This window comes from Phragmites australis, chromosome 22 (genome assembly GCF_958298935.1).
Source record: "Phragmites australis chromosome 22, lpPhrAust1.1, whole genome shotgun sequence".
NCBI classification, from domain to species: domain Eukaryota; kingdom Viridiplantae; phylum Streptophyta; class Magnoliopsida; order Poales; family Poaceae; genus Phragmites; species Phragmites australis.
This window is the reverse complement of record NC_084942.1, coordinates 4,682,537-4,754,625: the sequence shown is the minus strand read 5'-3', so window position 1 is coordinate 4,754,625 and position 72,089 is coordinate 4,682,537. Positions and strand designations below refer to the sequence as shown.

The 72,089-nt window shown below is 44.8% G+C and overlaps 2 protein-coding genes and 3 pseudogenes across 2 annotated transcripts; 3 read left to right on the top strand and 2 right to left on the bottom strand.

Annotated features, from left to right (window-relative positions):
• Window positions 1–27,298: 27,298 nt before the first annotated feature.
• Window positions 27,299–30,543, bottom strand: LOC133905558 (wall-associated receptor kinase 3-like). The gene is made up of 3 exons (XM_062347380.1): window positions 29,456–30,543; window positions 29,155–29,322; window positions 27,299–28,493 (listed from the first exon to the last, which is right to left on the bottom strand). The coding sequence occupies exons 1-3, from the start codon at window positions 30,372–30,374 to the stop codon at window positions 27,394–27,396; spliced, it is 2,187 nt and encodes a 728-aa protein (XP_062203364.1). The 5' UTR covers window positions 30,375–30,543; the 3' UTR covers window positions 27,299–27,393.
• Window positions 30,544–31,065: 522 nt separating this feature from the next.
• LOC133904310 (pentatricopeptide repeat-containing protein At1g05670, mitochondrial-like) lies at window positions 31,066–33,824 on the bottom strand (annotated as a pseudogene).
• LOC133904467 (probable sodium/metabolite cotransporter BASS1, chloroplastic) lies at window positions 33,799–41,461 on the top strand (annotated as a pseudogene).
• A 16,329-nt stretch (window positions 41,462–57,790) lies between these two features.
• On the top strand, window positions 57,791–62,735 carry LOC133904751 (calcium-dependent protein kinase 28-like). The gene is made up of 7 exons (XM_062346275.1): window positions 57,791–58,972; window positions 59,467–59,610; window positions 59,718–59,870; window positions 59,991–60,106; window positions 61,470–61,637; window positions 61,750–61,974; window positions 62,076–62,735. Exons 1-7 carry the CDS (start codon window positions 58,363–58,365, stop codon window positions 62,205–62,207), a joined length of 1,548 nt encoding a protein of 515 aa, XP_062202259.1. The 5' UTR covers window positions 57,791–58,362; the 3' UTR covers window positions 62,208–62,735.
• A 1,728-nt stretch (window positions 62,736–64,463) lies between these two features.
• LOC133904466 (fructose-bisphosphate aldolase, chloroplastic-like) lies at window positions 64,464–71,419 on the top strand (annotated as a pseudogene).
• Window positions 71,420–72,089: the final 670 nt, after the last annotated feature.

The window sequence follows — 72,089 nt, the reverse complement described above, 5'->3', positions numbered from 1 at the left end:
ATCGCGAATCGGGTGATGGAGGGTCGGCGGCTTGTCGTGCGGAGTAGGGGAGGAGCGGCGGTTCGGATTGTGGGGGTGTTTGGGCGTTGCTTGCGGCAGCGCCATCGATGGGGGGTGGGGGAGGGGAGGGGTCCGCTCACCTCAGAGCCTTCTCGGTTTGGTCGGCCATCTCGGGTAGGTCGTGTTGGTCTGTCGCCGGTGACTAGATGTGTGTCGTTACAGTGCGACGTCAGCCTCGGTTGGAGCTTCGAGCTACATGCGTGCTCATAGCCTCCCCTGATCTGTTGTTGTAGATGGACGCCGCAGTGCTTGTCGCTCTCGTGTCGAAGATGCAGGACCAAGTACAGGAGGCGGCTATTGTGTTGAAGAAGGTGGCTAGCCACAACTTGAGTTCAGACAACACCCGTGCTACTGTGGAGCTCAACACAGCACTTCTGGAGGTCGACTTCATTGCGGTGGACTTGGAGCAGCTAGTTTTCCAAGTTGAGGATGTCCTCTACGGCGGTGTCGTGCCTAACCATGTTGGTTTGGGTGACAATAGCAGCATGGCAGTTGAAGAGGAAGCATCGGGATCCAAGGACATTAACGACAACGACGTCCTTCCCGCTGACTGGAACTTCGATGACGTTCCGTGTGCTAATACAGATGATGGCATGTCTATTGAATCCGATCGTTCGTGGAGGCTGTGGTCGGGTCAGGTGTTGGTTACTTTAGTAGAGTGAAATGGTGTCGAATTGTGGACAGCATGCCTTTTGATATATGTGGAGTCCAGCTGTAATTTGAACCTTGTAAGGCCTGCAATTGTTGAATTTATGAATGGATGGGTTGCCATGGTTGTATGCTATTTTAGTTTATATAGGGCAGATTTGTTAAGTTTTAGAATGCAAGGATTTGGGATTTCAATGTATGAACTTTGAATCTAGATTTGTTTTGAATTTGTAAGGTGTTGTAGTTACCGTTTGTCTGAGTCTAACAGCTACTTTTGTTGATCTGCATGCTTGCTGGTGGTAGTACACTCCAATCAGTTGAAGTTTTAAAGGGACTGTAGTGCAATTAGGATTTCTTTAGAGTTTTCAATTCTAATCTGGGTGCAGCAATTTGTGTTAATTTTCAATTGGATTCTTCCGATTGGGTTGATGACTCGACAATGCTTTATTTTGATTGTGTTTGTGTAGTAACCTGACCATGTATTAATTTTTTTGATCGTTAGAGCAAACTAGATATCCCGCGAATGGGTCAGGGGTTCTACTGTGTCTATGAGAAGCCATTCCAGTGGCTTAATACTTGTATGTTGTAACTTGGTGAACATTTTATGGACGTAGCCCTGTCTCTTGTGATCTATTATGATGACCACACCAGATTTCTGCTCCAGTAGCTATGTTTTTTGGGAACGATGGTCACATTTCTCTCATCTCCTCACGTGAACGAAGGACCAAGCTATCGTCCCAGCTGTTCCTCTTCACTCTTTGGTTGGTGTGTTTGTCCACAAACTCCAAAATGAAAGGGAGAATGGTCGACCATACTGCTTCTAGCCAAAGAACAAACCTGCATAGACCCCTGAGTGAATTAGTAGTAAGTTTCTGAAGTACACTGAATATAGGTAACTTCACTATGGAACAAGATAATCAGTTCAACTAGTTGTATTGACATATATATGAAACCGTATGTAAACCATAGTTTTGTAGTGAATATGATCCTATTAAAAGGTCTAGTTATCTATTCCATGTGTAGTTATCTATTCCATTGTCTTGAAGTACCTGAGTGTCATTGCCATTTTGGTTGTTCTTTGTTATCAATTTCCAGAACCAGGATCAGAAAAGCAAGACAATGCTTTGATGTACTACACTTTGTTATGTTTTATTAGATGAAATCTTTGGGAGATGATCTTCCAATAATGCAGGCTGTATGGTGACCCTAAACTTTTTCATCCCAGCTGACTAGACCTCCAAATGGAGTATGGTAGACAGTAACATTTTTGTCACTAGGATACAAAATAGGTCTCCAACAAAGGTATAAAAATTCAAAATACCATATAATGATAAAAAAAACTGCATTATTGTGTCTGACAAAATAAGGGTCAGTACATATGAAAAGATTCTAATCACTGTTGTTCCTGTATGCAAAAATTCCAATATGAACACATATCTTTAGAGTTGGTTTGGTCAGAAGAGTTAGCTTACAGAGTACATATCTTTATAGAGTTCATATGAATTAGCCATTCGGTTGCATGTTCATGTTCATTTTTCGTGTGATGTGCAGGTGCTCCATGGATCCGTTTTACAAGAGTTTTCTTCAAGACGGAGTGCAAAGGATGGCTTGGTCCATGCCAGATATGCAAGGGGGACCCTCCACTGTTGCACCTACGTTGGAGATGGGCCACTTCATGGTTGCAAACACTCCTGTCTTGCACCCCATACCCGATGAGGTCGTGGGGCAATTTAGCATGGGTAACGATGACAAGGGGACAAAGAAGGTGATCACCTCCAAGAGGAAGAAGAAGGCAGAGCTGAAAACGGACCGAACAAAGTGGATAGACGAGGAGGACGAGCTACTCGTGTCTGCATGGTTAAACGTAAGTGCAAATGTCAGACAAGGATTTGATCAACCACATGAAGCTCATCAGGGACGTAGTTAGCAAGTATGCGGTGCACGTGAGGAAGGTGGAGCAGCTCAATCCTAGCGGGACCAACGAGCGCGACAAGGTTTGCACATATTTTTCATGTTGGAGCACTAAAGAAGATATGATGTCATGTGTTTTGTGAATGAACCAATTTAGCTGTTCCATTTGCAATACAGTACTACTAGTAAAGTCCTGCAACTGGGAACAAGTTTTTTCATGCCATCATTATGCATTCTCCTCTCCTTACCTAAAAATTCATTATGCATTCTGATTGATTGTTGTCAATACACACTCTAACTAAAACAACTCAATCGTTCTTGTTATTTTGGAGGACCAAGCTAAGTAATCAATAACGTCTAGTCTTTGCATTTCTTGCCTGCATAATGGGGATGATGTTAAAAAGAAGACAAAAATTGTCAGAATCATTAAGTAGGAAGTCATATTAAAATGTCTAGTACCACAATGGAGTAAAGACCAATCCAATCTCTTATTAAAATTGCTATTAGGTAGACATAAAGGAGAGAAGAACATACCTACATGAGGAGAACTGTGCCATTTAACTAGGTTCACATGACCACCAAGCTCAAGCAGACGTTGGCCAAAATTTTGAACAATTGAACATGTTGCAAGTTGACCATCCTCTGAATAGAGTATTAGTATTGGACCAACATGCTGCATTACAAAGGACTAAAGTTACATATATTCACAAATATGTTTGGCTTCAACTAGGCTATACATCAATGTGATCAATAGAGTGACATACCCCTGATGAGTATAGTGTTTCCCAATATTATTTACGTTGTTCTTCAAATGTGATTAATAGATTGTAGTTGTGTCATTCACTCATGTTTCCCTTGTTGCGCAGATGGCTCGTGCTTGCATGGCGTATAAGGGGATTGAGGGGAAGCCTTTTGCATATGCGCACTGCTGGGTCATGCTTGCCGACCACCCCAAGTGGCATGCGCACGAGGCCGCGAAGGTGTAGAAGATGCAAGAGGGAGCGGAAGCTCATTCTAGCCCAGCAGCATGCAATGAAGTGCCTAATGACACAGCATCGAACATATCTACAGAGATTCCTAGGCCTATTGGTACAAAGGTAGCTAAAGCAGCGTGTGCTTACGAGTCCCTATCCAGTACGGGCCTACTATGTCAGGTGGGATGTATGCAACCCATCTTGCAGAGCTTAGTGAAACTAAGAAGATTATGGTGGAGTTGAAGAAGGAGAACATTGAGGTGCTGCATATGGAGACATCCATCCGCAAAGATGATCAGGATGAGCATATCATGAAGATCAACTTGGACAGTGTGAGTGGTCCCTTGAGAGAGTACTACAGGAAGAGGCAGGAGGCAATCCTGGCATGATGGAACGCCACTGTACTGAACCTATAGACGCACGTTGCTTATGCCTTTGCAAGGTGCTTATGCCGGATTTAAGAGGACTCAATGTAGTGTCGTCTAGTTTGTAATAATTTCGACAGACTTTGAAACTGTGTGTGAATATGGCCAAACTCTTTTAGTCATATGGTATGGTTGTATGTCACCTTGAGTATTTGAACTCGTTCTGTGCAGTTTCTGTGTAGGTCTCATGCTTTACTGCATGTACGGTTTCACCTGATTGTTAGCTAATATTCTCATGTAAGTTCAATGTTGTTCGATTTAGAGGTTTTCTGGTTTTTGTGTTAGCCAATCAGGTTGCAAGAATATATGCAGTCCTGCTATGAAAAGTCAATGTAACAGGCTTAGTGATGTATCATATATGCAGTCCTGCTATGAAAAATCTCAGTGGAACCGTGGAGGTTTCAATAAGTAAGTCTGAGGAAACAAATATTTGTAAGATGAAATTAATAAAAATTTCATCTGCAAAGAAACATGAGAGCTAGCACCTACACCTTTTTAGCTTGACATGCTATTCTGAATTTCTGATGGTGATGCAATGTATCATCTGGGAAAGGCACTATTCTGGTTTACTCCAAACAAGTTGGCCATCACAGATTCCTGGTTCCTCTTCTACACCAAGCACATGATCAGATTTTTATTGGAACGTGGTTCCTCAGCGAAAGCCTACTCCCGTACATTACGTTACATTACGAAGCATAACATTGCAATTGATATAACTTAAACGCACACATTACAACACCAATGCATGGACTAGACGAAATAGAATGACCTTCCTATTGTGCTCCATGAAGACTCCATAGGTGCTCCACAAGATCATCAGGTAGTTGGTGGTGTAATGCCCGGTTCCTGATTGCTTGAGTTATTTCTATGTACTGGAGAGGACAGCTTGGTCTACATCACGAGCAACTATGGCTTTCTCGCCCATATAGTCATACACCTCCTCCTCATCGTAGCAACCCCTCTCATCCTCAATTATCATGTTGTGCATTATGACACATGCGATCATAATATTATGAAGTGTGCTTTTGTTCCAAATTCTACCTGGACCGGGAATTATGGCGAACCGCCACTGCAGGATGCCAAATGCGCGTTCAACATCTTTTCGAACCGATGCTTGCCTAGCGGAGAAATGCACGCTCTTATTCCCCCTTGGTGCTGAAATTGCCTTCACTATGGTTGCACATTCAGGTGCTGAAAATATTAGAGCGGTGCAAAACATTTATGTCATTCAGATTATCGGGCATTCTAAAGAAAGCATGCCATATCCATAAATTGTACGACGCAACCGCCTCCAAAACTATGGTGGGTTTGCGCATGTGATTGGTATATGCGCCATGCCATGCTTTTGGGCAATTCTTTCAAACCCAATGCATGCAAGAGATGCCCCCCAACATCCCAGGGAACCCTCGTTGCTCGGTAATGGCTAACAGTCGAGCAATATCCTCCACAGTGGGAGCGCGGAGATACTGATCAGAGAAAATCAAGACAATAACCTCCACAAATTTGGTCATGGCGAGTATCACTGTGCTACCCCCGATCCGAACATACTCGTCCACTGCGCCTGCACTAACTCCGTATGCCAGTTGACGTATGGCGGTTGTCATCTTTTAGAAGGGGCTTAGGCCCAGCTTCCTAGTGTCATCCCTCTTCTGCCGAAACAAGGGGTCGATAACCTCCATAGCAACGAAAATTTTCAATAACAATGGCCGACTCATCCGAAACCTTAGCGGGTGACCAATCATTATAAGTACTCATCGATAGGTATAAATGTGTTAGTACTAAATATGGCCTTACCTACGGCAAAACAATGTATCACCATACACTAGGACATCAGCGAAGTAGTCCCGGAATAGCCTAGCAGCACCTTCGTGGTGTCCGCGATCTATAACCGCATGCCCTAGCATGGAGCCACGGTGACATAGGCGACGTTGGGCAGCAAGCTCTTCCTCCTCGATGGCGAGCAGCAACATCAATTCTTCCTCATCATCGCCCAAGTCTGATGAGAATATGAAAGGATCTCCGAACGTAGACGAGCTCATTATGTGAATGTAAAATGCGGAGGCAATTGCACCTCTCTACTTTGGCAGATGCCCTCTTTTATAGTGATGGCAGTCTTCTCGAGTAAGTAACCCGCGCCTAGCTTCCCTTTCAAGATAACGACCATGAGCTTCCTGGCTTCCAGGGGAAGAATCGTGACCACGAAGGTAGCAAGCATGTGGTTCCTAGCTTCTAGGAGAAGAATCGTGCCCACGAAGCTAGCAGGGAATTGGGTTGAGGAATTAAGACCGTTTACGTACAAAAATACATGCATGTATTGCTGGTTGATGTTTGCTTGGAGCCATGAAATGTGTAGCGTGCATGTTGCTTTGATCTGTGTACTTAGAAAAATAATGAAACAGAGAATAGAGTGGTACAGAAAATTGGTGACGGAGAGGATTTGAATTGGAGGCACAGGAAGCATTCTTCTCCCCGTACAAAATACATTGATAATGCATACGTGCCATGTATTGCAACTGTATTATATGTGTCGTGGCAATTATGTGAAAATGATAGTATATTGGAAGTCTGTTGTGTAAGATAATGAGAAGAGAATGCTGTTGGAGTATAGGAACACAAAAGAAACGAGTTTGCAAAGAGAATTCCTTTAGGAAGAAATTTTGTACTAGGAAGAAAACTAAATGGAGGAAAACAGTTAGGATAAGAAAACGATAAGGTGGAGCCTCCAGCCGCCGCCGCCGTTCATCTCTAATCCCGATCAAATCCTTCACCGCCCCACCCACCTTCACACTAAGCTGCATCTGCCACTCCCCAGCGCCCTCACCCTACCCCCTCCCTAAAAGTTGATGAAGCGTCTTAACCCCGAGGGCCGCTGTCTTTGTGTTTATCTAAGCAAGGAAACACCCCTCCCCCGCGTGGTTTACAGATGAAGTCCCAAAACCTGATAGAGATCGACTCGAATCAAGAGATAGAATATATCTACAGATAGATATACAAGTTTGAACGTCCTACATATCTCTATCTCCATTCGAACAATCTCTATACAAGTACTCGGATCACAAGGATTGCAACTTTTACCACTACACTCCCCTCCCCTGCAGCTCAGATCCAAGGCTACTTCCAACTCAGACCCCTCCGCTGCCGCCCAAATCCCGCCCGGTCTGGTTGGAGGACGAGTTCGTCGTTCCTGAGACCCCGGTCTCCAGGCCCTTACGGCCCCTCTCTTTCGCTGAGGTTGCTGCGCTGGCGCCGTGTGCGTTACGTTTCGAATCGCAGCTGCCAGGTCGCTCAAGCCATTTGCAAGAACCGGGTAGGGATGGAAACGGATCGAATACGCATGGAATCGAATTCGGATAGTACGATTTACCACATTTTAATCCGAATGTGAATACGGATCCGGATATCCTCGAATACGAATACGAATCGGATAGTTCGAATACAAATCCGCATTCGGATATCTACTCGATCTTCGAAATTCAGGTCGGAAATTTAAATTTTTGAAAAAATTTGACTGAAATTTGATAAAATTCGACTGAAATTTGTTCTAATTTGATTGGGCCAGAATTTTAGAAATTTTGTTCAAAATTCATGTTGGAAATTTAAATTTGTGATCAAATTTAACTGAAATTTGATGAAATTTGACTGAAATTTATTCCAATTTGATTGGATTGGAATTTCGTTCATATCTGAAATTTCTAAAATTTTATTAAAATTTGGTTCCCTGGTTGGCGGATACGGATACGAATCGGATATATCTCGAATTCGGATATCCACATTTGAATCCGAATCTCGAAAACGAATTTGAATATATCCATTTCAGTATCTATTTTAGAAACAAATACGAATACAGATATCTATATTCGTATTTTAATAAATACAAAATTAGATAATTCAGATTTTCTACCATCCATTTCCTTCCACCACTGCCACCACTGGAACCGGGCGACTGCTTTCAACGGCTACCAACCGCCTGGGCGCGGGTGGCAGAAGACGTACCCCCAAGCTCACAAATTCACAATCCCTGCACCCCAGTCCTCTCGTGCGACAGTGAAGTCTGTGTCCCGTCGGGCCTTTACTGAAGCTACCTCCCAGGCCACTCATTGCCTATGGCCTCCAACGCCGCGGCACCGGACGAAGGTCACGTCGCCATGACTCCTGGCCTGGTCCTCGCTGCAGCTCGCCAAGATGTGCTGCGAGGAGTGGCATTCAATCTGAGGCGGGTTGGACCCGGGTCCGGGGGAGGTTCTGGTGGTGAAGGGTCTGGGGTGCCGTTGCTGCTGCTTCAAAGCACCAGCCACTTCACTCCTTGGAACTCTGCAGCCTCTGCAGAGTGCCGAGACCCAGTTCGCTGCTTCCGCTGCAGACACTCTGGCCACCGGGAGCGGGAGTGCAAGGCTGCTCCGTTGGTCTTCCGGGGTGCCGCTCCTGAAGCTCCGAAGCAGCCTTCGCCAATGGCCCCCCGTCGGCCCTCCAGAGAACTACCCCGGCGACCTCCACCACGCGATCAGGAGTGCAACCCCTGCTCGGCTTCTGTGCGCCCTTCACCTCTCTTCGACACCAGGATGGCCTTTCTCGGTGCGTCGTCAACCAAGGCTTGACGAGGACGCTTGTCTGGTGCCCAGTTTCTTCGACCTTGGAGAGGGAGCTCAAGGAATGGGAGGGCTCTGCCCTCGTGCCATGGGCGTTCAGCCTTCCCCCTGGTGATGGCCGCAACAAATTGAGGAGGCAATCCTGGATGAATTCTTCAGAGCCCTTCCTCATCAAATTTGAGAAGAAGAAGCACTGCCAGGTGGCGCTTAAGCAAGGCCGCGTCAAACGGCATGGCGTCGACATCAAGCTACGGCAATGGCGAAGCCTTGGGCAATGCCCTTGGAGCAGCTTTGTTCTCCAGGGTTCATCTCTGCATCAAAGGAGTCCCCATTCATGCCTGGGCTCCTGAGATCGTTGACTCCTCGTTATTTCTGCTCTGTGGAGCATATTGAGTCCGATATGCTTCATCCTACGGACACCAGTATCATCAAAGACTCCAAACCCGAGCAACATCCCTAAAGTTGTTTGGCTCACTTCCACGCATCGGCATCCCTGATGTGGCGTTTGGATTCTTGGAAATGGGAGGTGGAATGGGAAATAGGAGATAGGATGAGAGTTTTCCATTGTTTGGGTTTGGATTAGGGATTCAGGGGCTTCTTTTTTCACCTTTTCATACTTAGAGTAAAGGGTGGGTTATGGCTGAGATAGAGATGGAGTACTAAAATTTCTAATATGCTCTTTGTTAGGTTATCACTGGTAGCTACCTTAAATTTTTATTCTCTAAAATATTATTATAGTATCTCCTATCACTATTACAGCATCCTTTATTTTTTTATCTCTAACAGCTACCCTATTTTCTACCTTCTACTCCTCTTTTTCTCTCCCCGGAACCGATGTCTGCCTTTGTGAACAGCACTGCTACAGTAAACAACGTATGTCACTGTAGCAGTACTGAACAGTATACTACAGTGACATACATTGTTTCCCCTTCGGGCTCACTGGCAGTCTCTTTTAGCACTGTTGGTACAGTACTGCTACAGTGTTACGTGCTACAGTGTGTGCTGTAGCACCGGATACCGACCCTGATGGAGTTGATACAGTGCACCGCAAAAGGTACTGTAGCAACCGGATCTAAAAATACCGATTCTGCTAAAGATGGTCTTATGTTGCTTTTTATTAGCTACCTCTTTTAACTTCAAAGAGTATTTTGGTCATACCAACTAAATTTTTCTATCCTAAACTCATCTCATACCAAACACAGGATTAGGTTTAGATGCTATGTACCTATCCCATACCTAACTATTTTTATCCCATCTTATTTTCTTTTCCCTTTCCTAAACTCCATCCAAACGCCTCCTAAAGTTGTTTAGCTCTCTTCCTCAACTTAGCCAACAACTCAGTACGGTACCAAGTACTGTGCACTTATCCATCTCGACATCCTGGGGGATTACACTACCTCCTCCCTCTCCCTGCAGTTGGACGGCTCCCTGGCGCCTGCAGCCCCTGCATCATTGCAGTCCTTCACCTGGTTCAGAGGTAAAGTGGACGGGGAGCCTGGGCCGGACCAAGTCTAGAAAATCACCGCTCCGCTGAGTGACGATCACCGCCCCTCTGAGGGTGACCTGCCGAGAGGTAGGTCCGGTGGGCGCCAGGACCGTGGGTGCCGCGACGGGCTTGGCAGCCACGGTTGCCGTGAGCACCGAGGCTGGAGAGGTGATGGCTCCAAAGAACGGCTGCACCAAGATGGAGCCTCTCCACCGTGAAGCTCTAGAGAAGCCCATCCCGGTGTGCCTTGTTTTTGGGCGTTGTCTTGCCCAACTGAACACGGTCTTGGAGCTTGGCGTGGCTTTCCAGCAGCTGCAGCTCACCTCTGACACCCCCACCGATGCCTGTGGCTATGTCCGCTTGATTGCCGTGCACGTCGCTCACGGCTGTCGACACCGTTGGCGTGCAGGACGCGCCGTTGAAGCCCTCAGCCTAGGACGCTCTTGTTTGCCTAGGTGTAAGCCCCGGCGCTGCCGCAGACGCCGCCGGGTGCTCTGTTGGTAACTATGAAAGGACATTGATGTTGTTTAAATGAGATGAATAGATATTTTTAAAAACTCTGTTCTTTTGTTTAATAGCTAGTCTAAATTTGTAGGAAAAAGAAAGTAATGGATTTTTATAAGTGAAAAATCTAGATAGGTTAGGCTTAACTAGTGCACAGTTATTGTAAATAAATGTGCAGGTTAACTTTAGGATGATAAAGATTATTCAAATATAACAAGATAGATAAAAAAAACTCTAATCGAAAGATCCGATCCTATTGATAGGATGTTTTGACACTATTCATTGGAAGGTATGTACTATTCATCAAATTATTCGTAATGTTTATCATACTATTCATCAGAAGTTTTGATATATTTAAAAACTGTTAGAATAAATCTCATAAAATTAACTCAATAATCATACAAATAAATATACATGTAATTAAATCAATGTAATACACAAGAGTAAGTAAATACAGAGACAAAAGATTTATTATGAAAGTTTGAATATCCACTGATATCATATGTCTCTATTGAGGAAGTTCGATCACATTTAAGTCGGGTCTCTTTTAATCATTTTTCTCACGAGGTTACATATATGCACTCTTTGTCTCTACTATGACCAATTATTCCTTCACTCTAGAGATGGTGAGTTCCGTAACTATTTCTGTGCCTCCTCACAATCTTCACTTGAGAAGATCGACGGCAATCCATCACCAAACCATCTAGAATACGGTGGTCTCCAAGAGTAACAAACTCCCGAACTCGCGTAGATCAACACCGAGTGCTCAAACACACACAGCTAATACGCCAATTGTGGGCTACCAAAGCACCACACCTCTCTCTCTACTCACTAAGCAACAAAGGTCTTAGATATCATAAAGCAATCCTAGAGAGAGAAAGGGAAGTACTTAAAGGTGGAACACCAAGTTCTAACACCTCTTGAGCTTTTGCAAGCACAAAAAAAAAATACCTTCAAACCCCTCCAAAGACTTGCCCCACGTAAGGAGGTAAAGGGGTATAAATACTCCAATTCTAAAAACTAGCCGTTGAACAGACTCTGCACTGATCGAAACTTCCGATCCTCAAATCGGAACATTCGATCATTCGAATCCCAACGATTAGATATGGTAAAAACAACACATCGGAACATCCGATCTAAAACTAACTCAAACCCGAGAACACTAAGTTTCTAAAAATTGGATGATTCGACACATCGGAACTTCCGATACAACGGAACTTCCGTAATCACATCGGAATTTCTGAAATTAGCACAGCTGACCATTTGAAAAACGACGATAACTTTTGAACCCGATGTCCGATTTCAGTGATCTCAGACTCTATGGAAAGCTTACTCAAAGGGCTACACATCTCAACTGATTTCATAATCTCATACACATTGGATCAAAACTAAAAACACTCTGAAAAAATATTCGAACACTTTTACCTATTATACAAAGCTTAATCCCTCAAGATTAAATTAGGCACCACATGTAACATGCCAAACCCTACTAAGGTTTAGCCACAACCACTTTTCGCCACTAAGGCCGATAACAACAAAAGGTTAAGTCTAAAACACTTTTTAGATATCTTGGGCTCGTAAAATGAACTCTCAACACAAACTCATTCCGTAACACTTTCGACAGCCACTTTGATAATATGGCTACCGATCCTATAACCCGGTCTCCTACCAAACTCCTTGAGACCGGAAAAACTAGAAAACATATTCTAGTTATACCTTTGGCTTGTGCAATCCCATTCGAACTTGACGAACACATCATCTAAGCCCTGACACTTCTCATAGCTCTTCAAGACCCATCGTCAACTCCTCTTTTCTTGATAACGATGATCATCCTAGTTTCCATCTTGATCTTCAGTCAATCTCCTGAAGCTTAATGAAGCTCTCTTGATACCTTCCCACACGCCAAGCATAGGAGATTTCACTCTTTAAGTTATCTTCATTTGGTTCATCACCAAGGCATGAACCGCAAGGATAAAGTATATAGGTTGTCCATTAGACTTGTCTTAATCTTGCTCTTCTAACTTGGTATATTGAATATCTCAATTCAACTCATGCCTTCTTATAGAACCTAACTTCAATTCACTCTCAAGCACAAAGTACATGGGTTAGACATAATTGACAACTTTATACCTTAAGTCATTTTATCTTTACAAGTAACTTGATCTTCACTCTTATTGTCAATCTTTGTATGGAACCTAACCCCACTCACTCAAGCACATAACAATTTGGTTAGTCCATAAAAACTTAATTGATAATCTCATACCTTTAGTCACTTAATCTCCACAAGTGACTTAGCATTCATGTTTATCGTCAATCTTCTTGAGCTTCTCCTTCATCTCATGAGCATCACCTAGAGTTCAATATCATCGATGCATTTCTTTGATCTCATGGCATTCATCAAGGGGTCCATGATTTATCACTTATGCATCACATGTGAAATAACCTATTAGCAATTCTCAACACAATTATTTATCAATAGGTATTATTATAATTTACCAAAATCACAGTTATGAGCTAGATAAACCTTCAATCTCCCTCATTTTGGTAATTAATGACAATCTCACTAGATGATTATATTTAAAATTTTAAGTTCTTGCTATATATCTAATCCGAAAATCAAATGTATATTAAGAATAAGTTTTGAAAATATCAAACATCACAAAGATATTTGAGGTTACCAAAACTAGCTTTACTAGCATGAAACATCACTAAGGTTTTGATGTTAGTAGAACTCAACATATGTATATAGCAAACTTCCCTACAATCTATGCACGTGCGAATGAATCTTGAATATCATTGCATATATTATTTATCTCAAATTTTGGATGGAATTTCATTTATACATATGAAGCAAGCATGACTATTGAAACAAAGTGACTTAGCCTTCACGCTTATCAACATTCTTCTTGAGCTTCTCCTTCATCTCATGAGCATCACCTAGAGCTCAATAACATCGATGCATTTCTTTAATCTCATGGAATTCCTCAACGAATCCATGCTTTATCACTTATGCATCACCTATAAAATAATCTACTAACAATTCTCAACACAATTGTTAGTCCATATGTATTATCATTAATTACCAAAACCACACTTAGAGGCTAGAAAACCTTCAAACTACAAGCCTCTCTCCGACTGCTGAGAGCACGTAGGCCCTAATCTCGCCTACGTTGTCCCCGCCGATGGACAAATTCACCCAGCCGATGCAACAACTCTTATGCCCCCCTGTGACAGCTCCTTCAGGTGGCCTGCTACGCCAAAAGAAGGCACAATGAGCTTACGACTTCACTCAGGTGTGTCATAGTGAGAGACTAGCAAAGCATCACCCAGAAAACTCTGTACAAAAAGCACAAAAAATTCTTTATCGCAAGCTTGGGCTGCTTCCAGATGATGTGCAACCGGTGGAACTTGTTGTGCAGGAGTACACGAATATGTTCCATGGGCCACTTCAAGAGTCGGTTATTGTGGTGCTCAATGCCCTCTCCAACCTCGACAATGTCGCCATGGTGAGTATGGAGGAGGTCCTGGCTGGGATGGTGGGGCTGGTGGCGCCAGCCATTCAGGATGAGCTGGAGTTAGAGACGATCTAAGCCTTCAATATGAAGCCATTTGTGTCTGCTATGTATCCTATGCCTAGCTAAGACTAGAGCAATGCACTAGACTCCATGTGAGGCTCACAATTTTGGTCGCTAATAGACCCAGACATGTACGGGACATCAATTCCATCCGCTATCAGAACCAAACATTTATGGGCCCGTAATTCTAGCCTCAAGTTCTATCGTTCCACAATGTGTCTTCCATCACATTCATAGCTTCAAATACCCCGTCTCCCTTGCGCACATAGATTGGTGGTGTTAAGGCCTAATTTGAACATTCTCTACTGGAACATGAGAGGACTAAGCACTCCAGCCCATTGCACTGTAGTTCATGACATCATCGCAAGCTCCAATTGCCATATCGCGTGTCTTTAGGAAACAAAGCTATGCGACATGCAAGCATCGCCAGCCCAAAATATTGGCGGCAGCAAGCTTCAAAGATTTGCACAAAGACATGCTACAAGGGTTCATAGATCGAGGGGAGAAATCCTCCTACTCTAGAATGAAAATGAAGTAGACGTTGAGAACATCATCACCAGAGAGTGCCACATTTCTACGCAAGTGACCATCAAGGCATGCTCCACATCCTTCTACCTCACCTCAGTGTATGGCCCTACGAGTGACCAGAGCAAACAAGACTTAAGGGACTTGGAAAGCATAAAACCATTAGTGGGAGTTAAGTGGCTCCTCTTGGGTGATTTTAACCAAATATACAAAGCTGCGGACAAGAACAATGGCAACCTGAACCATAGGTTAATGAACCAATTCCGGGAGATGATTGACAGATGTGAATTGCGCGGGATTAACCCACTAAATCGTAGGTTCACATGGAGTAATGAGCGACAAAACCCAACTCTTGTCAGGCTCTATAGGGTCTTCTACAAAGCCAAATGGGATGCCACCTTTGACAAGCATGTGCTATCTGCGCTTCCTACTACCCATTCTGATCACTATTCGCTGCTACTCTCTAGAGTGGACCAAAGCGGCCTAGATCCTTCAAGTTCGAAAACTTCTAGGTTCATATCCCGAGCTTCATGGGGATTATTGCCTCGGAATGTGAGAAGCCATCACGCCATTCTGACCCCCTCAGAGTGCTTAATGATAAGCTGAGATAAACGACCAAGGAGCTGAGAAGATGGAGTCAAGACCTTTTCTCTCAAGCCAAGTTGCATTTAATTATGGCCCTTGATGTCATCATGTGCTTAGACACTGCTCAGGAAGCTAGAGAGCTAACAATGGTTGAGGGACTACTCCGAAACCAACTCAAGAAAAGGATACTAGGCCTGACCATCATAGAAAGGGCGTGCAAGAATCAAGCCTCGCGATTATCTTAACTTAAGGAAGGAGACGCAAACACAAGGCTCTTCCATCAAAAGATCAATTCAAGGAGGAGGAAGAACTTATTACATGCTTGAAACATGATCAAGGTTGTGTAGTGACACATGAGGAGAAAGCGAATATCATTAAGGAACATTACGCTGCTTTCATGTTGTGCCCCACAAGTAGGATCTTCGACTTTAATTGGAACGCAATAAGCCTCCCAGTCAGTGATCTTGAGTCTCCAGATACTCCTTTCACCAAAGCTAAGATTCATCAGCAATCAACCAGCTACCTTCAAACAAGGCTCTGGACCCTGATGGCTTCATCAGGATTTTCTTTAAGAAGTGTGGGAGCATTATCAAAGAGGATCTAATGGTAGCAACTCAGGCCTTCTACAACCTTCGCAAGCACGAACTACATCTTCTAAACACGGCAAATGTAGTTCGACTACTAAAAAGGAGGGGGCAGAAACAATTACGGATTTAGACCGATTAGTCTTATCCACTATATTGCGAAGATCATCTCCAAAGCTCTAGCACTACACCTCACCCCCCATATGATCTCCCTAGTTGCCTAGTGCCAGACCGCTTTGATCAAAAAATGAAGCATACATGACAACTTCATGGCAGTGCGAAACATGGCAAGAAGCTTGCACAAAAATTGAACCCCTTCCCTGCTTTTTAAGCTTGACAACTCCAAAGTGTTTGATTTTGTCTATTGGGAGTACCTTCTCTCCCTAATGCAACATCAAGGCTTTCCTGGATTGGATCACTATTTTTCTCACAACTTCCTCTTCAAGGATCCTTCTCAACAGTGTTCTAGGTGAACCGATAAGGCATGGACGGAGCCTCAGGCAGGGGGACCATCTATCTCCACTCATCTTTGTCCTAGCGTTGGATCCCCTGCACCACCTGCTTGAACAAGCAGGGGATGGAAGCTTGTTACGTCCTTTCAGGGGTTGTGCCTCCAGGATTCAAATCTCTATGCATGCGGATGACACAGTGCTCTTCATACATCCCAACAAGGAAGAGGTCTCGGCCCTCGCTGAAATCCTAAATCTCTTCGGGGAGGTAACAGGGCTAAGGACCAACTTCCAAAGTAAATGGTTGTTCCCATTAGGTGAGAAAATGTGCGACTTGATGACGTCCTCTCACCTCTGCCTACCATGCAAGCTTCTTTTCCAATCAAATATCTAGGGCTACACCTCATAGTGCACCTGCCTCACCAGGGCTGAACTGCAACCCCTAGCGAATAAAGCGCTCGCAGGCATGGTGGGATGGAAAAGGAAGAATATCACCCCTAGTGGACGGCTAACTCTTGTCAAATCAGTCTTCATAGCTCAGCCACTATATTTCCTAACCATACTCCAGTCTCCACAACATATTCTAAAAGCTATCAACCGTGCAAGAAGACAATTTTTTATGGGATGGATCAAAGCCGGTGACGGCAGAAAAATGCAAGGTCAACTAGAACAGAGTTTGTAGGCCAATCGGAAAAGGGGGCTTAGGAATTCTATATCTAGATAAATTTGTGCGAGCTCTTAGAATTTGATGGTTGTGGCAACAATGGGGGGCTGAAAACAGGTCCTGGATTGGGAGGGAAACAACCTGCAATGACATAGACTAGCTTCTTTTCATAGCCTCCACTAGGATCTGCATTGGTGGTGGGGAAAGGATCTCCTTCTGGCACTCGGCCTGGCTCTATGGGCAACATCCCAAAGACCTCGCCCTGTAGGTCTTCTCAGCAACCAGAATCAAGAATTGAAGCCTAAGGGATGCCCTTGCCAATGGGGCATGGCTGATGGATCTACATCCCGGGCCACGGATCATGGTTGAGTTTTTTGCGCAATGTCACTCTTTGGACTGCTCTACAAAGCATTCAGCTAAGCCCCAACACTCCAGACATGATCACCTAGAAGTTCACAGAGGATGGTCAATACACCATTGTCTCACGCGTATAAGGCACAATTCCTGGGGTCGGTGGAAACAAACTACAATGCCTTTATCTGGAAAGTGTGCCCCTCCCCCAAAATGCAAGTTCTTTGCTTGGCTTCGCATCTAGAATAGGTTATGGATGGCGAATAGACTGGCCGCTAGAGGGTGGCCTCATAATCTATGTTGTGTGTTGTGTGCGTGAATGCCAGAAAGTGCCCACCATTTCTTTTCAGAGTGCAGATTCACCGAATGCGTCTGGTCCTTTATTGCAGAGTGGGTGCATAGTTGTCCATATGATGCAGGCTTGGCCACCCTATTGCGATTTGCAACAATGGTGGCCGGGCTTAGCTGATATGGCGAACACTCCCAGAATGGGTTTGAGGTCTCTGATCACACTGATTTGCTGGCAGATTTGGATGGAATGAAATGCCAGGGTCTTCAACAGCGCGTAACGGACCGCACTCGTAGTGGCTCACAAAATCATAGAGGAGGTGATCTTTTGGGACCTCGTAGGAGCGCAGTGCCTGGGGCGTATAATCAAGAGAGAGTAGGCCTTCAATACTTTTGGCTACGACCTTCTTTTTGCTTTGTAAATAGTTTCTATCACCCTTTGGACGCTTCTTTTTATTAATATAAATGACAACTCTCCTACCTTTATGTTTAAAAAAAAAGACAATCCAAATGAGCGAAGACTAACAGGAACAAAAGAAGACCTAATCAGTTTAGAAGACAAAAGATGAACGACTAGTAGGAGCATATCAGAATAGAAGAGATCAGTGAGCAATAGTCCTCTTCCACTCGACCATCACCAGGTAAGATCGTCAGGCGGCCACCAGATAGAGACCTCAGAGATTGTTCCAGAGTGGAACCTTAGCCATTGTGACCTTGTGCACATGCAACACTGTGGAATATGATCATTATTTGAGTCATTTTTTTATGGAAACTAGCAGGAGCACTGCCCATTCTATTAGAAGAGAAGCACAAAACAAAGTTTAGATGCCACAGGCAGTCAAAATTGGACCTAGGCTAGCGGCCAGGAGATCTCTGCCTAGAGGTAAAATGAAAGGAAGTTACTACAAGATGGAAACAGGGAAAAACAACTAGGAAAAGCTAAAGAGAGGACAATTTGTCACTATTGGGCTTCCTCGCCTCACCATTGACGCCGTGTTGTCACCGCCCGTATGCGAGCGAAGCACTGTCAATCTCCTCTTTAGCTCTTAGGGCTACCTATAGCTAATTTTAAATTTTCCCTTGGAAAATTCTTCTATTCCTTTCTTTCCAAGCTTTCCACCAGGTGTAGAAGATTGCAGTCGTCTGATCCCATCTTCACTATTGTTGCATGCTTGCAGTCATTTGATGAAGAATAGAAGCAATGTCATCCGTATGCGTGGCACTGATATGCGATTGTTGCATTCCAAGCCAAGCAAACACATATGCAGCTACTGCTTTTGTAAATGTGCATGTAACTAAAAGGTGAGCCAGGTTTTCTAGCTCGATTTCGCATAGGTGGCATAAGGGTTGTGATCCCAACCTCTTTTTTCTAAGTTAGCAACTGTCAGAATTTTTTGGTGTATAGCTATCCATTCAAAGAACAGAACCTTTGGTTCTACATGTGCTCTCCATAATCCAGATAGAACAAAAGGCTTATGCGCCTCTGAATTGTATTCTATATGCAGAACGCGCCATGTATTTGACACTGCTTATCCATTTCCATGTAATTTAGTCCTTCTGGTCTAGTTGCAGGACGACTGATTGTAGTAAATTCTAGATGTCCACAAATTCAAGCAATTGTTGGGTGTTGCCTAAGTTTATGAGTGCCTTGATCCAGGAGCTATTTTACATTTCTGTGTGAACAGTTCTTTGCTTAAAGCGTGCAATCTTGTATAGGTTAGGTGCCCGATCTTTTAGCAGTGTCCCCTTGATCCAAGGGTCCTGCCAGAACTTTGCTCCCTTACCGTCTCCAAGCGCAATTGTTGTGGAGGCAGCAAACAGTGTCTGATTTGTGTGATCACATGGGATTAGCATGCCAATCCATGGTCTTTCATCAGTTGCCCATGAATACCATAACCATTGAATCCTGAGGGCTCCTGCAAAGCGCTCCAAATGTAGCTCACCAAGTCATCCAAGTTGTCTAGGGCAGCATACTGAGCCCCAATTTACAAGGCAAAGTCCCCCCTTTACATTTTCATCTTAGTTTCCTCTCCAAATAAAAGTTCTTCAGATCATGTCTATCTTCTTGATTACCCACTTTGGGAATTGTAGCACTATAGCTTGGTATGTGACCACGGAGGAGAGGACAAATTCAGTGGGCTCCACTCTTCTTGCTTTAGTTAAGTGTTTTCCTTTTCATCCAGGAAGCTTGCCACCCACCTTGTCAATAAGAGGTTGGAAGTGTGTCTTCCTGAGCTTCCAGTAGTGTAAAGGGAGCCCTAAGTACTTGCATGGGAATGCTTTTATGTTCACTGGAAAATCTCTTAAGACTTCTTCCAAATTCAGTTCGTTACATCTGATCAGGTAAACTTTCGTCTTATTTGACTCATTATTTGAAATTGGTTCAACATGGTCAAAAGGAATTGGCGTTGGCGTGGGACTTTGTGGAGTGAGGAAAAGCAAGGGAACGGTAGATCTAGACTCGGTATTTTCAGACAGTGAATTAGAACCAGCAAAAGTAAATATTGATTCTTCAAAGACAACGTCCCATGAAATATAAATACGCCTAGTAGTGCAATCAATGCACTTATATCCTTTGTGCGAGCTACTATATATAGCCCATAAACACAACTTGTAGAGATCGAAACTCAAACTTGCTAGTTTTTGTTAGGGAATTGGATATGAGAGTTACAGATTTACATGGAAAAATCTCCAATACAGAGGTAAAAACTACGGGAGATAAATCTTTATTATGATGGCTTAAGATTACAAGTACAAGGATGGTCCATATTTATATGTATTTTTTAAAAGTCATATTCGACTAGGATACTCCTAAAGTTTGAGTCAAACCTCCCCTTGACTCAAAATCCAAAAATGATGTCCACAAAGAAATTGTCTCTGAAACCCTCAAAAGGCTATCAAGCACTATGAATACTAAGTCCAAACAATACTTAAATTTTAGTATTATAGAGTGCCTTTTTATCCAATTCCTCCTATTTGTCATGTGACATGTCTGCCAGTTAGCAAGCAACGTTTTTCGTATACCTACTTGTGTAAACAACCTTCATCTAAACTTGTCATATAAAAAACTGATATTATCATCGAACTTCTTAATGTCAAATTTAGCGAATAACATGGTAGAGAAAAATTACATATCAAAAAATATGGTAAGTTGTGAAGGAAAAAACTTTCTGGTACGCTATGGGTGCACGTATCAATTTTCAGCGAAAAGACTATGGGCGCAAACTTCCTGGTACGCTTTACTATATGCGCATAGCAATAATAGGCCGAAGAAACTATGCGCAAATCTACGGTTGCGCATATCCATTTACCCCCTCGTTGAAGTGTGTTGGATCAAGCCCTTTTAAACTAACATTATTACTGGAACTCGACACGAACACAAGGAAGAAGAAGGCAACTCAAAGCGAAGAACACGCAGGAGCTTGGCAAAGCGCTGCTAACTTGCAAGCAAGCCTCTCTCTGTTTTTTTTTTAATTTTACACGCACCTTCCAGAACTGAGTAGCTCCTTCTCTAGATGAGTCACCAGTCGAGTGACTTCTTTTTGGGCTGCTAGTCAGCACTACACAGTACATATTAGTATATTACAGAGACTGTAACTCCTATGCTACAAAGTAACTCATACCAATTTTGTAACTTAAGCTTAGACTACCAGCTGAGCATAAAATCAACGACTAGATTACATCTAACACGTCACCCCCTAATCTAGTTGTTTTTCTTTCACATCTCTTACTCCAAGTTTTTGACGCAGTTCAACAAACTTGGCACAGATGAGTGCTTTGGTTAATAAATCAGCCAATTGATCCTCTGTTTTGATGTATTCCACTTCAATTCTTCCATCATCAACACATTCAAGTATAAAATGATATCTAGTGTCAATATGTTTGCTCCTATCATGATAGACTGGATTCTTGCAAAGTGCAATCGCTGACTTATTGTCCATCAACAATTTGACACGCCTTGGTTCTTCTCTCTTCAGATCAGCCAATAAGCGACTTAACCATATTCCATGACATGCAGCTGTTGTTGAAGTAATATATTCTGCTTCACAGGTCGAAAGTGCCACAATTCTTTGTTTTTGTGACATCCAAGTAATTAGACTTGAACCAAGGAAGAAAACAACTCCTGTAGTGCTTTTACAATTATTTGTATCACCAGCAAAATCACTATCACTGTAACCCACAAGTTTGGCCTCCAATTCGCCATTTTTCTTATAACAACATCCAAAATTTAAAGTGCCTTTCACATACCTCAATATATGCTTTACTACTGCTAGATGTTCAGTGGTTGGAGCCTCCATAAATCTGCTTGCAATGGATACTGCATATGCAATATTCGGGCTTGTATTCACTAAATATCGCAAACTTCCAACTATTCTTCTGTACTTAGTGGCATTTGTTGGTGATGCTTCACTTTTCTTGCTCAATTTCAGACGATTCTTCATGGGGGTATGACATGGATTACATTCTTTCATACCTGATTGCTCAAGTATTTTGCTGCATAACTGGCCTGACATAAGGTGATCCTCTCCTTGGTTTGTTTTACCTCAATTCCCAAATAATAACTCAGCAAGCCAAGATCATTCATACTAAAGAGTTTCTTCATCTGACTCTTAAATTCAATAATATCATTAACACTTGATCCAGTAATGATCAAGTCATCAACATACACACCAACCAGCAAATCAGAATCACCTTTGACCTTTCTATATGCAGCATGCTCAAGTGGACTTCTCTCAAAACCAAGTAATGTTAATGTCTTGTCTATCTTGTAATTCCATGCTCTAGGTGCTTGTCGAAGCCCATAAAGAGACTTTCTCAGCTTAAGCACCTTCTTCTCATGTTTGCTGTCAATAAACCTAGGTGGTTGTGACACAAACACTTCCTCACTTAACTCCCCATTGAGAAAAGCAAATTTAACATCCATATGATGTACTTCACAACCACTATGAGCTACCATTGCAATTAGTAGCCTCACAATTTCAATTCTCGCAACCGGTGCAAATATTTCATCATAATCCACCCCCTGACATTGAGCATATCCTTTAGCCACTAATCTGGCTTTATGCTTACAATATTTTCCTGTGAATCTTTCTTCAATTTGAATACCCATTTTAACCCAATTGGTTTACACCCAAGTGGCAAATCAACAAGTTCCCATGTACCGTTTTCATGGATAGATTTCATCTCTTCCGCCATAGCCTCCTTCCAACATTTTTCTTGCATGGCTTCATCAAAAGTTGCAGGTTCTTCTGACCCCACAAAATATAATTCATCAAAATCAAGTTCAACTTGAGAGGTTGTGTCAAGTACCTCTTGAGGAGGACGGAATCCTTGTGGCCCATAGGATTGAGGTGTTGATGATGAAAATGATGTCTCACTAGTAGCAGCATGTGGTGTGCTTGCTGCAGGACTTTCCTCATGTGAAGCAGAACTAATTGGTGTAACTATCTGTGTTTCAGCGCTAGATGACGGACTAGTTGACTCAAAGTGTGGCTCAACTCCTGTGTTCTCCAAAGGTATATCACCTGTAGGGAAGTTAGTTTCATAATGCACAGTAAAAGATTCTCTGATACCTTTTTCGTCATCACTTTGCATTGACTCTGTCTCCCATTGCCACTCTTTATCTTCTTCAAAAATTGCATCTCGAGACACATGTAATTTATTTTCCTTGGGATCATATACTCTATAAGCTTTTGTTCCTGGCTCATAACCAAGAAACACCATCGGACAACTCCTGTCTTCAAGCTTTTTCAAATGAGGCTTTACCACCTTGACATGCACCAAACAACCAAATATCCAGAGGTGGCATATACTTGGCTTTCTGTGAAACCAGGCTTCAAATGGCGTCTTTCCTTCCAGGCTTCGTGTCATACCTTAGTTAAGCAAATACATAGCAGTTGTTATATCTTCTCCCCAAAACATGTTGGGCATATGCTTATTCTTAAGCATGCACCTTGCCATGGACACAATAGTCTGATTTTGCCGCTTTGCAACACCATTTTGTTGTGGTGAATATGGTGCAGTAAGGAATCTCTTGATTCCCTTTGCTTCACAATAGCTCTTGAACTCCTTTGACATAAATTTACCACCTCTGTCAGTCCTCAAGCCTTTTAACTTGTGACCTGACTCAAGTTCAGCCACTGCTTCAATCTTCTTAAATGCCATGAATGCCTCATCTTTGCTTTTTAGCAGCATAATCCACATGTAACGTGAATAATCATCTACCATTAATAGGAAATACTTCTTGCCTCTTAGAGTTGCTGGTGTAATCGGCCCACAAATATCAACATGTACCAACTCTAATGGTTGTTTACCTCGGTAATGCGTGTATTGTGGAAATGGGATTTGATGTTGCTTGCCTGCCAAACATGCTTCACACAGCTACTCAACATGGTTGATAAATGGCAAACCTTCAACCATTTGTGACTGAGACATCTCTCTAAGTGCTCAAAAATTCATATGACCATACCTTGCATGCCATAGCCACTCCTTCTCTTTGTATTTAGCCATAAGACAAACTGGTTGTGTGTGCTCAAGATTGAGCATGTACAGCCTGTTTTTTTCTCTCTTTACCTTTATAAGAAGCCTGCCATCAGTATTATAAACCCTCAAGTAACCATCTCCAAGCACAGATTTGCAACCATTTTCCTCAAGTTGCCCCAAACTAATAATGTTGCTCTGTAGTCGCAGTATATAGTAGACATCAGTGATGGCCTTGTACTCCTTCTCAAGACCCTAAAACAGGACAGTGCCACGTCCATGAATTTTCACCATCGACCCATCACCAAACTTCACAACACCTCCAACTGACGTATCCAGGTTCACAAATGCGTCACAGCTACCGGTCATATGATTACTCGCACCGGTGTCAAGATACCAAAGGTGGTTATCTCGGCTCTCTTCATCATAAAGCATTGGCATCACCTTCTCTTCATTAAGAAGTACACTCTGCATCACCTTTTTCAAAGGATATATTAGTTCACATGTCTTAGCAATTAACAGTGCAGGTTCATTATCTTCCTTCTCCACTATAAGTGCCTTCTCTTCTTTCTTTTTACTGCAACACTCCCATGAGAAGTGCCCAAAGTTTTGGCAATTATAGCAGCGCACTTTCTTCTTGTTGAATTTAGGCTTCTACTCTGTGGTCCGCTCACCATCGCTACGACCACGGCCTCGTCCACGCTCGAGGCCCCTGCCACAGCCACGAAAACCTCCTCTTCTGGTGCCACTGTAAGATGCATCACTTCTTCTCTTCTCCTCCATAGCTCTCCACTGAGCTCTTGTGAGCAATAGCTACTCACCCGCACCTTCATCAGTGGTACGGAGGCGCTCTTCATGCGCTTTAAGACACCCAATCAGCTCCTCCACAGACATGGTTTTCAGATCAGCAAATTGCTCAATTGAACTAACAATTTGCAAAAACCTGTTAGGAAGAGAACGCAGCATCCTTTTCACCACATAGCTATCTTCCAATTCATCTCCAAGCTCCCTGATTTTGCTAACAAGAGTGCCAACCTTGAGAGCAAAATCCTCCACGGTCTCACTGCTCTTCATCTTCAGGCTGTCTAGCTCCTCACGAAGCGTCTGCACCCTTGCTTCTCGAACGCGATCAGCCCCAAGAAACATAGTTTTCAGAGCTGTCCAGACCTCCCTTGCATTCTCCTTCTTCGCGACAAGGAAGAGCACGTCTTCCAGAATGGCGCTGAAGATGGCTGCACGTGCCACCCTATTTTTCTTTGCATCCATCGTCGCCTTCGAATCTTCGGGATCTACAGCATCCCACAAATCATTTGCCTCCAACACGGCCTGCATCTTGATCGACCAAGCCCAAAAATTGCTTCGCGTAAGCATGGGATACGGAATCCCACATGAGCTCTCCTTCGTAGCACCACCGCCCGACATATCTCTGGTCGTCGACTGGTACTTGAGCTTCCAACACCGATGATCACCTCTTCACCGACCACACCCGGCTCTGATACCAGATGTTGGATCAAGCCCTTTTAAACTCACGCTATTACTGGAACTCAACGGGAACACGAGGAAGAAGAAGGCAACTCAAAGCAAAGAACACGCAGGAGCTTGGCAAAGTGCTGCTTACTTGCAAGCAAGCCTCTCTCTGTTTTTTTTATTTTACACGCACCTTCCAGAACTGAGTAGCTCCTTCTTTAGATGAGTCACCAGTCGAGTGACTTCTTTTTGGACTGCTAATCAGCACTACATAGTACATATTAATATATAACAGAGATTGTAATTCCTATGCTACAAAGTAACTCATACCAACTTCGTAACTTAAGCTTAGACTACGAGCTGAGCACAAAATCAACAACTAGATTACATCTAACAAAATGAACCATAACGTCAATAATACCACATGAACAGTATGGTGGATCTTTTGTGGCAGGCAACGTGCATTATATCGTGTGGCTGGTCGGCTAGAACGTGGCCAGGAGCGTGGGCGCGCTCCAGCAACGGCAAGTCCAAGCGAGCGGTGCGGTGGCGGCTTGGAGAGCGGCGAGTGCGCGGCGGCGGCACGGAGGCGCACTGATCTGAGCAAATCCGAGTGGCACCGGTGGTCCTAAGCTTCTTGGTCGGTGTGCGCTTCTGCACGGTTGGGTGGCCGCGCAACAGAGGAGCAAAGGTAGGCAATGACAGACAAAAGCGGTGAATTTAGATTTACACGTGCAATACGACGTCGAAATGTAGATGCGAATGAGACGGGTCCTATGAGCAATAACCAAGCTCTCATACTATTTGTTAGGAATGGAACACGGGAGGTACTGATTTACATAGAAAAAAATATTCTAATACAGAGGTAAAAAACTATGAGAGACAATTTATACTATGATAGGTCAAAATTACAAATACAAGAATGTCTCATATTTATAGACGTTTTTTAGAGTCGTATTCAACTAGGATACTCCTAGAGTTTGAATTATTATCCAACAGTTTTATGTGGCCGCAAGTTAGGCCAGTATGCGCACCCAAAAAATACATAGCATTGAGTAATTAGGTTTGACATTCAACAACCGTTCAATGCCAGAGTGAAGTTATCGATGGTTTTTATAGGCAGCCTATTGATAGTAGCAGTAAGAAAGGCTTCTATCCTAGAAGTGCAAAGGAAAAGATGCTGGTGCCAAAAGTGCCAAGCCAATTTCAACAATGAGTCGTGTTTTCGCTCGGCGACCTTGTGTTTGCTGATGAGTACGTGGATAAGAAACTTTGTTTGTGATATGATGCCAATCTGAGTAAAAAAAAAAATAGTTTAGTTTATGATATTCTCCGTCCCAATCGGTTTAGACCGTAAAAATCTTGTGGTTTAGGAGGCATTCTACTTGAAGTTGGAACTGACGAAAAATGCTTGAAACTTCAGACTTGTGTTTGATCAAATACGTCCAAGCGTATATTTAGAGAAATCATCGACAAAACTAACTTAATAGCTGTAACCATTAACTGTGATGTACTGGCATGGCCACATACATCTGAGTGAATTAATTCAAGGAGAATGGACGACACATGAGTAGAACTGCCATAAGGCAACTGGTGCACTATGGCTTGTTGGCACGCATCAAACATGCGTCTTTATCTGACAAGAGCAGCTTATCTGATCTACTAATGCATGAAATCTAAAGTAGACAAGGATGGGTGAGCTAAGCCTAATGCTTCTGAAGATGATCGCCATGGTCGCCAAAAGCACTGGACATAGGATATATATAGCTGATCACCTGCAACAACTTGTGTTGTTTGGTAGGTTTTCTAACAAGTAGAGCACCTGGAAACATCAGTAATCTGCATTCGCAGCACTGCTGCTGCACGCGTGGCTTCTGAGCCTTTGGAGCTTGTCGGCGACCTCCTTCATGGTCGGCCTGTCCTCGCTAGCCATGCTCAGGCACTGCATAAGCAATTCTGCGGCCTTGTCGAGCGCCTCCACTCCGACCTCCTTCCTGACCTGCTCGTCCATGATCTCCCGGTGCCGTCCCGCCTGCACCGCTGTGATGAAGAAGAACGCGAGGCTCCCGTCCTCCTCCTCCTCCTCGTCCTCCACCGGGGTGAACGCCTTCCTCCCGGTGAGCAGCTCCAGCACAACCACCGCGAAGCTGTACACGTCGCTCTTGCTGGTGAGCTGGCATGTCAGCAGGTACTCTGGGTCCAGGTACCCCAGTGTCCCCTGGACAAGCGTGGCCACCGCCGCCTCGTCCGCCGGCGCCAGCCTCGACGCGCCGAAGTCGGACACCTTGGCCGCGAGGTCGCCGTCGAGCAGGATGTTGGCGGACTTGACGTCGCGGTGGAGGATCGGCGGCGAGGCCGACGAGTGCATGTACGCGAGCGCGTCCGCGGACTCGGCCGCGATGCGGAGGCGCGCGCCCGGCGGCAGCAACAGCTTGCTCTCACCATCGCCGCTGCCGCCGCCACCGTGGATGTGCCCATGGAGGCTACCGTTGGGAACGTACTCGTAGACCAGCATGGGGACCTCGACCTCGAGGCAGCAGCCGAGCAGCTTCACCACGTTCCGGTGGTTGATCTGGGAGAGGATCAGCATCTCCCTCGCGAACTCCCTGATCTGCTTCGCGTCGACCACCCTGGACTTCTTGACGGCCACGGCGGAGCCGTCGGCGAGGACGCCCTTGTAGACGACGCCGTGCCCTCCACAGCCAAGGACTCGAGCCTCCGCGAAGCCGTCGGTGGCCCTGTTGATCTCCCCCTCAGAGAAGATCTTGAACGCCACGCCGGAGCTGGCCAGGGTTCCCAGCTGCTGCTGCAGGAGGAGGCCACCGTTCTGCTCGAAGAAGCGCTGCTTCGCTCTGAGCATCCGCCTCTTTTGGAGCCCCAGGTGCACCGAGAAGCAGGACACCAGCAGCAGGAGCACGCCTACGCTTGCACCTGAAACCGAGCAGCACGCATCAATATATAGCGGCATAAGTAGTAGTACATACCGTGTTCTATTCACTTCACTCAAAAGACGCTTTTCTATGGCTCACCTGGGTAAAAAATTATTTTCCCTTACATGAATTTTCTGCTGTTGGATCTTACGATCGGATGATCCGATATCATCTTTAACCTCCGAACAGCCCCTGCCTCCCGCCATCTGCGCTCGCCCGCTCGCCCGCCTCTCCGACCATCCCCAGAGCCATCCCTGCCGCCGGGTCCGTCACTCCGACCGTCCCCGGCACCATCCCCGCACTAACCCGTTGGCTCAGACGCCCTCACTCTGATCTGACCTACCGGTTGTCTCCCGCCACCTCGCCGCACTACCGTCTCTCCCGCCACCACCATCTGACCTACCTCCCTCTCCCAAACCCTTTTTCTAAGCCCACCGGACACCGAAGCTCTGGCAACCTCGGCTCCTAACACCGGCGCGTTCACATGGTCGAGTGAGAGAATCGTGCGATTTGAGTGAGAAATTACGCTAGCAAATTATAGCAATTCGGACTAAAAACTTAAACCACCGTAGAGAATTAAAAGATTGAAAATACACTTCAACTGTATCTTGTGGCTTTGGTATTAATCAGTAGTAGGTGTGCCGGACAATCAATCATTGTACCTGTTACGGCCTTGAGTGCCGAAGTGAACTTGTTGTCTGGGCGGCAGCCATGTTCTACAGTGGCATTTCCGCTGGATCCCCTGGGGCATGTGCAGATGAAGCTGCCCGGCGTGTTGACGCAGACGCCGTAGCACTGGAACTCATCTCTGAGCTCGCACTCATCGATATCTTCCGATGGATTCGTATTAATTTGAAGAAAATAATCAGCAAGAAGCCAAGAACAATCGAGATGAGATGATTTGAGGAATCGAGGGGGAGACAGAATTAGAATTTGTTCTAGCTGGGGATCATGCATGCACACCTGAGCAGCCGTTCATGACATACGGGTTGCCCTCGTACCCTTGGGTGCAGTTGCAGACGTACCCAGGGCCGTTGCTCGACTCGAGGCAGACGCTGTGCGCGCTCCGGCACGCGTACGTGGCCGGGTCTGCCCACGCGGCGGCGCAGCTCGGGGCGTCCCTGATGGCCCAGTCCAGCACGACGGGCACGGCGAAGTCCCCGGTCCGGTTGAAGTGGGAGCCGGCGAACCAGAACCACCACGCGTCCACCATGAACGCGTAGGAGCAGGCGGTGGAGTTGTCCAGGAACGTCGCCTCCTCGCCATGGCGGCGGCCGCGGCGGTGGCGGCCGAAGCTCCCAAGGTAGGGGCTGTAGGAGTCGAGTCCGAGGGGGATGTTGCTCTGGCAGCAGCCGTCGTCGCCCCGGCATGACCCTGGCAGCGCGCGCTCCGAGGGACGGCACACGGACATGCACCCCGTGACGTAGTACCCACCGCCGTCGACGAAGTAGGCGAGGCCGGGGCAGCCGATGGCCACGAACTTGCTCTTCATGGACGAGAAGAGGAAGGCGCTGCCGTTGAGCACCATGGGTTGCTCCCGAAGGCTAACAATACGGCCGTCGACGTCGCCGGGGCGGTCGTAGCACGCACGGCTGGCGTTGAGGAGCACGGTGGCCTCGGCCGCGGGCAGCGAGATGGCAGCGACCTCGTGACCGTACCCGGCCACGGTGAGGCGCGGCGGGCGGCGGGTGTCGTCGCACTGGAGCCGGAAGCCCCCCTCAGCAGCGCCGCGGTGGCAGCCCGCGCCGATGCCGAACGGGAAGGGGACGGTCACGTTGCCGCACTGCCGCTGGCACCCCGGCGGCAGCTGCTGCGACGCTGCACGGGGCACCACTGACAGTGCCAGCCATACCAGCAGCCTCAGCACTGCATACACCTCCATTTTCACAGTCCTCCACCTTCTCTCTCGCTCTCTCTGGATTGATCGATTGGCAACGAAAGATGTCAAAGACGCGAGATCATGGATGGAATCAAATCGAAGATCGACACGCAATCGTCCAGTCTTTTTTCAAAGTAAATTTTACAGACCTACAACTATTTGTATATTTATAATATAAAACTATAACTTCTAAGATCTATATCATAAAACTAAAACTACAACTTTTTAGTCACATATTTTCAACATAACAGAAAAAATGAGTAATATGTGACTAACAAGTGAGACCATATAAAAAAATTATAGTATTACATTACAAAGATATAAAATTATAGGTTTATAAAATTTACTCTTTGCATAAAGTACGAGTGCAGTGGCAGCTTCAGTTAGCACCGGCAATCACACGGCGTCGTATAGACCAGGCCAACATATGTTGTACCAACCGACGAATGCAGTCGGCTTGACCTTGACGAGGTCAGTCTTCAGCTAAATACTTCAGCTTATGATAAATCATGGGCAGTCACTACTCCCTCTGTACGTTTTCAGGAGATGTCATTCTAGCTTTCGCAATATCTTTGTAAATACACGCCATTAATTATGATTGTACGCAAAAGTACTTAACATCGTCACGCCGGAATGACATTAAGAGACACGTTCATTTTTTTTAAAAAAATCTGGGACACGTTAAGTATTTACCATCAGCTTTACTACTATATCATCCTGATTTATTCAAAAACAGTTATTTAAAAATAATTATTGTCGAAGGTGTACAGAGAAGACAGTATAAAAATTTTACCCTGTCGACAGCACAGCACAGCTCACCTAGCACCGGCGATATACATGACAAAATGGAAAGGATGATGTCTCCCATCCTCAACAAAATGAACGGTACAGTTTGGAGGCTTCACATAGACAATAATGCAGATTCTTCTGGCCAGAATCTTTGCTGATATTGAGTTATGCTCATCTTAATCCCCTTGCAATGTGGGATGATCTGTAGATAAAACATGTTTTTGGCCCTCCGTCGTAATGAAACAGGGATATAATGCCATTGGCCAATAGTTCTATGAACAAATCCAGCAGTACCAGGATAGACGTGGTCAGATGATATCGACATACTCAAAAAAGGTTGTTGGGAGCTATACTTTTGATCCTTCTTCTTTTTTATGAATTACTTCAGTAGCTCGCCCGATGAGTGATTTAATGAGCTTGCCAGGCTTAGCAGTGTCAATTGCAACTCATAAACAATGTAGTGTTCTATCCACCAGATTTGTGTTTAGTTTCCACCAGATACTTTTGCAGTAAGTCAGAAACCCTTCTCTATCATGTCATTGTGGAAATATAGGGCTTCATTCATATTTCTTGCCTTACAGTACCCCTTGACCAATATATTGTATGTGTTCTCATTCGCAGCCACCTCCTGAGAACGCATCCCCTTATAGATCTCAAAGGTAGATTTCATATTATTGTCAATGCAGTACTGCTTCATAAGAGAATTGTAAGTTGCAGCATTCAGACGGATGTTCTTCTCCAGCATCCATTCAAGCAGCTTCTTTCCTCCCTCTTCCCGACCTGACATGCAGAAACCATTCATTAAAACATTATAAGTCACAATAGTAGGCTTAATTCCTTTATTTAACATCTCCTGCAGGAGGTTGTGAGCCCTACCAAGCTCCCCTGACTTGCAGAATGCATCAATAAGAGTTGTATATGTGTAAACATCTGGTTTAAGACCCACTGTATCCATGTCTGCCATAGTCCTCATGGCCTGCTCCAGGTTGTCAGCCTTGCATAGGCCATTGATCAGGGAGTTGTATGTGTGAGCATTGAGCTCAAGCCCCTTGTTGCGCATCTCATGCAATAGCTCATTAGCGGCCTAAACATCTCCTTGCTTGCATAGTCCATTCGACAAAGCCGTGTATGTCACCACATTCGGTGTCACTCCCCTCTGCACCATTTCATTATGCACCCGAAATGCCTCCGCCATCTTCCCTCTCTTGGAGTACCCATCAATGAGCACTGTACATGTGACCTCATCAACATCCAACCGCTTGGCCAACACCTCCTGAAGAACTCTCTCTGCCTCTTTCAACTCGCCAGCCCGGCAAAGCCCATTAATCAGCGTGGTGTATGTCATCCCATCAGTTGCCAACCCTGTTTTCTGAATCTCATCAAACCACCTTTTTGCAGCTGCCAAATCCCCTTTACTGTAAAAACCGCTCAAGACCGTCGTGTACACCGCCTCATCCAATATCACCTTAGGCTGGACCATATCCTCCATCACCATCAAAGCATCTGAAACCCGCTGTTTCTCACACAAAAATGCAACAACACTTGTATACACTGTTGCATTCAGCTCCACCCCTCTTGCCACCATTTCATCCAACAGCATCACAGCGTTCTCCAGCTCACCAAGAGCACAGTAACCATGGACAAGAATCCCATACATGACAACATCTGGTTGTGATGCCATTTCAGCGAATAGTTGGCATGCATCCTTCATGCAGCCAACACTGCACAGCTCTCTGAGGAGTATATTGTAGGAGCAAACATTCTTGAAACAACTCAATGGCTTCATCAAGCGAGAGGCGGGAAAGCACGGCTTTGCAGGCCTCCGGGGAGGGGGTGATGCCATACTGGCGCAGGCGGAGGAGGAGGGGCGCTGAGGGGAGGCACTCGAGCAGGAGGTCGAAAGAGACGGGGTCGGAGGAGAAGGCCCTGTAGGTGGAGATGATGTGCTCGATGAAATGCCGGTGAGGGGACGAGAAGCGGATGGCGCGCACGAGGATGGTGTGCGCAGCACCGGCGTCGCGGACGGCGAGGTGGGCGGAAGCACTGGAGGAGGTGAGGGTGCGGGTGTTGCTGGGGGCGGGAGGGGAAGAGGAGGAGGCAGGTGAGGTGCGGGTGGCGGGGTGGGAGGCGAGGAGCGGGAGCGCGAGGAGGACATGGATCGGGCGAAGGAGCAGGAGGAAGGGGAGGGGCGGGAGAGAGGCGGGGTCCGGCGAGGCAAGCACGGCGGTGGCGAGGCGACGCACGAGGGCGTTGTCGTTCGGCGAGTCTGGGCGAGGCGGGTGGTAGTCCGGGAACGGGCCGGGCGGGTGGAAGTCCGGGAACGGGTGGGGCACGGCGGTGGCCGTGAGTTCCTCGGCGGAGGCCAGCGGCACGCGGCGGTGTCCGCGGCGGCGTGGGGACGAGGAGGAGGTGGTGGCGTGGCTATGTCGGGCGACGCGCTCGTGCCGGAGGTCTCGCGCGTGGGTTAAAGAGGAGGAGCGCTTCGCTGCGGTGGCGACGTGTCGGAGGAGCATTCGGCGGCTACGGGTTCGAGAGTGAGGCCCACCCTGGCGGCGGCAGCGGGAGACGGGCGTTGGGCGGGTGGAAGGCAGATCCGCGACGTTCGATCCGTTGCGGGGTGTGGACGGTGCGGACGACGATGCATTTCACGGCGCGTAGAGGAGTATGATGAGAGATGAGAGATTCACTTTTACAGTTGTGTACTGAAGTGGCTGAAAGCTTGGAAGATTCAATTATGTATAGTTATGCAATTAAGAATTCAGATGCATGTGCTCGTTCAACATATGGATTGAGATGCACATAGTAGTTGACTAGTTGTGTTAGCTTCTGGAGAAGCCAACTTTTGATGGTCCATCATGGACTAATAAGTGCGTGCAGAAGTGTACACTTGTACATGGTCAGCCTATTTATAGGCCGATGCTATCAAACATTTGAAAATTTGAAAAAAAAAATTGTTTCAAGAATGATTAGTAGTACCGTTTTGCTTCTTTATGATCCTTTTTCTCCCCAAATGTACCGTTTGACACGCGTGGTCAATCAACAATTCTTTTTCCTGGATTATCTCTCCTACGCAATACGCACTGACCTACTCCTCTTGCATAGTGGTTCAGGTGACTTTGGTTGCTAAAGGTGATGTTCCGTTGTCCGTTGTGATGACTGTCTGCAGCTCCCTTGCTGCAGTGTTCCTTACACCTCTGTTAACGAAAATTCAGGAGACTCTCTCATACTTAAAAAAGCAATAAGATATGTATTGTCTGCGATTTTGTTAGTTTTTCTGACTTTTCCCCTTCAAGTGGTTGTTGCTCCAATTTTGTTAGATTCGTCTATACAAAGTGCATTCCCAACAGTAGTTAAATTTGTGACTCCTTTTGCCCCTCTTCTGGCAGTCTTAGCTTCATCGCTTTTGGCGTGCAGATTTGAGTCCTTCAAATTTATGATGTTATATGGGCTTGTAACAGTAGAAACTGTATATGTTTTTACCCTCTTTTATGTTACAGTGTCTTCTCTGAGAACTTTGTACGCCTAAGATCAACACTTGCTGATGCATCTTATGGGAATGGAAACTTTTTCCTCTGGGGATATTGGGGTTGTCATGCTCTCTGTATTCTTGCTGCATTTTGCTGGTTTCTTTGTCGGGTGAAAACTAGAACGCTTACTGTACTCTTTATGTGTAATATGGTTCAGAAATTTTGTATCAAAAGGGATTAACCCTCATATTTCAATTAATTAGTCCAAACTAGAAGTTATATATGAAAACTTGTTGTCCAGATGTCTAATTGTTTAGAGGGCTCTGTCACAACAGGTTTGCAGGGGAGCGGCAGCTGTAGGTGGTTTCAAAGAAAAACAAAGGAGAGCAATATCAATTGAGGTATGGAAATCCCTACCATAGCTTACCACATTTCCCAATGCAATATGACCAGTAAAAAGGAAGAGTTATATTCATTGTTGAAACCCTAGGTAGAATACTAAAATAGACAAATCAAGAACTTGTTCCAGCACACTTACATTGTTACACTTATAACAATAGGTGTTTTACATTACTTGGGAGGTATTACTACTCACAAATATCTGATTAGGAATTAATAAAATGGTGTAAATTGGTCCTCTCCCATGACTCAAGTACCCTTCTACTCTTGTAAAAACAAGTGGCAATTTGGCATACATGCAGTCGAACATTTAAACGTATATGTGGATTTATCTCAAAAAAATTACTTTCATAACATAAATTCACCTTGATTTATAAATATATATCGAAAATCATGATAAAAGTTATGTTTTGGAGACCATACATTGTTCAGAACATCACTTATCTCTTACAATCTAAACGTGGTCACGTTCCCGCAAAACCAGATAGGCCACGTCAGTTTCTTTTACAGTCATCGTCCGATAGCAACGGACAGTAAAAAGCTCTGTTCCAAAGTTATGGCATAGTAAAAAAAAAAGCTACTGCTCTGAAATCTCTTAGGCCAACTCCAGCAGCTTCCATATCCACCCACAAAATACTGTGCTGATTGGATTTGCCGATCGGGTGATCGCATCGCTCCTCCAACAGAGTCCGTTTCTGGCGCTACAATGATGAGGGTGTGTCATTATAGCGCTGGAAGAACGGCAAATTTGCCGATCGAATAGAGCTCCCGTATTATTGTTCACAGTGTATGACTATGGGTTCGAAGAGAGAAGAAGAATAATAGAAAGTAGTAAATAGGATAGCTATTGGAGATAAAAAAATAAATGATACTACAATAGTATTAAGAGATACTGTAATAATATTATAAATTTTTAAAATATCTACTAGAGATAGCCTTACAATATACATGTAGACGGCTTTCCGTAAAACCAGCTAGACCACGTCAGTTTTTTTTACAGCCATCATCCGATAGCAAACAGACGGTAAAAAGCTCAATTCCAAAGTTATGGCACAGTAAAAAAAAACACGGTCGTGTTACCGCAAAACCAGCTAGGCCACATCAATTTTTTTTACAGCCATCGTCCGATAGCAAAAGCTCTGTTCCAAAGTTACGGCACAGTAAAAAAAGTACTGCTCTGGAATCTTCGCGCGAGCGCAGCTCGCAGGACCCATCGCCGTCGAGCGCTGCCTTCCGCCATCGCCTTCATCTTCTTTTCCTCCTCGTTCTCCAACTAGCCGCAACAGGAACACGTACGGCACACGCACACGACACGAAGGCCAGCGCAACATAACATAAGCGCCGAAATCCGAACCCTAGATCAACGGATCTAGCTCGCTCCTCATGAAGGCTCCTCCTCGGCCTCATCAAGGTCTCAGTGGGGAGGTGACTCTCCTCGGCCGCCGCCCTCCACCTCCATTGATGCATAATAAGAATGGATAGAATATTAGTTCTTTAGTTGAGCTATTGAGTTTGTAGGATTTGATTTGCAAAGCTGTGATGAGGAGGTACCTATTATCTTGCTCTTCAGAGTGTGTCGAGGCTTTGATCTAGGCAAGTAGGGCTCTAGTTGATGATGCACCTCGGGGAAGCGGTGAGGGAGCTCGGCCAGGTCCTCTGCTCTAGATCTAGGGGATGGCACTCGTGGAGATGGGGAGCTGCTTTGCTACTTGCTATCGTCTGGTGACAGGAAGGAAATAAGAGCAAGAGAGAGAGCAGGGATCAAAATCCTCTGACTTCACCACGGTGGAGTCAAAGAGGAACAACAGTTCCATTAGTTTATTGTGTCGATTTTATTGTTTACAGTACACTGTAGCCTAAAATCTGGTACATCCATCTACGATCCAACGGTTCATAGCGATTTGAAGGACTGGTGAAGTCAAAGGATCCCAATATAGCAGCAGGTGCTGCAGCAAGGGGAGACCATCTCTAACGGTTTTTCTTCGTGAGTCCCATTCCTTTCGTGAAGATATTCTCGTTCACTTCAGTGCTCCAATGGCTTTTTTTTACGGTTTCTTTTATGAAAGGATTCTCTCTCCTATTCACTCTATTCCGGGATTCTCTTTTATTTTTCTTCATGATTTCCTTCGAAGGGAAGCTGTTAGAGATAAGAGAAAATAAAAAAAATAAGAGTGGGAAAAAAATTTAGAAAGAGAATAAAATATAGGGAATATGGTTACAGATTAACAATGGCGCTGGGGTTTGTTGACTGATGGATGGACGATGTCGTCGCACACGTCAGGCTGGCTGGGATGAGGTTACAGCGTATAGATGACGTGTCTAAAAGCGCGCAGGTGACCTTGGTTGTATGTTGCTGCTCCTGTCTTGCCTGCTGACAGAAGACATGTTTTCAAAGTAATTAACTTTGGGGAATTTATTTTGTATTTAAAAAAGCATTTTTGGTGAATCAAATCAAAATGGATTCATTAGTAATTGATCTATAAGCACAAAAATTGGCACTATTTTTGGAACTGTAGAACATCATCTTTTTAATTTTTGAAATGGCGATGGAAGAATAATTTTTGAAGCAAACTGTCTAAGCTGTTTGTTTCCGCTAATGATTATAATAAGTTGGCTTATTTATTCTGAGCTGAAACAAACAGTTAGCTTATTTGTCCAGATTATTATTAGTTGAAGCTTATTTTAGTTTATTTTAACTTTTTACTATACTACCTATCAAATTTAGAGAAAATTATCCATCAATGTAACTCCCCCCACACTGCACTCGAATCCCCCACCCTCTTTTAAGGGTATTGCATACATTTGCTAATAATTCAGACTCCAATAATCTAGGTTGTCAAACAGCTCACAGTTTATTTCACTTCAATTTATCATAATCCAACTTATTATAATTCACCATCTATAAACCGCTTATTATAATCCTAAGCTGAAACAAACATAATCTAAATTGCTGAAGACCAGAGACATTGTTTTGCTAAGCCAGACAAGTTGAGGCCCACTGGCAGTGTGTCTTCCCTCTTTTCTCTTCCTGGTGGTCGTTGTCTATAGCTGTCCGGACGTCGTGCCTGTAGTCACCTGGTAGCTTCTCTGTTCCTTCCCCATCGCAAGCACATCGCCATATTCGTTTAGTTCAGTGATCATACTTCAATTACGTTTCAGCGTGTTTATCAGCTAACCATATGCATCAACCGTAGGGCTCAAAGCGTGCGGGCAGTTTGCGGCCAGGACAGCCACGCCATAGCTGGGACGGTGAAGAAGGGATTGCTACATAAACATCATGTGCAGCGGGCTGGCGAGACCTCTGCCGCCTTCTCCTTAGGTCGTCTCCAACGGAGACAGCATTTTTGCCGCTTACCTTTCCAGCCGTACGTTTGCCACGTAAGAGCGTCGGCAAAACACTCCAACGGAGACGACATTTGAGATTTGCCGCTCGCTACAGGGAAGCCGGAGCCGGCTTCGAGTGGCAAATTTGCCGTCGAGTTGGGGGCTCCCGTATCACTGTTCCTGAGTATGCGTGTGGGTCCAGGGGAGGAAGAGAGGAATGGAAGTTAGAAAATAGGGTGGCTGTTAGAGATGAAAAAAATAGAGAATACTGTAATAGTGTTAGATGATGCTGTAATAGTATTATAGAGAGTTGATTTTTAGAGTTTCTGTTGGAGATGACCTTAACCCCTAGTAAACGACAGACTTCCCCGATCCGATCTAGGGACCTGCCATTGAACGGCGAGACCCCCTTGCTTCACAAGCACCTCTGCATGGGGCCGTCGCAAGGTCCCACGCGCCTCCACCGTGCACTGTCCCACTGCACAAGTCGCGGCTGACGCCCCACACTACTAAAAAATGCCTGTTACAGACGGCAAATTACATAACTAAGAGAGACGTCACATACGGATTTTAACAAGAAATGTATGTGGTAGAATCGTGACGTGTTCAATTGCAACATACCAAATGGTTTTTTATTGTAACGCGTCTGTGGCCCTATCACAAACGGTTTTTATTGTAATGTGTATGTGGCCTGGTCACGGTTACAGATGGTTTAATAGGGAAAACCGTCTATGGCCATGGTGGAGACGGGTTTCATCTCCACCCGTCTGAACTATTACAGATGGTTTTTTTTTGCAAAATTGTATGTGTTACGTCACAAACGGGTTTTTACAAAAATGTGTCTGTGATATGTAAGGAGGTCACAGATGGTTTTGATAAAAACCAGTTTGTGGCATAGTTGAGCCCGTTCCACGCTCCAAAGGTGGCCCAAATAAGAAAACCCTCACACCCTGTATATATATAGCTGACCCTCGCGTTGCTGCCTCCACCTGCCTCCTCTCCCTCTCTTGCACCACCCCATCACCTCCCTCCCTCTCCCTCGTGCCTCCGCCCCCACTGTGTGCTCCCTCTCTCTCGCGCCGCTAGCCCCACCCTCCTCCCTCTCTCTCGCACCAGCAGTCCCACCACTTCACCTCTCTCTCTCTCTCTCTCTCTCTCTCTCTCTCTCTCTCTCTCTCTCTCTCTCTCTCTCTCTCTCTCGCTCGCTCGCGTGCGCACGCGCGCGCGCTGCCCCCATCGCTTAGGCCCCGGCCCGCTGCCTCCACTGATAGATCGATGGCAACTCGTTTGTGACTAGGCCCAGTCACAGACGGTTTTGAAAGAAAATCATCTGTGACTAGCTGAGTCACAGACGGATTTTTACCCATCTGTGGTATCTTGATACCATAAACCCTTTTTTTATAGACGGCTCAAAAACCTGTCTGTAATAAGGGTTTAAAACTGTTTGTAACAAGCTTTTCTGTAGTAGTGCCATCTCCTTCCTCCTTGGCGAGAGCCCAATCCCGCGCACACACCTCGCCGTTTCTGTGCTACTCGACTCCGCACCGAGTATGCGCTGCTTCCTCTACCGTTGCGGCGGCAAAGGAGGACATGAGCCTGTATTGCGGTGCTCGGGCACGCACAAGAGGAGCTGAAGAGCGAGTGAACGATGGCAAGGGAGAGCAGCAGGAAGACCGCCGCTCCACCGTGTGCCTACCCCATATCCATTGTTGCCTATGCGGTCTCCTCTGGCAGTCGCTTCTACGGCCCGTTGCGCCTCTACACACCGGCCGACCACGCCCCAATGCACCGACCAGCAGCCACGAGCACGATCGATGGCGCCGCCACCCTCGCTCGTCACCAGCGGCTAGAGGGTGAGACAGCTGCAACTCGCTGTGCCTATGCACGCCGGTCGAATGCGTCCCGGCGTGCCGTCCAGCGGCCACGCACACGCTTGCTGGCGTCACCTAGGCCAAAAGATCTCCTGGGCCTCAGCCAGGTTATTTCAGCCCTACAGGTTGCGGCCCATTTGACAAAAAGGCTTGCGGGTTTTTCAAAATTACATCACAAACACATAAATGTAATTTTAGCCCTCGGTTTCTGTCTAACTTATGATGTTATGAGTTTACCTCATATAAATTCGCATTCCAGACCCACATGTCTTCAGATTAAAATGTGTTACCTCATTAATACCAATAATATGCATTGTCCACGCCCGATGAGAATGGAGAGGCGAATGTCGACTAGGGTTAGGAAACCCTAGCCGCCTGCTCCTTTTATTTCGACCGGATCAGGCCATGAGCTGAAGGGAGACCAGTGAGATGGGCCAGCCCATGTGGTTGGCCCACGCAAAAAAGGGGGTAGGAACGAAAAATAATAGAAAAAAAGGCCACAGCCCAACAAGCAACAAGGCCGGCCCAGTAATTGTTCGAACCGAAATCTGAAAATTACCTAGCTAAAAACTTTGCGAATAAGCCCATATAGTTTTGAAAATTCTATTTCATGTCTGCATTTTTACAAGACATGCCCTGACCTAATTTCTTGCATTCACATCCATGTTTTCTCTGAAATTACCTAGCTGCCCATAATATTGCACAACGGACCTTAAACTTTCTTTAATTTTCTTGCACCATGTACTTCAAATAAAAAAGATTATATTTTGTTGCTCACGGGTCATATGGAGTGCTAACGGCGCGCTAATATTTCTAGTTTGTGACTAAAGGCAGTAATACTTGTAAAGTATTACATTGAATTGACCTCACAAAATTCGAAGCATAGGTTAATATATCTTAGACAATAATTTTTTTTGTCTCAACAGTGTTTTTTTTGGGTACAATGCTTGCTACTTGTTTTCTTTCAGAATTTCAATGAACAGAATTAATTTGCATATGGTAATTCTAAAATATGTTCAATTGCCGTTTCCAGATTGCAGGTAGGAATGCAAAATTCATCTTTAGGGGTATAGTGTTAGCATCTGCATATTTCTCCTCACCCTTGGTCGCCTTGCCACCTGCACTCTCAGCTGTCATTATGAACATAATGGGCAGCACACTGGATCTTGTATGGCAATCTATCACACCTTCTGTTTCAGAGAATGAAACCACTGACATGCCCGATCTGCTCTTACTTTAGTGTGTTTAATCTCCTCTGAATGGTGGGCTGAAACCATGGCTGTATACCTTTCAGTTCTTCTGATCATTCTATATGCTCCCTTCTGGGTGTTTTGTGAGATCTCTGATAACTCTGGAATATTGTCTTTCTGAGCTTTGAAATAATCTTATAATCAATAACTCAAAGAACTTGAGAAGGTATGCTGCCATACAAAATCACACCAAGTTTGAGGTCTAGAAACTGTATTATGCAGAATATCTGCAACTTAATGGGAGAAATAACCCGCACTATGTTCATAACTTGAGCAGTGTCTTATGAAATTACTGACACTGTTCCTAATGGGACGTATTCTAAATCTCCTATTAGCATTCGAGGGTAGGACTACGATTGCCTTCGTCTGAGCTAAACGAAAGATTTATCTGACCTTAACCAGGTTTCTGAAACAATTTATCTGTTTCTGTTGACATATGGCACTTGAATACTGGCTTAAGGGAAGGAAGTTTGGCTTTCAATGTAATATTTCTTTTCAAAATTGTCCCTTATAAACTGCAATGTTAGTCTAGGGTCGATGCACCCATCAACATTTCTTTTGGTTTTTTGAGAGCTCGAGATGAGCCTCTTTAGTTCTCAAAAGAAAAAGAAAAAGAGCTTCTTTGTTGGACTGAGCCCCATTAGAGTTGGATGACCCACTTCAGTCCAGGACCAATATACATGGGCCACTTCTGACTTCTGCAACCAGAGGGATCATTTTGCATGTGACCTGGTACGGTGTTGTGCCTGCAAACAGAACCCTAGGCCATTGCTTTGATCTGGCTGTTGTTGTCAATGAACTAGGAGACAGGGTGCAATGGCATCAGTCAAGGACATGTACCATTGCACCCATGCAATTATGGTAATCATCACCAAAGCTTGCAACAACCCCACATGGAGATGTGTTGGTTGGTGAGGTTTAGGGAAACATGAGAGCATGCAGATCTCTATCCTCTCCTTATGATCCACAGAGAACTGCAGATTTCTTTAGTCTGTAGGTTCTAAATGTTGAAGGAAAATATGAATTTTAATGCTGTCTTGGGCTTCTTTCTTTGCTGGACCGCTGGCCCATGCGAACCTGTGGTGTCCCGGCCCATTCGGTTTCCCACAAAACCCGCTGGAGCGGCTAGGGCAGAGAAGAAGGGCGCAGGCGGAGAGAACAATGGCGGCTGCGCAACCCTCAGCGAGTTCTTCGGAGTTCGTTGAGATGGAGGGCGCAGAGGTCCCATATCTAGGCCGGCTTCCTCTTCCTGCAAAGGGTAGAAAGAAGACCTCCCCCCTTTCGCTTTCCCACTGTTTTTCCTCTTCGGTTTGGTGGTCATCCGTGAGTTGGAGAAGTTCTTCAGCTCCAATCTGGGTGCTTCGGTTCTTGAGGAGATAGAGTGGGGATTCTGTGTGTTGGTGGTGCTTGGAGCTGTGAAAGCTTAGGCTCGCCCGTACGCGCGGTTGCGGTGCGGTGAGGCACTGTATCTTCGATTTCCTCGTCGACGGCGACCCCGGCGAATAGGATTTCTGGGTCAGCGGCTTTGCTGCCGTGCCCTGCCTCCCTGATTCACTCGTTTGAGTGCATTGCACTGTGAGTATATCCAGTTCGCATATCCTTTCATTCTCTGCAGATCTGGACATTAGAGGTGCTTGTTTAATATGCTCGGTGATGAATTCATATGCATAGGCTGGACAGATTTTCAGTACAATAGTTAGTCTTGTGCATTATCTAAGAAATCTGTCTCTATTTGGTGGTCACTGATCTCTAAACTTCTAGAGTGGCTTGTTCTGTTCTGGACAACCGAATGTATGTTCTGGTTGTGATGCTGGTATATTTCTTGAAGCCTGAGGTGATAGATGATGTATGTACTGGTTGAATGTCTCTTTTGGTTCCTGACTCAGCTGCCAAATTAGTTCTCTGGCCTCCTGTCAGGTTCAGCTGTTGTGCATTCTTACAGGCACATACTCTTCACTCAGTTTGTGATAGCATTTAAATCCAGAAAGATTATATATCTTCTTTAGATACTGCTCAAGTTCTAGTCCAGTTGTTATCTGTTAATTTTGTCCAGTCAATGATGCACTCTTTAGAACAGTTAGGGAGCAGGATTGTATATGTCCTGGGGCCAACTGTTGTGTTAATTCTGAGAGCTCTTTTATCTGTCCTAAGCACCTATTGTCCAGATTTGGTGATATGCATGGTTATGGAATCTGATAATCTTATTTGTCAGTTATTCTTTTCAAATGTCCTGTATACTTGTCATGGATTGTTTTCCTTTTATCTCTGTATATGTGGAATAATATTATTGCTCATATTATCGCAAATATTACAACAATCCAGAAATCCTAGTATTGCTTCTGAGATGGCTAGCTCTAGCTCTTCTGCACTCCCACCGTCGTCCTCGGACGCGATTAAGCCTGAGAGCTTTGATGGGACCGGCTTTGAGCGCTGGCAGGCCCGGACGAGGCTGTGGTTGATGGAGCTCAGTTTATTCTGGGTCCTCACCGAAGAGCCGCCCGCCCCCCAGGGGGAAGCCGTGCTAGACGAGGTCGAAAGAACGCGTCTTGACGCGTTAAGGGCCCGTTGGGAGAAGGCAAATGCTTCTGCCCTGGCACGTCTCTTGGCCGTTCTGTCGAACAGGCTCTTCGACGTGTACGTGAGCTTCGGGGAAGCACGGAAGGTGTGGACAGAGCTGAATGACAAGTATGCTGAAAGCGACAACGGCAACGAGTCCTTCATGGTGGCAAGCTATCTGAACTTTCGTATGGGAGATGGCAGATCAGTCATGGAACAAATCCATGAGCTTCAACTGATCGTGCGGGACTTAGGCCAGTATGGCTGTGTCCTCCCGGAGAACTTTCAGATTAATGCCATTCTAGCAAAGCTGCCTACTTCTTGGCGTGACTTTGTCACTGCACGTCGGCATTTGAAGCAGCGATTGACTCTTAATGAGCTCATTGCTGCGATAAATGTCGAGGAGAAGTCCAAGGCAGGCTATGGTGGGGGGAAGGCGTATGCTCAAGCAAACCTTGTCGAACACAAGAACCATCCTAGCAAGAATGTGAAGAAAGAAAAGACCAAGCCTGGGTTTTCGGGACCGAAGGTCAATGCAATGAAGAAGAAGAAAAAACCCGAGATTGTCTGCTACGTCTGCGGCGAGTCGGATCACAAAGCCAACAGATGCCGCAATCGTAAAGGCAAGGGGCCAACACTTGAGCAGCAGAAGGCAGCCAAAGCCCAAGTGAATGTGGCGGTTGCAATGGCCAATGATACTGGCAAAGGCAACTCCACTAGTGGGTATGTACCTGAGGCCTATATGGCAAATTCACTAACAAGTTGGTGGATTGATACAGGTGCTACAAGGCATATTTGTGCTGATCAGACATGTTTTACTTCTCTTCAGGGCGCAGATGGTGGATCTGTACTGATGGGGAACGGGGTCTCGGCAGCAGTGCGCGGAGTAGGACAAGTGAGCCTGAAGTTGACTTCTGGCAAGACTCTTGTCCTGAAGGACGTGCTGTTTGTACCTGCCATGACCCGCAATCTACTCAGTGGATCGATGCTGTGCCGGCAAGGAATAAAGTTAGTCTTCGAGTCGAATAAAGTAGTTATGACCAGGTGTGGGTCGTTTGTAGGGAAAGGCTATGATTGCGGAGGCATGTTCCACATTTCTATTCTTGATAGCTCTGCAAACATTTTCTATTCTTCGTATTCTAATAAGAACATTGATATTTGGCATTCTCGCTTGTGTCATGTTAATAATGAAGCAATTGTGCGTTTGAGCAAAATGGATCTTATTCCTTCATATAACTATGATAAGAGCCACAAGTGCGAGGTGTGCGTGCAAGCAAAGCAGCCCCGCAAACCGTTTAACTCGGTCGAGGGGAGAAGCACCTCGCCGCTTGAGTTGATCCATTCTGATCTGTGCGAGATGAATAGAATATTAACAAAAGGTGGCAAGAGATACTTCTTTACTCTCATAGATGATGCTACTAGGTTCTGCTATATCTATTTGCTCAGAACAAAGGATGAAGCATTAGAATACTTCAAAATCTATAAGGCCGAGGTAGAAAACCAGCTGGGGAAGACAATAAAAAGACTGAGGTCTGACAGAGGTGGGGAATATATTCCCAGGGATTTCTCCGAATTCTGTGAAGAAAGTGGCATAATCCATGAATTTACACCACCATACTCACCTCAGGCCAATAGAGTAGCCGAAAGAAAGAACCGAACAATTTGTGATTTGGTTAACACCTTATTACAAAGTTCTGGTATGGCTAACTCATGGTGGGGTGAGGCTATTCTCACAGTAAACTTTGTCCTGAACAGGGTCGCTCCTCGGAATCGCGAGGTAACCCCTTATGAATGATGGAAGGGGAGAAAACCAAATCTGTCCTATCTTCGTACATGGGGTTGTTTGGCTAAAGTTCATATTCCCCTGCCGAAGAAAAGGAAATTAGGTCCAAAGACTGTCGATTGTGTCTTCCTAGGGTATGCATACCAGAGCACAGCCTATAGATTCCTGGTGGTCCATTCCGAGGTCTCAGACATTGCAGTTAACTCTATAATGGAGTCTCGGGATGTGACATTCTTTGAACACATCTTTCCGATGCGAGCAAAGGAGATTAGTTCCCATGATTTTTCAGTTGATAACCATGTTCCTCAAAGTTTTGATGACACAGTTCCTGATTTGGAACCTAGGAGGAGCAAGAGGCAAAGAACGGAAAAATCACTGGGAGATGACTTTGTCACCTATGTCGTGGATGATGAACCACGAAACCTTTCAGAGGCATACGCTTCACCAGAAGCGGAGTACTGGAAGGAAGCAGTCCGTAGTGAGATGGATTCGATCATCTCTAACGGAACCTGGGAGTTGGCAGACCTCCCAGTTGGATGCAAGCCGGTTGGCTGCAAATGGATCTTCAAGAGAAAGCGGAGACCCGATGGTACTATAGAAAAGTACAAGGCCCGATTAGTGGCTAAGGGTTTTACGCAAAAGGAAGGAGAGGATTACTTTGATACTTACTCTCCTGTAGCCAGATTACCTACTATCCGCGTGCTCTTAACACTGGCAGCTTCGCATAATCTCCTTGTGCATCAGATGGATGTCAAGACTGCTTTCCTTAATGGAGAGCTGGACGAGGAGATTTATATGCAGCAGCCAGATGGATTCGTGGTAACAGGACATGAGCGTAAAGTATGCAGGCTAATCAAATCCCTGTATGGTCTCAAACAGGCCCCTAAGCAATGGCATGAAAAATTTGATACTACACTGACTTCGGTCGGCTTCTGTGTCAATGAAGCCGATAAGTGCGTGTATTATCGCTATGGTGGGGGTCGAGGTGTCATTCTGTGTCTTTACGTGGATGACATATTGCTATTTGGGACAGATATAGAAATGATTAACCATACTAAGTCTTTTCTATCTCAGAACTTCGATATGAAGGACCTGGGAGAAGCTGATGTAATTCTAAATATCAAGCTCCTAAAGGGCAAGAATGGGATAACTCTCAGTCAATCCCATTATGTGGATAAGGTGCTTACACGTTTTGGGCTGATAGACTGTAAGCCTGTAGCCACGCCCTATGATCCAAATACTAAGCTGAAGAAGAATGTAGGTCATGGGAAAGACCAGTTAAAGTATTCGCAGGTGATAGGTTCTCTTATGTACTTGGCCAGTGCAACTAGACCTGACATCTCATATGCAGTATGCAGGTTGAGTCGTTATACGTCCAACCCAGGAGATGATCATTGGATAGCACTGGAGAGAATTCTCAAGTATCTGAAGGGGACAAAGAACCTTGCGATTCACTACTCTGGCCATCCTGCAGTCCTAGAGGGATTCAGTGATTCCAACTGGATCAGTGACTCGGATGATATGAAGGCTACGAGTGGATATGTTTTCACTCTAGCAGGTGGAGCCGTGTCGTGGAGGTCATCTAAACAGACTATCCTTACTCGCTCCACGATGGAGGCTGAACTAGTAGCGCTAGAATCAGCAGCTGTAGAGGCAGAATGGATTAGAGAACTCCTTTCTGACCTGCCGATATTGGATAAACCAATTCCGGCTGTTCTTACCTACTGCGATAATCAAACCGTTCTGGTTAAGGTAAAGAGTAGGAAGGACAATATGAAGTCTTCGAAGCATATAAAACGGCGACTTAAGTCGCTAAGGCATGCACTAGAGACGGGTATAATCGCTGTGGATTATATTCAGTCTGAAAGGAATCTGGCTGATCCTTTCACAAAAGGAATGGCTAGAACAGTCATTCAATCGGCGTCAAAAGGAATGGGATTATTACCCATTGATAAGGTTCACACCGGCAGTAACCTATCCTAGGAGATCGGAGATCCCGTGAACTAGGCTCTAGGATAACAAGCTGTGTGGATGTAAGAGCAATTGATCCCATTTGCTGCTTTGCTCTTCTGTAGGAGAGGATGAGCTGTTAGCTCTTAATGAGTTCAGTACCGTATGGTATTAGATGTCGTCCTACAGGACATCTAGGATAACTCACCTATGTGAGTGTGATTGTGTGGTCGCAATCTCAGAAAAGCAGGGTACTTTTTTGGATGACACTCATGAATCAAGGTACATGGACATGACCATAACGTCCAACCCGAGAGTTAAGGCAAAAACAGCCTAGTACAGGGTGTTGTATGTGAGGAGGCTCTCACATCAAGGCTGAGGATCAAGGCTTAGTCCTCCTTATCCTGTGTGAGCCAATTCACATTCAACTAGGTAACATGTTCAAACCCGAAAGGTACTGTTACTCAAATTCTGTATATCAAATCGATAACTCCAACATTAAAATTTGGTGGGGACTGTTGAAGGAAAATATGAATTTTAATGCTGTCTTGGGCTTCTTTCTTTGCTGGACCGTTGGCCCATGCGAACCTGTGGTGTCCCGGCCCATTCGGTTTCCCACAAAACCCGCTGGAGCGGCTAGGGCAGAGAAGAAGGGCGCAGGCGGAGAGAACAATGGCGGCTGCGCAACCCTCAGCGAGTTCTTCGGAGTTCGTTGAGATGGAGGGCGCAGAGGTCCCATATCTAGGCCGGCTTCCTCTTCCTGCAAAGGGTAGAAAGAAGACCTCCCCCCTTTCGCTTTCCCACTGTTTTTCCTCTTCGGTTTGGTGGTCATCCGTGAGTTGGAGAAGTTCTTCAGCTCCAATCTGGGTGCTTCGGTTCTTGAGGAGATAGAGTGGGGATTCTGTGTGTTGGTGGTGCTTGGAGCTGTGAAAGCTTAGGCTCGCCCGTACGCGCGGTTGCGTGTGCGGTGAGGCACTGTATCTCCGATTTCCTCGTCGACGGCGACACATATCTCTATTGGACAGCTGTGGAATAATGAGAATGTTTACTTTAAAGGTTTGATCAACATCAACACTATGTCACTATTAACTGGACAGCTGTAGGATCATGATAACCATTAACCAGCTTTTTCTGGGAGTTGAATAATAACGTCCTGGAATGTTTAGCTTTAGGTATGATCAACACTGTAGCATGTCCAGATCATGTTTCAGTTTTCTAAAATCTTGGTTAGTGGCTAGCAACTTAACATGATATGGTCAAAGGAAGTTATCATGTGAACGAGTCATCAGGCTTAACAGGTCAAATTTGTAACGACATACTCCACTTGGCCACTAGGCTCAGTCCCTCTGATTGCAAATTGTTGGGTCAAATATGTGAAAAATATATAAATGAACACGAATCTTTTGATGAACTTGGGACAACGTGGTGACAATTAATGTGGATTAGGGCTTCAAATTCAGTAGCTTGCTCTCCCTTTGTTTGGTTGTTGAGCCATGTGCACAAAGGAAATTTATCGCTGAATTTTTATCATTGATTGGTTCGGTCTGACTCCTGGAAGGGGGGAAAATTGTATGATAATCTTGGCAGTGCCTCCTAATGAATCCATGACGCATTCATGGGGCTTGTTGCAAGCTTCAGGAACTCTACTGGATGCTTTCAGCAATGGCATGTCCCCCTCTAATGCAGTGAACAAGGACAAGGAATGCATATGTTACTGATGCTGACTTGGCTTCATTTTCTTTGTCTTTGCCGAGGCTGATGTCTGGTATCTTTGTTCAAGTGGAGATTTAAGTTATTCACACTGATCGGTGATTAGATCTTTTTTATTTGGGCTGATGGCCTGTGAATCACGTGCTCTGATTTAATTAGTGTTTACCTCGTAAAGAGAATTCGTTCTTGGATGCATCACCCTGTAAAGGAAATGGGAGCATTTCCTTACAAATATTGGAGTTTACCACGTGTTTTCTTTTTTCTTTTTGCATGAAAGGAATAACAGTGTGCTGTTTCACCAGCAGCCCAGCTTGAAACGACCAAAACAAAATTCTCATAAGAGATTGGAAATTTCGGGTGCACATTTTTTCCTCAACGACTCAGTGACCAGAGATTCTGATAACCTGAGTTCAACCTTCATCCTATATTCCTATTGATTGTCAGTCATGGCTATAACAATAATTCTTCTCTTTTATTGCACAATCCAATCTATTTGTACCATATTCTATGCATGATCACAGCTCAATATCACTATCAACACCTGCGAGAAACATATCTAGTGCTCCCGAGGTTCCAAGCCTCGAAATACCATGTAGATAATCACGAAAAATTCTGAAAGTTTTTGGTGACGCAGCGTATGCTATATCTTTACATGGAGAAAAAAGGAAAAAATTCAGGGAATCAAAAAGACACAGTAGATGTTCAAATATGTCCTTTTGTTCCTCCTTGTATAAGTAGTTGTTTGAGTCGAAATTTTATGGGATGCTCGGTAATAGCATACTCTATATCATGAATTTGTTTCGGAATTTTCCCTGATTTGTTTCCATATTGTTTTAAAGCTTGGAAGCACTAGATTATTCTTTTCTTTTGAGGATAGTACAACTATCTAAGATTGACAGCGATCGATATGGGGCCCAAATGTCTGGCATCACGATTCATTTGCCATGCTGTCAACAAGCTTTAATTAGACTCTTCTACTTTGAAAATGATTGGAAAAAAAATCATGACCAATGAAAGATGGCAAACCAAAAACCGATAACTATTGGATATGAGCGAAACTCAAATTATGTGTTCATGCATCGCAGCTCAATATCAGTATCGACATTTGCACATCTAATCTCTAAAAACAGTAGGTTTCACGCCATCCGTACTGAACTAGAGAGAAGAATCCCTAGTGCAAATGTACAATTATTCCTTTCTTTTATGAGGATAGTACAACTATTATTGAAGATCGACAGCGATCAACATGGGTCCAAAATCCAAATATCCGGCATTCATTTTTCCCATGCGTCATAAATCCAGGATGCACGATAGATCTAGATAAAGTTCCGTAGAATGGGACTACTTTATGGTTTTGTATAGCAGCTCAATTCATATATCTCTCAACTTGTTTGTGCAATTTAGGGTATGTTTGGTTATATGTATATGATTCAGTTTTGCTCATGCAGGATGTATAGAGCAGCGGTTTGGTTGCCTGTATACACTCCTAGGCCTGGCTCACCCGGATGCAAAAAGGGCTTCTCAGCATGACTGATTGAAAATGTAGAAATTGATCGTTTCTTCAGAGCTGGACTCCTAGGATGTAGACATAAGCTCAGCTAATGTTGATATTAGTGTATGATTAGTGAGTATTAACTTATATCAGTACATTTTTAATTGGATTAAGGCTTAACATGATAAATAAAGTACTATTGAGTATATTTATGCAAATAACATCGTATTAATACTTACTTTTTTATTTCAATCTCGTGCAATATGTGCTCACAACCAAACATAATCTATTCTCAGCTAGACTGATCATATGCAACCAAACCAAACAAAGTAGCACTGCATGCACACAGTTTGGCTCATTAATACAAGCCAGGCTAGGACCATACGAGCAACCAAACGGACCCTCGGTGGAGCAATCAAAATGTTGCTCCAAATGTAGATAGCCCCTGTGGAAACCAACTAGCTCACCTAGTTAATGGGATATTACCCACTTTTGCCATCGGTCCACTGATGGATCTGCTCTATTATGAATCTATATATCTGCGGCACTGTGTATTTGTGAAATAGATATAGAGCTGAGTCCTACCAAACAACCTCTAATTTATATTCTTGTAGGACGGAAAAATAGATTATTACCGGTGAAAGATGGCAAACCAAGAACTATTGAATTTGAACAAAACTCAAATTATGAGTTGTACATTTTCTTATGTTCAATATTAGACATCTTGCCCAGGAGAAAGCAGCTTCTTATGTTCAGAAGCAGCTAAGCACGATCTAGGGCTCAATGGTGGTTCGACAGGGAGTCTAATCAAGTGCAAACCCTAGTACAGGACGTCCTCAGCAATTTGAGAATTTAGTGGAACAAAGCAACATGGTTCAGTAGGGTTTTTTTAGGACGTTCAGCAGCTTAACTTCACCATTTACTGTGCGTGTGAGTGTGATGCGTATGTGTATGTGTAGTGGTGTGTATGACTACATGAGTGTACATCACCTTGCAACTGAAAAAAGTGCTTAAATTTCTGAAGTTCTGGATAGACTTCAATTTTTTCTACAATGCTTTCTCATTTTTCCTTCGAAGAGAATCCAGTGCCCTTGGGTTCATCGGAAGACTCGAAGGAGTTTGGCACAAAAGTTAAAGATGACAAGGAGACCACTAAGAAAAACATGACTAGTGGAGAACCAAGCCTTGACTTGGTTGTTAGTGAAAGTGATTGTATCTTCCATTGATATTACCTAGTTCTCAATAATTTTGATAAACTACAAATTCTATTTTCTAGCACAACTCAAAAATGCTTAAAGATGACGCCTAAGAGAGGGATGGGGGATGAATTAAGGTTTTTAAAAATTAATTGGTTCAATTCAATAAGATACACATAAATTAATTCTATATAAATGTGGTATACGGTTATCTAGTTTGATTACTCTATCACAATAAAGTTTTGTATCATAGATTCCAATCATAGTAACTACAATGCAATTCTGGGAAAGATAGATACGGAAGAAAAAATGGTGCAATAAATAAATACGAAATGTAAATGAGATAGAGAGTACAAACTTGAAACGACCAAAACAAAATTCTCATAAGAGATTGGAAATTTCAGGTGCACATTTTTTTCCTCAACGACTCAGTGACCAGAGATTCTGATAACCTGAGTTCAACCTTCATCCTATATTCCTATTGATTGTCAGTCATGGCTATAACAATAATTCTTCTCTTTTATTGCACAATCCAATCTATTTGTACCATATTCTATGCATGATCACAGCTCAATATCACTATCAACACCTGCGAGAAACATATCTAGTGCTCCCGAGGTTCCAAGCCTCGAAATACCATGTAGATAATCACGAAAAATTCTGAAAGTTTTTGGTGACGCAGCGTATGCTATATCTTTACATGGAGAAAAAAGGACAAAATTCAGGGAATCAAAAAGACACAGTAGATGTTCAAATATGTCCTTTTGTTTCTCCTTATATAAGTAGTTGTTTGAGTCGAAATTTTATGGGATGCTCGGTAATAGCATACTCTACATCATGAATTTGTTTCGGAATTTTCCCTGATTTGTTTCCATATTGTTTTAAAGCTTGGAAGCACTAGATTATTCTTTTCTTTTGAGGATAGTACAACTATCTAAGATTGACAGCGATCGATATGGGGCCCAAATGTCTGGCATCACGATTCATTTGCCATGCTGTCAACAAGCTTTAATTAGACTCTTCTACTTTGAAAATGATTGGAAAAAAAATCATGACCAATGAAAGATGGCAAACCAAAAACCGATAACTATTGGATATGAACGAAACTCAAATTATGTGTTCATGCATCGCAGCTCAATATCAGTATCAACTTTTGCACATCTAATCCCTAAAAACAGTAGGTTTCACGCCATCCGTACTGAACTAGAGAGAAGAATCCCTAGTACAAATGTACAATTATTCCTTTCTTTTATAAGGATAGTACAACTATTATTGAAGATCGACAGCGATCAACATGGGTCCAAAATCCAAATATCCGGCATTCATTTTTCCCATGCCGTCATGAATCCAGGATGCACGATAGATCTAGATAAAGTTATGTAGAATGGGACAACTTTATGGTTTTACAGAGCAGCTCGATTTATAGATCTCTCAACTTATTTGTGTAATTTAGGCGTGTTTGGTTATATGTATATGATCCAGTCTTGCTCGTGCAGGATGTACAGAGCAGCGGTTTAGTTGCTTGTATGCACTTCTGAGCTTGACTCACCCGGATGCAAAAAGGCTTCTCAGCCTGGCTGATTGAAAATGCATAAATTGGTCATTTCTCTAGAGCCGGGCTCGTAGGATGTAGACCTACGCTCAGCTAATGTTGATATTAGTGTATGATTAGTGAGTATTAATTTATAATAGTATAGTTTCAATTGGATTAAGACTTAACATCATAAATTAAGTACTATTGAGTATATTTATGCAAAATAACATCATGTCAATACTTTTTTTATTTCGTGCAACATGTTCTCACAACCAAACATAATCTTTTGTCAACTAGACTGATCATATGCAGCTAACCAAACAAAGTGGCACTGCATGCACATAGCTTGGCTCATTAATACAAGCCAGGCTAAGGCCATGCGAGCAATCAAACGGATCCTAAGTGAAACGATCAAAATGTTGCTCCAAATGTAGATAGCCCGTGTGGAAACCAAGTAGCTCACCTAGTTAATGGGATATTACCCGCTTTTGCTATCAGTTCACTGATGGATCTGCTCTATTATATATCTGTAGACTGCGGCACTGTATATTTGTGGAATAGATATAGAGCTGGAGTCCTACCAAACAACCTCTAATTTATATGCTTGAAGGATGGAAAAATAGATTATGACCAGTGAAAGATGGCAAACCAAGAACTATTGAATTTGAACAAAACTCAAATTATGAGTTGTACATTTTCTTATGTTCAATATGAGACATCTTGCCCAGGAGAAAGCAGCTTGTCACTTTCAGAAGCAGCTAAGGAGGATGTAGGGCTCAATGGTGGTTCGACAGGGAGTCAGTGCAAACCCTAGTAGAGGACGTCCTCAGCAATTTGGGAATTTAGTGGAACAAAGCAACATGGTTCAGTAGGTTTTTTTTTTAGGACGTTCAGCAGCTTAACTTCACCATTTACTGTGCGTGTGAGTGTGATGTGTATGTGTATGTGTAGTGGTGTGTATGACTACATGAGTGTACATCACCTTGCAACTGAAAAAGTGCTTAAATTTCTGAAGTTATGGATAGACTTCAATTTTTTCTACAATACTTTCTCATTTTTCCTTTGAAGAGAATCCAGTGCCCTTGGGTTCATCGGAAGACTCGAAGGAGTTTGGTGCAAAAGTTAAAGATGACAAGGAGACCACTAAGAAAAACATGATTAGTGAAGAACCAAGCCTTGACTTGGTTGTTAGTGAAAGTGATTGTATCTTCTACCAAATTTTAGTATGTTTCTTGTATGTCTTACTAAAACGGAATTTTCTTTTAATAGTAGGTAACGTATCTGTCTACAGCGAGTCGTATGTGGTGATTTAGTCAATCTTCAAGTTTCACATCTTCGTCCTTTAGTATACATTGTATGAGTATATACATGCAGTAGTGTGAATGTGTACGTGCGTCAGCATGTTGTACGGAGGTTTATTATAAAAAAGGAATGTGTGATTAGTGGGGACGCATGTTCCCATTGAAAAATTAATCGCTTTCACTATCCTTTTTATAATTTATTATTGCATACTTATTATGTCCTTGTTTTGTATTTTTTATTCCGTTCCACCTCTTGACATCTTCCTTCTCATAAAATCTTTGGAAAAAATAAAATAAAAATCATGTGCACATGTCTCCAATAATTGGTAGATCCACGCTATGATATTAAAAAATCCACAAATAAACTCATCTAGCGTGTTGTTAGAGGGGTTCAAATCATCGTTGTTATTAGACATAACATACAAGTGCCATGCCAGTTCCATTGATATTACCTAGTTCTCAATAATTTTGATAAACTACAAATTCTATTTTCTAGCACAACTCAAACAATGCTTAAAGATGACGCCTAAGAGAGGGATGGGGGATGAATTAAGGTTTTTAAAAATTAATTGGTTCAATTCAATAAGATACACATAAATTAATTATATCTAAATGTGCTATACGGTTATCTAAGTATGATTACTCTATCACAACAAAGTTTTGTATCATAGATTCCAATCATAGTAACTACAAATGCAATTCTGGGAAAGATAGATACGGAAGAAAAAATGGTGCAATAAATAAATACGAAATGTAAATGAGATAGAGAGTAAAAACTCCGCACAATAATGTTTTTCCGTGGTATCAGTGAGTCGCCTCACACTACTAGTCCACGTTGGAGAAGAGTAAGGTGTGGACACTCTTGATCCAACTCTAGGGTAATCACGTAGGTAGATGCATATAGATCTAAACTAGCACTAATCAAGTGCTTAATCTTGTGTTAATAATCTTAATCTTCAACTTCAACTCCAAAGTGACTCAAACCCTCTCCAATATGTGTGTATGCCTTGTGGTGAGAGTGAGAAACTTCAAATGGCCAGTGGATGGGGTATTTATAGAGTCAAACCAAAAAATTAGTCATTGGGAAGGAATATGCAAAATTCCTAGTTGTCATAACATGCGATGACACCCCTTCCAATGGTCTAAAATTCGATGGTTTGAGCTTTATATAACCCACCACATCATGCGCCTTCTTTTTCGAAGTCTGAAGCCTTCTAAAAATGAAGTACGCTACATCTTCTTATGGTCATCGCATCATGCGGTGACTTAAACTTGGATCCCCTCAACTTGCAACCTCTCTATAACAGGCATACAGTGCATATATCGTTATATGGGCCACCATATCATATGGTGTCATCGCATCATACGGTGACTTTATCTCCGAAGCCTAGAAAACTTTCTACAACAGTTGTCCACAACCACTGTATCATACAATGCATGACTGCATCATGCGGTGACTAGGTTTCCAGAGGACTTGTTCAAATCAAACTTTCTCGAATCCTCATCTTCATATCTTCTCTTCCTTTGATGTCTTGAGTCTTCATTTTGGTTTATTAGAGCTATCCAAAGTTAGTGTACATCACCTATTAGGTAACTAACCTAAAAAGACTATAGCAAACTATTAAACACAAACTCCTCTTCATAGTATGGTAAAAACAACAAAACTATCTACATAAGTGATGTTTTTAACACAATAATCATTTATCTAAGCAATATGTCCATATATCTTCATAAACCTCTTATTTGACCTTGATAATTATCCATTCGAGGTGTCTGGAACCAAGTCTACCACATAACATCTATGAGATTAAACTTTGTTTACTAGCAGACAATATTAATCTTATTGATCATGTTGATATTAATTACTAAAATCAAATTAACTCAATACTAAGGTCCTTGACCTTTCAGAAAATATATTAGAAGTGGTCATTTGTAGCTCAAATTTGTAAATTGGTTTTGCAAAAATACAATTTAATGTGAACTTTAGTAGTGTGAATTTTTAATTGTTATCAAGTTGTGATCCTACTAATGATAACATTATTTTGCTAAACTAATATTTCAATATTGGAGTTTTGTGAAAAATTATGTAAATATGGTCGTTTCATATTTTTCAAATCGTCGACATTACGTTGGTCATTACCGTCGATATCTGACTGCAGGGAGGAATTTGATTTCCTCGCAAAAAAGAGAGGAGGAATTTGATTAGAAGAAATATGCAAATGCTAGCACTACGTTGCACGCAACAATATTGCACTTGGCAATAGTCCGATGACTTCGAACCCGATAAGCCAATAGAGGAAATTTGCTGATCCATGGCTATCATGATCATTCCTTGGTAAACTAGCTTGAAGACAAACCTTTCTCATTAGTGGCAAGTTGATAAATTCTTAGATTAGTTGGCACCTACGAGTGACGTGACAAGACACATTAGCTATGGCATCATAACAAAAGATAAAGTCATAAGTTATGTACAATAGGATATTTAAACTAGGTGTTTACGAATAAAATGGATTCTTTTGACATGTCATATGTGGTGCTTAAGGTGTGTAACAATATGATTTTACCTATTTAAGCACCCATTTGCATGAGGGTAATGATGTTTCTTTTCAAGCATTCGTGTCAAAACACCTTGTATTGTATATGCTCTAAACAGGCTCCTTTTCTAGTGTAACTTTAGAATTTTAGAAGATACTGTTAAATGTTTTATTTCTTTAAAAGATACTGTTTGGGAAAAGAATGAAAAAGAATAGAAGAGTAACAAAAAAATAAGTGGAAAGGGAAGTTTCCGACCATTCCTCGTCCCCATCTCCCTAGAACACGGAAACCACCGACATGCTCCCCCCACATGCCCTAGCAATCCATTCCCATTTGCGGACCAAATCTAAGCCCCTGAAAAGTCATCAGCATAGCCGAGTAGATATCCATCCTCACATGGAGGAAAAATCCAACCTTTGCATGTGACCTCTCCTTAAATTCCCGCAAGAATCAATCCAAAAGGGGAGCGAAAAGCAGAGCAATCCCGTTGCTTCGCATCTTCCCCTTCCCGTTGGCTTTTCTTCTCCGTTCTTCGGTCTGCGCAGCCCCATAAACCTCCGCTAAAGCTCCTTTGTCGCGCCTAATTCGTCAACCATTCCCCCAAGAATCCCCAGAGGCGAGAGCCCCCCGCGCCAAGATCCAATCTTTTGATTTGTTTGGTCCAATCCGTATAGATTTCCCTGGAAAGAACCCAAGAATAGCTCCCGGAGTTGGAAAAGGTTTCCATTTTGATCGGTCGTCGGTGAGAATTCGAGCCTCACCGCAGTTTTTTCAAGAAGGGCACGGCCTCCGTACAGTTCTTGATCCGGGGAGGGACCTCCACCGGCGAAGGCAATGCAGCCGGACCCGCAAGGCCCCGGCAGGGAGAAGGCGGGTGGCACCAATGCGCATGCCCGGCTGCCGCCGCCATTGACGACGGGGTCGGCTGGGCGGCCGGCGTCGGTGCTGCCGCACAAGACGGCGAACGTGCGCGACCACTACCGCATCGGGAAGAAGCTGGGGCAGGGGCAGTTCGGCACCACGTACCAGTGCGTGGGCAAGGCGGACGGCGCCGAGTACGCGTGCAAGTCCATCCCCAAGCGCAAGCTGCTGTGCCGCGAGGACTACGAGGACGTGTGGCGCGAGATCCAGATTATGCACCACCTCTCCGAGCACCCCAACGTCGTCCGCATCCGCGGCGCTTACGAGGACGCGCTCTTCGTGCACCTCGTCATGGAGCTCTGCGCCGGCGGCGAGCTCTTCGACCGTATCGTGGCCAAGGGCCACTACAGCGAGCGCGCGGCCGCGCAGCTCATCAGGACGATCGTCGGGGTGGTGGAGGGCTGCCACTCGCTCGGCGTCATGCACAGGGACCTCAAGCCGGAGAACTTCCTCTTCTCAAGCACCGCCGAGGATGCCCCACTCAAGGCCACCGACTTTGGGCTCTCCGTGTTCTACAAGCCCGGTGCGTATCTGCGATTTGGTTGCGCTATTTGGTTTGTAATGTTGTGCTGTTTAATGTTCCTATTGGGCCCATTTGATTCGATAATTGCACCTGTGCGAACTGCTTGTATTGCTTTTGGTAGCGAGTGATGTTCTTGTTAGATTGTTCTTGGTACAGACTGTGAGCCTATTAACATTGCATTTGAATGTTTTGCTTCAATTTCATAACCTCGGCCTTGCATCAATGTTCCAAGAAAATCTTTGTTACAGTGCTAGATTAGAGAATACTTGTCAAGAGCCATAGGCCTTTCAAAGTTGATGGCCGGAAATTGTGTTGTTTCTGGTAGAACATAATTTGTGACGAACATCTTCTAGCTGTTGCCATGTTTAACTCTGCATAGTGATTAGTGAAGTCTTGAGTGGATGTGGTGTTTCCATCTGTTTTGCTTGAAGTGATTTATAAAGCACACATAAAAGCTCACAAACAATGAACGATATTCCTTTCCATTTCTTCAGGTGATAAATTTTCCGACGTTGTCGGGAGCCCCTATTATGTTGCACCCGAGGTGCTTCAAAAATGCTATGGCCCAGAAGCTGATGTCTGGAGTGCTGGAGTGATTCTGTACATTTTGCTATGTGGTGTGCCTCCATTCTGGGCAGGTAAACTGTTTGCTAGTCCAACTATTGAATTCTAGGTCTAGATCCATCATAGTTTACTGACATTAGCATGTTTCCATGTGTGACATCTTCCTTTTTTCCCCTTTCAGAAAGTGAAGCTGGAATCTTCAGGCAAATTTTGCGAGGCAAACTTGACTTGGAATCTGAACCATGGCCTAGTATCTCTGATAGCGCTAAAGATCTAGTCCGTAAGATGCTTACCCGGTATCCTACAAAGAGACTGACTGCTCATGAGGTTCTATGTAAGTCTCCCGCCCGCATGCCCTCCCTCCCTCTCTCTGTCTGATACTTTGTATGCGTGCTTGTGCTACTGTATCATGGAAGTTCATTCTTATTGAAAATGATGGCATTGCCTATGCCAGGTCATCCATGGATTGTTGATGATGCTGTTGCACCTGATAAGCCCATTGATTCTGCTGTTTTGTCAAGGCTGAAAAACTTTTCTGCAATGAACAAGCTCAAGAAGATGGCATTGAGGGTAAGATATCTTTTTATCCCATTGTTGTTATGTGCTTATGTTGCAAACTAAATTCATTACTTTGTTTAGTGCAATGTCAGATTTAGTGCCTTATTTCTATTATAACACTTTGTACCTTAAAACCTACCAGTTTTGTGCACTTAAGTTAACTTTGTATCTATCTTTCCCCTGGTTTTTCCTGTTAGGTGGATTTTTTGTGCACTTATTTGAAACTTATATTCCTCCCCTTTACTTTTCAAAAAGACAAATTTACAGTTTACACCCATCTACTTTAAAACCGGGTATTTTCCCACCCCTTAACTTTTGAAACCAGATCATGTAACTGCCTACTGTGGTTTTTAATGGCAGTTCTGCCATCCTTAGTCATCCACATCCCACTATAAACAAAAAGCTGGCCTACATGTCACCTCCACCTCTCTCACTGACACAAGTCACAACTTCTTCTTTCTAGAATAATACTCCTCCCATATCCAACCCTGTTGCCTCTAATCCCCTCAGCTGCACGAGTGCCAGCCGTGGTATTTTATGTCTAACAATCAGCAAAAGCCATTGACCCCATTACTGAAGACTGCTCGACGCTACCAGCAGGAGGCAACGAATGGCAGCAATGGCGAGATGTGAGATAGGTGAGTGATGGTAGGTGAGCAGATGTGTGGGCGACCTACAAACTGGTTAATGACTGGACTTCATCGTTTCACTCACTACTAGTCTACTACTGTTCGCTTCATTGCTTCCTTGTGTTAATTTGCACTGCCGACATCTCACCTTCAATTCCACACACCTTGGTGACCCAGATACTACCGCCACCCTTATGAGTCCACCAATGTCTTGGTCATGTTCACCGCTGTCTTCCCAATTAGTTAGTGGATTCGGGAGAACAACTTCAACACTAGTGACAGGAAAATGCTGCGATCTGGGGCTGTGATGCATTGTAGCAGCAATGAGACACCATATTTGGCTAAGTGCTCTCGGATGAGGGCATTAGGAAGCATTAGAATTTGTGAAAGGAGGATTTACGAGGCGGCAAGTGGTGGCCTGATGCAAGGAATGAAGGGGTCAGGAGTTTGAAGACAGAGGTCCAGAAGAATGCATTGTTCAAGATCGGGTTATCCTTTTTTTTTCTTTGGAGAGGATTCTTTGCTTTAACTTAATTTGCTGACTCAATACTAAAACAATGAAAATGCCCAGGATTTACTATTGGTTGTAGTATTGTACAATATTGTTTGCTTGAACTCTAGGTGAACTGGTTTCTCGCATAATACTTATGGCATAAGGTTGCAAATGACCGTATGCCATAACTATTATGCAACATGCAATGACCTTGGACCTAGAGCTTTTCAGAGGCATCTTTTTGTTCGTGCAGGTGATTGCTGAAAGTCTATCTGAGGAGGAGATTGGTGGCTTAAAGGAGTTGTTCAAAATGATCGATACTGACAATAGTGGGACAATAACTTATGATGAACTAAAGAACGGTCTGAAAAGGGTGGGCTCAGATCTAATGGAACCTGAAATCAAGGCTTTGATGGATGCGGTAAGTGAAACTATTATGTTGAGTCTATTGTTCAAATAAAATAATCACACTGCAGCATTATTTGATAGTACGAACCATTGCGATTGTAATCTGGGTTTGTCTTCTATTTCAGGCTGATATTGACAACAGTGGAACCATTGACTATGGAGAATTCTTAGCAGCTACATTGCACATGAATAAACTGGAGAGGGAGGAAAGCTTGGTGTCAGCATTTTCATTCTTTGATAAGGATGGGAGTGGCTTCATAACAATTGATGAGCTCTCACAAGCGTGCCAACAATTTGGTCTTTCTGATGTTCATCTTGAGGATATGATCAAAGATGTGGATCAAAATAATGTTGGTTTTCCTTATCTTTTTTTTTCCCCTTTTCATCTCCATACTTGTCAGTTGTCAAATCTTTACTTGTCTGCTTGTCAATTTCTGAATCATTTTTTCAGGATGGACAAATTGATTATAGCGAGTTTGCCGCAATGATGAGAAAGGGCAATGCTGGTGGAGCAGGAAGGAGAACTATGAGAAACAGCTTGCATGTGAATCTTGGTGAACTCTTGAAGCCCGCTGAAAACTAACTCATATTGGAGCCTTTGAGATGCTTCTATCTGAAGTTTTGCGTGCCTCATCAGTTGAACTTATAAAAAAAATGATTTAGTAATCGTTCTATTACCAGTGCCACCGAGAAGCTGTTAAATTTTCGTAGCAGTACTAGTAGTTAGTGGAAAGAGCATGCTATGGTATCAGTGTAACAAATTTTAGGTGCTGAGGAGGATATGTTATGCTGCTTTTGAGTCCTGTTGTCTTGTCATGAATGTTGTTGATAATTTGAGGTTTGTATCATTACTGATTATTGTTGTTAATGTGCAACGTGTTGTCCCATAAACCATAAGGTAGGCACCTAGGTCTCTATTTGACTTATCGGTCCATTTGTAAACATGTTCTCACGAACCTAGTTTTGATTGGATCTGTCAAAACACATTGCTTTTTTCCATTACAGTAGTAGGGATTGTTACACCATTTATGTGTGCCTGAAGGACGTCATGCACGCCTGCTGTTTTAGTTCTTATTGGAATGGAGTAATACAGATATTGTTCTGAGTTTCAGTTTGGATTTGTCTGAACTCTTAACTGATCAGGAAAGCCACAATGGACCTTCATATGCGGTATTTTTTGTATGTTTCCCAGTACTTCCATGTGCTGAAGAAACATGATAAGGAGTCAGAATCTACCACGTACAGAGTATTTGTTCAGACATGCTTAAACAAGTGGTTTGCTTCAGGAGTTGCTACAGTGATATTTATCTGGTTGTCCAGGAATAGTGATGTGTATGTCCTCTTTCGCCTTCTCTTGTCGTGGCCACAACAATGTAACATTTTTCTGTACTGACGCAGCTGTATAGGAGCCATCCGGTAATTTCCTGAATGTAACCAAGGAAAGATAGGAGTAGTTCAGCCTTTTCCGTATATGAAGATCACTGTATTATGTGTCACGACAGATGATCTGCAAGAATGTGACATGATTGGACTGTCTTGAGGCTCATTGTTGCTAGGGAGTTCCTCAGACCAGCGGCCGATATTCCTGCTTCAGCCAAGCACATGTAACTGGAAGCAAACCTGTCGCTGAAGCTGTAGTGCTGTGAGACCCTGAGTCACAGAAAGCACACTGCATGGCAACGAATAACTCCAAGCTCCAGCCGTTGCCATCACCAGAGGTCTGAAAAAAACGGCGGCATTCGACGAAAACCACGGTGACCAACCGTGCCAATCGATCCATGGATGTAATGTCCCGGGAGATCTCCGCCGCAGGTGCACCTACGGGCAACAGTTGCTGGTGAAATGCACCCACAGAAACCTGCTGTCTCTGTCAGCTTTTTTTTTTAAGAAAAAGGAAAAGTTCCGACCTTTTACATCCTACAATGCATACAGCCCTAGTTGTATTATTACATCATTCTAGCATAATGCTGATAGAGAAGTAGAATTAGGAATAAATTATAAAAAAATTACATGACTTTATCCGGCACGTAATCTATGATTAAACCGTCAGCCCTTCTCGGCGAAAAACTCCATAACCACCACCTCCAAATTCTGGCACATCAGTCTGATATCTTCCCTTAGTTCCTCCTTTTATAGCAATCTCTAAAATCTGAACCAATAGGTGCCCTAAATAGTGCTGAAAAAAGAGGTTGTTAATGTCTTATTAAAAAACTAAATCATTGCGGCATAGCCAAATTGTCCAAAAGCGACTACCCTAAGCCAGGATCCATTTTGAGGCCAGCAACATTCAGGCAATTCCGATCCCATGGATCAGCAGCGACGAAATTTCAGAGCTTTCCCTTTTCCTTTACAACTTTTTCCCTTTTCTTACAAGGTGCAAATGAAATGGGATGGAAATCACTGGAACAAGAATAAAAAGATTGTGCTAGGATCAGGACAAGAAGAGGTGATAGCAACAGGATTGGAGGAACCGAGAGCCAGGCATTCGGCCATGAAATCCAGAGGGCAACCTCAGCCTCACAATTGATATCCCTTGTGCAGCCAGACAACGAGTGATTCACCTTCTCCGGTGCAGGCTTAAATATGGTCAGTGGGTGCAGCTCTCACCCCCAGGAAGGACAATTCACTCACTCGCTGATGTGAACCAGCAGAGGGTTAGTGGCAGCCTGAGCTGAGCTGAGCTCCTTGTGGTCTTGAGGAGAAGAAGAAGAGATGGCCTCTGCTACCCTCGTCAAGTCCTCCTTCCTTCCCAAGAAGTCCGAATGGGGCGCGACACGGCAGATCGCTGCGCCCAGGGCGGTGACCGTCTCCATGTTCGTTCGCGCCAGCGCCTACGCCGATGAGCTCGTCAAGACGGTGGTACGCTCGCCATGCCCAGGACTCATGTCGACATAGCAGTAGGCACCATCTCACCCTGAATCAATCAATGCTGTGGATGTGTGCGCAGAAAACGATCGCGTCGCGGGGAGGGGGATCCTGGCGATGGACGAGTCGAACGCAACGTGTGGGAAGCGGCTGGCGTCGATCGGGCTGGAGAACACGGAGGCGAACCGGCAAGCGTACCGCACCCTGCTGGTGACGGCGCCGGGGCTGGGGCAGTACATCTCCGGCGCCATTCTCTTCGAGGAGACGTTGTACCAGTCCACCGTCGACTGCCGCATGATCGTCGACATCCTCGTCGAGCAGGGCATCATCCCGGGGATCAAGGTCGACAAGGTTCTCTGTACGCTCTTGACCAGGATAACGAGCGCGACCAGCTCTTTCACGACCACGCCAACGACCAAAATGTGCACGAGAGACTTCGTACTAGAGCGACTAGTACGACGCGAGTATGTGAGCGCCCGACTGCAAGTTGCGACCTCACGATTCGGCGAGTACAACCACGCAATCCGCCACGGAATACGTGCTCGAGCACACGACCAATAAATATGTACTGCACTCAAACCAATCAAACAGCTATATACGCGTCACCTACTATCTGGCCAGAACGAACTCGCGTATCTCGACGAGAAGCAAATAAAGCGTCAAACAGCAGAAACTCAACGAGAACGGAAGCAAGACTGATGCTTTCCTCGGAGGAATTTTATATTCTATTAAACTTTTCTTAACTTGCGACTTGCACGACTCTGTGTCTTGCTTAAAATAAATAGAGATTACAACTCATATTTATAACAACCTGTTAACTCCCAATCCTAACTAAATCGTGTCATCCCACGATCTGACTCCGACTCGCACTCTAACTACTTTCGTGCATACCGCACGATCGAACCTTGCAAGTTATGACCAGAACTCTAGACTTCAATCGAGTCCCCGAGGCCTACGGCCAGGATTAAGTCCAACATACTTCCCCCTAATCCTGACGTGGGCCAAGATCACGAACTCCTAATAGATGTCGCATGACCACCAGCTTCACCGTCGGCAATGCCTTCGTCAGAGCGTCGGCTCGCTGCTCTTCCGTGCAGATGAAGTCCACCTCAATCTGGCTTGTTTCAACGCACTCACAGATGAAATAAAACTTGGTGTCAATATGTTTACTGCGGATATGAAACACTGAATTCTTCATTAAAGCAATTGCTAATTTGTTATCAACAAACAATTTGACTCCTTTAGGCTCTTCTCCTGTCAACTCCCCCAATAGACTTTTAAGCCATAGTGCTTAGCATGCCACCGCCGTTGCCGCCATAAACTCAGCTTCACAGGAAGACAAAGTTGTTTTCTGCTTCTGCAAGTTCAATGACACCAGGCTATCATTAATATAGAAAGTCACACATCCAGTACTCTTTCTGTCATCCATGTCACCGGCCAGACCACTATCTGTGTACCCGGTGATTTCTTCTTCTATTCCTCCTTTGGTATACACAAGACCATAATGAATGGTTCCCTTCAAATACCGAAGAATATGCTTTATTGCCTTGTAATACATCACCGTGGGCATCTCCATGAATCTGCTTGCCACCCCGACAGCAAAAGAAAGATCAGATCTTGTAGGAGTAAATACCTCAGGCAACCGATGATGCGACGATACTCAGTTGCATCAACCAGTTATCCATCTGGATCCTTATGCAGTTGCGCCCTTTGTTCCATGGGGAATTTTGTGGGATTGCAATCCAGCATACCGAATTGACCAAGGACCTTCTTTGCATACGCTGTTTGCTTGATTGTAATTAGCCCATCTTCTTGCGCTACCTCAATCCCGAGATAGTAATTGAGCAATTCGAGATTGGTCATCTCGAACTCACTCACTCATCATCTGCTGCTTGAATCCCATGATCTCCTTTGGACTTTCTCCTGTCACAATAAGATCATCAACATATAGTCCAACAATAACTCCATGCCGGCCTGTTCCTCTTGTGTATACGGCGTGATCTTGAGCACACTTCACAAATCCAAGTTACGTTAAACTTCTATCAAGCCGGATATTCCAGGCCCGTGGCGCTTGCCGGAGTCCATACAGCGCCTTGCTGAGTTTGAGCACAAGATGCTCTTTATTCTTTACTACAAAACCCTCCGACTGGGCCACATATACTTCTTCTTCGACTTCACTATTTAAGAATGCAGACTTGACATCAAGATGATGAATCTACCAACCTCGGTTGGCTGCAACAGCAAGGATGACGTGTACGGTGTCCAGCCTAGCCACCGGTGCAAACACTTCTTCGAAATTGATTCCTTGCCGCTGCACATATCCCTTCGCGACCAGCCTTGCCTTGTCCTTGTCCTTGATCACATCTCCATCTGAGTTCTTTTTCAGTTTGTAAACCCATTTGAGCCCAATTGGCTTGCGACCAGCTAGCAGCACTGTGAGAATCCATGTGTTATTCTTCTCTATGGACTCGATCTCCTTGGCCATGGCGTCCTCCCAGACCTGCTGTCCAGCAGCCTCACGATAGGAGGATGGCTCATCCGTCTCCACGAGCATGACCTCTGCTTCCAAGTCTTCATCGAGATCCACCCTTGGAGCATCTCTCATGATGTCGTCAATGTGGCTGTATCAAACAGGCCCTTCATCTGTGCTGCTGCTCCCGCTCGATAACGGTGTGGCCCGATCATCCACCGGCAGCACCACTAGATTGGTGGGGGTTGTTGGAGAGGCGGCTGCCGTGCTTGCCGTAGCGCGTGTCCTGGTTGCTGGCCCTTTCGGCGTCACCTCACTGACCAGGGGAGTCGATGAAGGAGCTAGATCACCATGTGTCGTGGGTACAGGCAGACTTGCCGGACCACCTGTGAGTGGCATAGAGCCGCCCACCGCCGGCTCAGTGCTAATCGCATCCTTGACATCGAAATCAGATGGCTCCCCGTCGCCTGTACTTGTACACCAGCTCCACTCCATGCTTTCATTGAATTTAACATCACGACTTACATGAATTTTCCCGTGCCTTGGATCAAAGAGACGATGCGCCTTGCAGCCGTCCTCAACGCCAAGATACACCATTAGCTGGCTTCGATCGTAGAGCTTCTTCAAAAGTGGCGTTGTCACCTTCGCGTGTGCAGTGCAGCCGAACACACAAAGGTGCGCCAAATGCGGCTTCCTTCCGTTCCAAGCCTCGAATGGGGTGCGTTCGTCCAGTGCCTTCGTCGGCAAGCGGTTCAGGAGATACACCGCGTGCCGCACCGTCTCCCCCTAAAACCTTCCAGGCACGTTCATGCTCTTGAGGAGGGACCTCGCCATCACCATCACGGTCCTGTTCCTCTGCTCCACCATGCCGTTTTGTTGTGGCGTGTATGGTGCATTGAGGTGTCGTTTGATCCCGGCCTCCTCGCATAACCGGGTGAACTCAACAGAGAGGAATTCCCTGCCGCGATCAGTCCTCAACGTCTTGATGCGTTGCCCGCTCGTGTTCTTGGCCTGCAACTTGAACTTTCTGAACAAGGAGCAGGCTTGATCCTTCGACTTGATCACGAACACCCACATCCACCGTGAGTAATCATCAACAATTAACATAAAGTAACTGTTATCGATGAGAGTCGAAGGTGTGATCGGCCCACATAGGTTAGCATGTAGCAGCTCCAGTGGCTTCTCCGCCCTGAAATTTGCCGCTGCCGGGAACGGCTGCCTTGCCTGCTTTGCCAGCAAACACCCGTGACATAACTCAATCGGGTGTGTGATCGACGACATGCCTGCTGCCATCTCCTTGTCAACAAGTAGCTTCATAGCTGCAAAGTTGACATGTCTGAGTCTCGCATGCCAAAGTCACGCCGAGTCTTGAAGACTGGCTAAGAGACACACCGGCGTTGCTTGATGCAGCTCGATCTTGTAGAGGTGATTTGAAGTTTGCCTCACTTTCATCAGCAACCGTGCAGGACTATTAACATACACACGTAGATGTTCAGCATTCATGATCACCTTGTGTCCAACTTCGGTAAGTTGTCCAAGGCTGATGATATTGCTGCACAGTCTTGGAATGTAGTAGACCTCCTGCAACAGCCACTGGTCGCCGTTCTTACAACTGAACACGACAAACCCTAAGCCCATGATCTGTACCATGGAGCCATCCTCGAACTTCACCTTACCAGTGACACATTCGTCCAGATTTCTGAACTTCTCTTTGTCACCGGTCATGTAATTATTGGCTCCATTGTCCAGGTACCAGACCTTAGAGCTGGAGCCTCCTTCCATGGTATCGCGCAGTTCTGGCTTCAACTTCTCCTCATTCAGCAACATGGCTCCCCGCTGGTGTTGCTGTTCTTGTGCTAGCTCTTCTGACACCACAAATAGCAGGGCCGACTCGGTGTCATCAGCACGAGTGAGATGTGTCTCATCTTCCTTCTTCTTCCGTGCCTTGCACTCGTTCGCGTAGTGCCTCATCTTGTAGTAGTTATAGCACTTGATGTGGCTCTTGTTGCGGCGATCGCCGCCCGAGCCGCTCTCCTTATCATTGTGCGACATCCCGCTGCGACCACCTCTGCCACGGCCTCTGCCGTGTCCACGACCACCCCGACCGCGGTTGGTACTATCTGCAGCAAGGTGGGATTTTCCCTTGTTGCTTGATGAGGAGTTGCCACTATCCTTCTTCTACCACGTCTGCCACTCAGCTTGAGTGAACAGGAGCTGACTGTCGCCGATGCTATTGCCACCAGATGCACATAGGCGAGCACGTTCTTCAAACGCCTTAAGCCGCCCCACGGCTTCCTTGAACGATATTTTGTCGAGGTCGTAGAACTTCTTGATCCTGGCAATCACACTTAGGAATCGATCCGGCACGGTGTCAAACAACTTTTTGACCAATGCAGTGTTATCGAGTGTCTCTCCTAGGTTTGCGTACTTGACGGACATGCTGTTGAGCCTTCCGGCGTACTGGTCCAGGCTCTCTCCCTCCTGCATACACATGGCATTGAAATCGCTCTTCAACGTCTGCAGCCGCGCGTTCTTGACGTGATCCGCACCAACAAACCTTGTCTTGAGAGAGTCCCAGACCTCCTTTGCTGTTTTCTTCCTTGCCACCTGCATCAGGAGATCCTCCGGGAGCACTTGGAAGAGATACGACCTCGCCTTCTTGTCCTTCTTCTTGTCGACGGCCGCACTAGCTGCTGGCTCGACTGCCTCCCAGACGCCTTGATCTTCCATCATCGTTTGCACGCGAATCACCCAGCTCGTGTAGTTTATCGCCGTCAACTACGGGTACAAGAACGGCCCACCACCGCTCTCCCGCACTACCTCGCTCTGAGGAACGATTGACATCTTCACAAGTTAGTGCTACGTCCTACCAGCTCTGATACCAGATGTACACTCCTGCCCAGGATAACAAGCGCGATCAGCTCTTTCACGATCACGCCAGCGACCAGAATGTGCACGAGAGACTTCGTGCTCGAGTGACTAGTACGATGCGAGCATGTGAGCGCCCAACCGCAAGTTGTGACCTCACGATTGGGCGAGTACGACCACACAATCTGCCGTAGAGTACGTGCTCGAGCACATGACCACCAAATACGTGCTGCACTCAAACCAATCAAACAGCGCGCACGTCACGTACTATCCCACCAGAACGAACTCGTGTATCTCGACGAAAAGCAAATAGAACGTCAAATAACAGAAACTCGACGAGAACGAAAGCAAGACTGATGCTTTCCTTGAAAGAATTTTCTATTCTATTTAACTTTTTTTAACTTGCGACTTACATGACTCTATATCTTACTTAAAAAAAAATAGAGATTACAACTCATATTTATAGCAACCTGCTAACTCCCAATCTAATTGAATCGTGACATTCCAAGATCTGATTCCGACTTGAACTCTAACTACTCCCGTACATACCACACAATCGAACCTTGCAAGTTACGACCAGAACTCTAAACTTCAATCGAATCCCCAAAACCCACGGTCAGGATTAAATCCAACAGTCTCGTCCCGCTCGCCGGCTCCAACAACGAGTCCTGGTGCCAGGGCCTCGACGGCCTCGCCTCCCGCGAGGCCGCATACTACCAGCAGGGCGTGCGCTTCGCCAAGTGGCGCACCGTCGTCAGCATCCCCAACGGCCCCTCCGAGCTCGCCGTCATCTCCCAGGTACTCACTATATAACGTTCTTGCTTGCTACGGAGTTGCATGCACCGGCCGGCCTACAGTTCACCCAAAAGCTTAGGGCGATGGAACATGGATCGATTAACTAGGACAACGGTCTGGTTCCGATCGTGGAGCCGGAGATCCTGCTGGACGGCGAACACGGCATCGAGCGGACGTTCGAGGTGGCGCAGAAGGTGTGGGCGGAGACGTTCTACGCCATGGCGGAGAACAACGTCATGTTCGAGGGCATCCTGCTCAAGCCATCCATGGTGACCCCCGGCGCCGAGTCCAAGGACAGGGCCACCCCGGAGCAGGTCGCCGAGTACACCCTCAAGCTCCTCCACCGCCGGATCCCGCCGTCCGTGCCCGGGATCATGTTCCTCTCCGGCGGGCAGTCGGAGGTGGAGGCGACGCAGAACCTGAACGCCATGAACCTGCAGGGCGCCAACCCGTGGCACGTGTCCTTCTCCTACGCGCGGGCGCTGCAGAACACCTGCCTCAAGACCTGGGGCGGCCGCCCCGAGAACGTGAAGGCGGCGCAGGACGCGCTGCTGCTGCGCGGCAAGGCCAACTCCCTGGCGCAGCTCGGCAAGTACACCTCCGACGGCGAGGCCGCCGAGGCCAAGGAGGGCATGTTCGTCAAGAACTACAGCTACTGATCCATCGATTACGCAAAGCACGTATCCATAATCCATGCATGGTGCATCGCATGCTCTGCAAGATCGAGCTAGCGATACAATGCAATGCTGCATGCCATTACGAGGTAGCTGAGAGATATACTCTACTAACGGATGGGGGCCGGGGAGAAGAGAATGAATTTACTGTGTTTTATTTTGGATCGAGTCGATCCTTTTTCACTTGTTTGACTTTCTGTACAATCATAACGGTGTTGGGTCAGAGCGAGCGCAGCAGCGGAGCACACCGGTCGTACCGGCAGTCGAGCCGACTTGTGTATTTTTTTTTCTGATCTACCTATCACTGTCAGTTCATACTATAAATCAGCAGTGATAGTAAGTTTTTATATCGGTTGTGGAATCAACACTGATAATCGGTGGTTATTATTGACGAGTAAAGAGTACCGATTAAAAAACCGATAATGAAACTATTTTTCAACCGGCACTGATGGAGTGTTCTGTTGTAGTGTCTCTCTCTCGTAAACTCCATGCATCATTTTTCTTTGTTCTGTAGTACAAAGGTTGGAAGTGAGTTGTTCGCCACATCATATTTATTCCTCTAATCTGTTGGAGAAGATTTTCCACGTAAATAATTGTGTTGTCCATGTTGTGTTGCTAGTTGCTGGTTGAAATTATCCTAAAAGTTCATCACAAGAAGATAATGATGAGGGAGGGATTGATTGGTGAATTGTTGCTGCCACGCCACTTATTGGGTACCTATCTTTGGTTTGGTGGTATAGATGAAAATTTCCCAAGAAGATAAGCACCCTGCACCCAAGATGCATATTATTTA

Coding starts and splice junctions, on each gene's coding strand:
- LOC133905558 (XM_062347380.1), bottom strand. CDS start 30,374: ATGGAGGTGTATGCAGTGCTGAGGCTGCTGGTATGGCTGGCACTGTCA. Junction 29,323..29,455: donor TGTCATGAACGGCTGCTCAG/GTGTGCATGCAT, acceptor ATCCATCGGAAG/ATATCGATGAGTGCGAGCTC. Junction 28,494..29,154: donor GGCACTCAAGGCCGTAACAG/GTACAATGATTG, acceptor GCTCGGTTTCAG/GTGCAAGCGTAGGCGTGCTC.
- LOC133904751 (XM_062346275.1), top strand. CDS start 58,363: ATGCAGCCGGACCCGCAAGGCCCCGGCAGGGAGAAGGCGGGTGGCACC. Junction 58,973..59,466: donor CTCCGTGTTCTACAAGCCCG/GTGCGTATCTGC, acceptor CCATTTCTTCAG/GTGATAAATTTTCCGACGTT. Junction 61,638..61,749: donor TCAAGGCTTTGATGGATGCG/GTAAGTGAAACT, acceptor CTTCTATTTCAG/GCTGATATTGACAACAGTGG.